General features: G+C 42.3%; 1 long non-coding RNA gene across 1 annotated transcript; it reads right to left on the bottom strand.

Moving 5' to 3' along the window:
- Window positions 1-29,814: 29,814 nt before the first annotated feature.
- Window positions 29,815-49,038, bottom strand: LOC146544385 (uncharacterized). The gene is made up of 3 exons (XR_014882797.1): window positions 48,721-49,038; window positions 31,536-31,583; window positions 29,815-29,938 (listed from the first exon to the last, which is right to left on the bottom strand). It is a non-coding gene; the product is annotated as an uncharacterized LOC146544385 (long non-coding RNA).
- Between the last annotated feature and the right edge of the window lie 18,947 nt (window positions 49,039-67,985).

The following is a 67,985-nucleotide window of genomic DNA, read 5'->3' on the forward strand; positions in this document are numbered from 1 at the left end:
TTTTGACTTGCATCTCAAAAGAGTTGTTTCCGAGTCTTCACATTGAAAGAACTTCCTTGCCCAAGCAGTGAACGATGGGAGAGTAAATTTGCCTTGCTTTCCATTCTCGTAGAAGGCTGCGTAGAAGGTTGTTTGAGCTCGATGGACTAAGTTGTGCTTCTCTAGAAAAGTCACCAGCAAGTGTCAGAGAAGAGGACCATACACAATACCCAGACAATACCCATCTTTCTTTGCTGCTTCCTCATCTCTGTGGGTAGGATGAGCCCAGCTGCTGGCCATGCTGAGCCTGTCCTGCGTCTTGGAGGGTCTCCCTATTTTCAGATTTCTAGTTTCATCATTAGTCTTCAGAGTAGCGATCTTGGCACTTGTGTGGGAACAAAGACAGGGAATAGTGAAGAGTGCTAGGAGCAAGTCTTTAAGAATAACTCAAGGAAGCACTCTAGCGTTTGGTCCACGGAAATGGAAGAAACTGATTTTGACTGACCCATGAGTACCAGTTGTTCTGCAAATTGAGAACATTAAGGCCAGTTTTTTGGAGTTCTTGTTGCTTTCCATCATTTTCTTCCAAACATCATCCAACTGCATTCTGAGAAAGCATACCCCAGAGTTGGCTTGGCATAATCAGAATGAGTTATTTCCAGAAGCTCAACATGCGCTGGGGAAATACTTTCCATTAAGAGATGCACTGAAATTGGGTGACAGACAGAGGTCTGACAGGGAGTATTCCAAACATAATGGAATTACACAGCAAAATCTTTCAGGTGAGAAAAGTTGACCGGCTTGAGAATCTGTGGACTTAGTTATTCATCGTCTACATCTTGGAGTACATGCAGAACCAGAAGAGTTTCATGAGCTCACGAGTGCCTTATCAAATCAGAGATGCTGTCACATATGGTAATTTGCAACCGTGCAGATTCAGCTGCATGCAGTGCTGTGGTGGAATCAGAAGAACTCGAGAGTAGGGAAGGGGTGCCATAGGCAGAAGGGCCCGGCTCCCTATACATATGTCTTCTGACTCTTCCTGATGTGGCTGTGGTGATAGACCACGGAGAAGGGGGAAGGGATTAATCATTGAGAAGCTGAAAATTGGTGAGGGGGAAGTAATGAAATACTATAAATGGGATGTTTTTATAGCACAGAATCTCGGAGAATGACATGAAAGGAGGATTCATTTCTGTTTATTTATCTCTTTACTGGTCTCTTATCCAGTAACAGACAGTTGTAAAGAAATGAATATAGCCCTCTGTTCCTGGTTATTAGGAATCTAAGTTTACTTTCTTGAAACATAAGTGAGATCTTTCCTAGAAAAAATGATTAAGACAGAACATTCTACTTCTTCATAATGAAAAACACTGTTTTTTTCTGAGAGAAAAGGGGATCATTAGTAGAGATTGTTAACATAGGTGGAGTTTTGTGGTGGAACTTTTCAAAACTCTAAGAAAAATAGAAGCTACATTTAAAGCAGCCTCTAGATATTAGCTATGGCCGAGAGATTATATGCTCAACTAGTCTGGCCTGGGCTACTGGATCTTGCTGTTACAGTTGCTACATTTGCTTATGCTGTTGCCTAAAACTGAAGGATCAGCTTGAACACAATAGGAATTCTTACTATTCTCAGCAATCTAGATTGCTGGTTGTGACGGACTGATTTTCCTACTCTGATTCCTTCTTTTGTTCTGTAAGAAATCTTTCGGATTCTTTCTGATTCACAACATATTGATGGGTCAATCTTTTCCTAGTACATGCAGCTCTCCAATAATTCCCTGGACTATCAAATGTCTTGAAATGCACGTTGACATTTGGCATACAGGTTGACAACAACTGCGTTAGGGATAATCCTCTGCCTGCAGAGATGGACTAATTGAAATCAAAATGATGATCTTTATGGCTTAAGCAAGACAGGGTGGAATACGTTGTTGTGCTATATTGATTCTTGCAGCCACTGACTTGAGAATCCCTTGGGTTTTGCAAGAGACTGAAAATTTGGCAGGAGGATAATCTATTGTCATGACTATGCCCACGTTTGGCCTGATGACAGACCTGAAAAATGCCATCTCACATCAATTCAGTTGAATGGATCCAAATCTGATGGCTGAGATATCTGTTGGAGTTTCCTTCTGGCAGAGGTGGCAGCTCATGGCAGCAGAAACTGGTGCACCGCAAGTGGGAAAGGGAAGGGACAGCAGTAGAGAGGAACCATGGGAGCTGTGACTTTAAGAGAATGATGTTCCTTTCTGTCTTCCTCTTTCGTTTTGCTTTGGATGAAAAATGCATAGCTCTCACGGCTGTACATTTCCCCGTTACCTGAAGGCATGCTTTTGATTTAAAAAAGAACATGTCACACAGTCCAACAACAGTGTAAGACTGATGATACGTAAGTCAAAGTTGTCTTGAACATGAGCCATCACACTGCACTGCCCCCCTTTGGGCAGGCCTAGCTTTATGTCTGTAATGAGCAGTTCCTGGAAATGGCAGTGTGTATTTGCTGTAAACATGCATTCATCAACCCGGCTGAATGGTTTTGGGTTGTTCATGATGGTAACTATTTCTGGGATAAACTGTCAGACTAGCTGGCCATAATATGGTAGCCAAAACGGTGAGGATATTTTATGAATAGCATCCAGATTAACTAAAAGATGGAAATCCTTTCTCACCAGGTTTCTGACTCCACAGGGAAAACCCTTTAGGACTTGTGTATCTGGTTCCCTAAGGTGGCAAACATTTCAGGTGAATGCCCGCTTGCTTAACACCGCACAAAGAACTAGACTATTTCCCCTAAGATCTTGTTTATTTTATTCACTCGGCCCCATGGAAACAGAGGAACTGAAAGAAAAAATTAAACTCTTCTAGCGGCCACAGCATTTAAAAGTGGGTGATCTGTCATATGGTAAGAAAAACAAACAGAGCCTATTTAGAAATACCAGTTCTCTTTGAAGTTCCACACATTTTCGACCAAAACTACTACTTTACAATGCCAAATGGGACATACTCTGCAAAAATAGGACATTTTCTCACAGATACACCCTCTCAAATAAGGCATGTGGAAATTCGAGGAGTGACAGATGTTGTGCTCTCCCGGTGAGTGTTACGGAAAGTGGGGAGTGATCTTTTCTTTCCTGGGGAGGACAGGGGAGGATAGGGGAGAGAGAGGAGGGGAAGAGAGGAGAGAGAGAGGAGAGGAGAGGGAAAAGGGGGAGAGAGGAGAGGAGAGGAGAGAGAGGAGAGGAGAGAGAGAGAGGAGAGGAGGAGAGGAGAGGAGAGAGGAGAGGGGGAGGAGAGGAGAGGAAGGGAGGAGAGGAGAGGAGAGGAGAGGAGAGCATCATGGCGTGGCGTTTTTACACAAAAATACCCCTTTTTCTCCCACAAATACCTGTTTTTACACGAAAATACCCCTTTTTCTCCCACAAATAACTGTTTTTACTCATTAATAAGGCTTTTTCTCCACAAATACCTGTTTTTAACCGAAAATACCCCTTTTTCTCCCACAAATACCTGTTTTTACACGAAAATGCCCCTTTTTCTCCCACAAATACCTGTTTTTAAACCGAAAATACCCTTTTTCTCCCACAAATACCTGTTTTTACACGAAAATACCCCTTTTTCTCCCACAAATACCTGTTTTTACACGAAAATAACCCTTTTTCTTCCAGAAATACCTGTTTTTACACGAAAATACCACTTTTTCTCCCACCAATACCTGTTTTTACACGAAAATACCCCTTTTTCTCCCACAAATACCTGTTTTTACACGAAAATACCCCTTTTTCTCCCACCAATACCTGTTTTTACACGAAAATACCCTTTTTCCCCACAAATACCTGTTTTTACACAAAATTACCCTTTTTCTTCCCACAAATACTTGTTTTTACACGAATACCCCTTTTTCACACGAATACCTGTTTTTACACGAATATACCCCTTTTTTCCACAAATACCTGTTTTTCCACGAAAATACCCCTTTTTCTCCCAAATACCTGTTTTTACACGAAATACCCCTTTTTCACCAAAAACCTGTTTTTACACCAAAATACCCTTTTTCTCCCACAAATACCTGTTTTTACACGAAAATACCCTTTTTCTCCACAAATACCTGTTTTTACACGAAAATACACCTTTTTCTCCCACAAATACCTGTTTTTACCCGAAAATACCCCTTTTTCTCCCCAAATACCTGTTTTTTCACGAAATACCCTTTTTCTCCACAAATACCTGTTTTTTCACGAAAATACCCCTTTTTCTCCCACAAATACCTGTTTTTACACGAAAATACCCCTTTTTCTCCACGAATACCTGTTTTTACACTAAAATACCCCTTTTTCTCCACAAATACCTGTTTTTACACGAAAATACCCTTTTTTCCAAAAATACCTGTTTTTACACGAAAATACCCCTTTTTCCCCACAAATACCTGTTTTTACACAAAAATACCCCTTTTTCTCCACAAATACCTGTTTTCACACGAAAATACCCTTTTTCCACAAATACCTGTTTTTACACGAAATACCCCTTTTTCTCCACAAATACCAGTTTTTACACAAAAATACCCCTTTTTCTCCACAAATACCTGTTTTTACACGAATTGTTTTTCTCCACAATAACTGTTTTTACACCAATACCGCTTTCTCCACAAATACCTGTTTTTACACAAAAAACCACTTTTTCTCCACAAATACCTGTTTTTACACGAAATACCATTTTTCTCCACAAATACCTGTTTTTACACAAAAATACCCCTTTTTCTCCCACAAATACCTGTTTTTACACGAAAATACCCCTTTTTCTCCACAAATACCTGTTTTTACACGAAAATACCCCTTTTTCTCCCACAAATACCTGTTTTTACACCAAAATACCCTTTTTTCTCACAAATACCTGTTTTTACACGAAAATACCCCTTTTTCCCCACAAATACTTGTTTTTACACGAAAATACCCCTTTTTCTCCCACAAATACATTTTTATACACAAAATACCCCTTTTTCTCCAAATACCTGTTTTTACACGAATATAGCCCTTTTTCTCCCACAAATACCTGTTTTTACACGAAAATACCCCTTTTACTCCCACAAATACTTGTTTTTAAACCCAAAATACCCCTTTTTCTCCCAACCGTTAACCTCCTTTTTTACACGAAAATACCTTTTTTTTTCACAAATACCTGTTTTTACACAAAAAAAATCCCTTTTTCTCCCACAAATACCTGTTTTTACACGAAAATACCCTTTTTCTCCCACAAATACCTGTTTTTACACGAAAATACCCCTTTTTCTCCCACAAATACCTGTTTTTACACGAAAATACCCCTTTTTCTCCCACAAATACCTGTTTTTACACGAAAATACCCTTTTTCTCCCACAAATACCTGTTTTTACACGAAAATACCCTTTTTCTCCCCAAATACCTGTTTTTACACAAATATACCCCTTTTTTTCCACAAATACCTGTTTTTACACGAAATACCCCTTTTCTCCCACAAATACCTGTTTTTACACGAAAATACCCCTTTTTCTCCAAAAATACCTGTTTTTACACGAAAATACCCCTTTTTCTCCCCAAATACCTGTTTTTACACGAAAATAACCCTTTTTCTCCACAAATACCTGTTTTTACACGAAAAATACCCCTTTTTCTCCACAAATACCTGTTTTTACACGAAAATAACCTTTTTCTCCCACAAATACCTGTTTTTACACGAAAATACCCTTTTTTCCACAAATACCTGTTTTTACACGAAAATACCCTTTTTCTCCACAAATACCTGTTTTTACACGAAATATACCCCTTTTTCTCCCACAAATACCTGTTTTAACAAAAATCGCTTTTTTCCCACAAATACCTGTTTTTACACGCAAATACCCTTTTTCTCCCACAAATACCTGTTTTTACACCAAAATACCCTTTTTCTCCACAAATACCTGTTTTTACACGAAAATACCCCTTTTTCTCCCACAAATACCTGTTTTTACACCAAAATACCCCTTTTTCTCCACAAATACCTGTTTTTACACGAAAATACCCTTTTTCTCCACAAATACCTGTTTTTACACAAAAATACCCCTTTTTCTCCCACAAATACCTGTTTTAACACGAAAATAACCCTTTTTCTCCACAAATACCTGTTTTTACACGAAAATTCCCTTTTTCTCCCACAAATACTTGTTTTTACACGAAAATACCCCTTTTTCTCACACAAATACCAGTTTTTATAACAAAATGCCCCTTTTTCTCCCATAAATACTTGTTTTTACACGATTATAGCCCTTTTTCTCCCACAAATACCTGTTTTTCAATGAAAATACGTCTTTTACTCCCACAAATACCTGTTTTTACACGAAAATACCCACAAAAATACCCCTTTTTCTCCACAAATACCTGTTTTTACACGAAAATATACCCTTTTTTCTCCACAAATACCTGTTTTTACACGAAAATACCCTTTTTCTCCCACAAATACCTGTTTTTACACGAAAATACCCCTTTTTCTCCCACAAATACCTGTTTTTACACGAAAATACCCCTTTTTCTCCACAAATACCTGTTTTTACACGAAAAATACCCCTTTTTCTCCCACAAATACCTGTTTTTACACGAAAATACCCTTTTTCTCCCACAAATACCTGTTTTTACACGAAAAATACCCCTTTTTCTCCACAAATACCTGTTTTTACACGAAAATACCCCTTTTTCTCCCACAAATACCCGTTTTTACACAAAAACCCCTTTTTCTCCACAAATACCTGTTTTTACACGAAAATACCCTTTTTCTTCTCCCACAAATACCTGTTTTTACACCAAAATACCCCTTTTTTCTCCACAAATACCTGTTTTTACACGAAATACCACTTTTTCTCCCACAAATACCTGTTTTTACACGAAAAATACCCCTTTTTCTCCCACTAATACCTGTTTTTACACGAAAATACCCTTTTTCTCCACAAATACCTGTTTTTACACGAAAAATACCCCTTTTTCTCCCACAAATACCTGTTTTTACACGAAAATACCCCTTTTTCTCCACAAATACCTGTTTTTACACGAAATTACCCCTTTTTCTCCACAAATACCTGTTTTTACACGAAAATACCCTTTTTCTCCCACAAATACCTGTTTTTACACAAAATACCCTTTTTCTCCCACAAATACCTGTTTTTACACGAAAATACCCCTTTTTCTCCCACAAATACCCGTTTTTAACCGAAAATACCCCTTTTTCTCCACAAATACCTGTTTTTACACGAAAATACCCCTTTTTCTCCACAAATACCTGTTTTTACACGAAAATACCCTTTTTCTCCCACAAATACCTGTTTTTACACGAAAATACCCCTTTTTCTCCCACAAATACCTGTTTTTACACAAAAATACCCTTTTTTCTCCCACAAATACCTGTTTTTACACCAAAAATACCCCTTTTTCTCCCAATAATACCTGTTTTTACACGAAAATACCCTTTTTCTCCCACAAATACCTGTTTTTACACGAAAATAACCTTTTTTCCACAAATACCTGTTTTTACACGAAAATACCCTTTTTCTCCCACAAATACCTGTTTTTACACGAAAATACCCCTTTTTCTCCCACAAATACCTGTTTTTAAACGAAAATACCCCTTTTTCTCCACAAATACCTGTTTTTACACAAAAATACCACTTTTTCTCCCACAAATACCTGTTTTTACACAAAAATACCCTTTTTCTCCCACAAATACTTGTTTTTACACAAAATTACCCCTTTTTCTCACACAAATACCTGTTTTTACACGAAAATACACCTTTTTCTCCCACAAATACCTGTTTTTACACGAAAATACCCCTTTTTCTCCACAAATACCTGTTTTTACACGAAAATACCCCTTTTTCTCCCACAAATACCTGTTTTTACACAAAAATACCCTTTTTTCCCACAAATACCTGTTTTTACACGAAAATAACCCCTTTTTCTCCCACAAATACCTGTTTTTACACGAAATATACCCCTTTTTCTCCCACAAATACCTGTTTTTACACGAAAATACCCTTTTTCTCCACAAATACCTGTTTTTACACGAAAATACCCTTTTTCTCCACAAATACCTGTTTTTACACGAAAATACCCTTTTTCTCCCACAAATACCTGTTTTTACACACGAAAATACCCCTTTTTCTCCCACAAATACCTGTTTTTACACGAAAATACCCCTTTTTCTCCCACAAATACCTGTTTTTACACGAAAATACCCCTTTTTCTCCCACAAATACCTGTTTTTACACGAAAATACCCCTTTTTTCTCCACAAATACCTGTTTTTACACGAAAATACCCCTTTTTCTCCCACAAATACCTGTTTTTACACGAAATATACCCCTTTTTCTCCCACAAATACCTGTTTTTACACGAAAATACCCCTTTTTTCTCCCACAAATACCTGTTTTTACACGAAAATACCCCTTTTTCTCCACAAATACCTGTTTTTATACACGAAAATACCCCTTTTTCTCCACCAAATACCTGTTTTTACACGAAAATACCCCTTTTTCTCCACAAATACCTGTTTTTACACGAAAATACCCCTTTTTCTCCACAAATACCTGTTTTTACACGAAAATATACCCCTTTTCTCTCCTTTCACAAATACCTTTTTTCACATGAAAATACCCTTTTTCTCCCACAAATACCTGTTTTTACACAAAAATACCCCTTTTTCTCACACAAATACCTGTTTTTACACGAAAATACCTCTTTTACTCCCACAAATACCTGTTTTTACACGAAAATACCCTTTTTCTCCCACAAATACCTGTTTTTACACGAAAATACCCTTTTTCTCCCACAAATACCTGTTTTTACACGAAAATAACCCCTTTTTCTCCACAAATACCTGTTTTTACACGAAAATACCCCTTTTTCTCCCACAAATACCTGTTTTTACACGAAAATACCCCTTTTTCTCCACAAATACCTGTTTTTACACGAAAATACCCTTTTTTCTCACAAATACCTGTTTTTACACGAAAATACCCCTTTTTCTCCCACAAATACCTGTTTTTACACGAAAATACCCCTTTTTCTCCACCAATACCTGTTTTTACACGAATATACCCTTTTTTCTCCACAAATACCTGTTTTTACACGAAAATACCCTTTTTCTCCACAAATACCTGTTTTTACACGAAAATACCCCTTTTTCTCCACAAATACCTGTTTTTACACAAAAATACCCCTTTTTCTCCACAAATACCTGTTTTTACACGAAAATACCCCTTTTTTCCCACAAATACCTGTTTTTACACGAAAATACCCCTTTTTCTCCACAAATACCTGTTTTTACACGAAAATACCCTTTTTCTTCCCACAAATACCTGTTTTTACACGAAAATACCCTTTTTCTCCCACAAATACCTGTTTTTACACGAAAAATACCCTTTTTCTCCCACAAATACCTGTTTTTACACGAAAATACCCCTTTTTCTCCACAAATACCTGTTTTTACACGAAAATACCCTTTTTTCTCCCACAAATACCTGTTTTTACACGAAAATACCCTTTTTCTCCACAAATACCTGTTTTTACACAAAATTACCCTTTTTCTCCCACAAATACCTGTTTTTACACGAAAATACCCTTTTTCCCACAAATACCTGTTTTTACACGAAAATACCCCTTTTTCTCCCACAAATACCTGTTTTTACACGAAAATACCCTTTTTTCCACAAATACCTGTTTTTACACGAAAATACCCTTTTTCTCCCAAAATACCTGTTTTTACACGAAAATACCCTTTTTCTCCACACAAATACCTGTTTTTACACGAAAATACCCTTTTTCTCCACAAATACCTGTTTTTACACGAAAATACCCTTTTTCTCCAACAATACCTGTTTTTACACGAAAATACCCTTTTTTCTCCCACAAATACCTGTTTTTACACAAAAATACCCTTTTTCTCCCACAAATACCTGTTTTTACACGAAAATACCCCTTTTTCTCCCACAAATACCTGTTTTTACACGAAAATACCCTTTTTCTCCACAAATACCTGTTTTTACACGAAAATACCCCTTTTTCTCCCACAAATACCTGTTTTTACACGAAAATACCCTTTTTCTCCCACAAATACCTGTTTTTACACGAAAATACCCTTTTTCTCCCACCAATACCTGTTTTTACACAAAAATACCCCTTTTTCTCCCACAAATACCTGTTTTTACACAAAAAACTACCCTTTTTCTCCCACAAATACCTGTTTTTACACGAAAATACCCCTTTTTTCTCCACAAATACCTGTTTTTACACGAAAATACCCTTTTTCTCCCACAAATACCTGTTTTTACACGAAAATACCCTTTTTCTCCCACAAATACCTGTTTTTACACGAAAATACCCTTTTTCTCCACAAATACCTGTTTTTACACGAAAATACCCTTTTTCTCCACAAATACCTGTTTTTACACGAAAAATACCCCTTTTTCTCCACAAATACCTGTTTTTAACCGAAAATACCCTTTTCAATACCTTTTTTCCGAAATACCCCTTTCCCACAAATACCTGTTTTTACACGAAAATACCCCTTTTTCTCCACAAATACCTGTTTTTACACGAAAATACCCTTTTTCTCCCACAAATACCTGTTTTTACACGAAAATACCCTTTTTCTCCCACAAATACCTGTTTTTACACGAAAATACCCTTTTTCTCCCACAAATACCTGTTTTTACACGAAATATACCCCTTTTTCTCCACAAATACCTGTTTTTACACGAAAATACCCTTTTTCTCTCCACAAATACCTGTTTTTACACGAAATGACCCCTTTTTCTCCACAAATACCTGTTTTTACACGAAAATACCCTTTTTCTCCACAAATACCTGTTTTTACACGAAAATACCCCTTTTTTCTCACACAAATACCTGTTTTTACACGAATATACCCTTTTCCTCCCAAAATACCTGTTTTTACACAAAAATACCCCTTTTTCTCACACAAATACCTGTTTTTACACGAAAATACCACTTTTTCTCCACAAATACCTGTTTTTACACGAAAATACCCCTTTTTCTCCCACAATACCTGTTTTTACACCAAAATACCCTTTTTCTCACACAAATACCTGTTTTTACACGAAAATAACCCTTTTTCTCCCACAAATACCTGTTTTTACACGAAAATACCCCTTTTTTCTCCCACAAATACCTGTTTTTACACGAAAAATACCCTTTTTCTCCCACAAATACCTGTTTTTACACAAAAATACCCCTTTTTCTCCACACAAATACCTGTTTTTACACGAAATATACCCTTTTTTCCACAAATACCTGTTTTTACACGAAAATACCCTTTTTCTCCCACAAATACCTGTTTTTACACAAAAACCCTTTTTCTCCCCAATACCTGTTTTTACACGAAAATACCCCTTTTTTCCACAAATACCTGTTTTTACACGAAAATACCCTTTTTCTCCACAAATACCTGTTTTTACACGAAATACCCCTTTTTCTCACAAATACCTGTTTACAAAAATACCCTTTTTTTCCACAAATACCTGTTTTTACACGAAAATACCCTTTTTTCCACAAATACCTGTTTTTACACGAAATACCCTTTTTCTCCACAAATACCTGTTTTTACACAAAATACCCCTTTTTCTCCACAAATACCTGTTTTTACACGAAAATACCTTTTTCCCACAAATACCTGTTTTTACACGAAAATACCCCTTTTTCTCCACAAATACCTGTTTTTACACGAAAATACCCCTTTTTCTCCCACAAATACCTGTTTTTACACAATACCCTTTTTCCACAAATACCTGTTTTTACACGAAACCCTTTTTCTCCACAAATACCTGTTTTTACACGAAAATACCCCTTTTTCTCCACAAATACCTGTTTTTACACGAAAATACCCCTTTTTCTCCACAAATACCTGTTTTTACACAAACCCTTTTTCTCCCACAAATACCTGTTACACGAATACCCCTTTTTCTCCCACAAATACCTGTTTTTACACAAAAATACCCCTTTTTCTCCTCCACAAATCTCTGTTTTACACGAAAATACCCCTTTTTCTCCCACAAATACCTGTTTTTACACGAAAATACCCTTTTTCTCCCACAAATACCTGTTTTTACACGAAAATACCCCTTTTTCTCCCACAAATACCTGTTTTTACAAAAACCCTTTTTCTCCCACAAATACCTGTTTTTACACAAAAATACCCCTTTTTCTCCAATACCTGTTTTTACACGAAAATACCCCTTTTTCTCCCACAAATACCTGTTTTTACAAATACCCCTTTTTCTCCCACAAATACCTGTTTTTACAAAAAAATACCTTTTTCCCACAAATACCTGTTTTTACACGAAAATACCTTTCTCCACAAATACCTGTTTTTACACAAAATACCCCTTTTTCTCCAATACCTGTTTTTACACGAAAATACCCCTTTTTCTCACAAATACCTGTTTTTACGAAATACCCTTTTAATACTGTTTTTACACGAAAATACCTTTTTTCCAATCTGTTTTTAAGAATATTTTCACAAATATTTTTTACACAAATATTTTTCCAAATACCTGTTTTCCAATCCTTTTTAATACTTTACAATACCTTTTCTCCCACAAATACCTGTTTTTCCAAAATACCGTTTTTTCTCCCACAAATACCTGTTTTTACACGAAAATACCCCTTTTTCTCCCACAAATACCTGTTTTTACACGAAAATATCCCTTTTTCTCCACAAATACCTGTTTTTACACGAAAATACCCCTTTTTCTCCACATATACCTGTTTTTACACGAAAATAACCCTTTTTCTCCACAAATACCTGTTTTTACACGAAAATACCCCTTTTTTCTCACAAATACCTGTTTTTACACGAAAATACCCTTTTTCTCCCAAAATACCTGTTTTTACATCAAAATACCCTTTTTTACCAACAAATACCTGTTTTTACACGAAAATACCCCTTTTTCTTCCACAAATACCTGTTTTTACACAAAAATACCCTTTTTCTCCACAAATACCTGTTTTTACACGAAAATACCCCCTTTTTTCCCAACAAATACCTGTTTTTACACGAAAATACCCTTTTTCTCCACAAATACCTGTTTTTACACGAAAAATACCCCTTTTTCTCCCACAAATACCTGTTTTTTCACGAAAATTACCCTTTTTTCCACAAATACCTGTTTTTACACGAAAATACCCCTTTTCTTCCACAAATAACTGTTTTTACACAAAATACACCCTTTTTCTCCCACAATACCTGTTTTTAACAAAAAATACCCTTTTTCTCCCACAAATACCTGTTTTTACACGAAAATACCCTTTTTCTCCCACAAATACCTGTTTTTACACGAAAATACCCTTTTTCTCCCCCAAATACCTGTTTTTACACGAAAATACCCTTTTTCTAACACAAATACCTGTTTTTACACGAAAATAACCCTTTTTCTTCCACAAATACCTGTTTTTACACGAAAATACGCCGTTTTCTCCAAGAAATACCTGTTTTTACACAAAAATACCCCTTTTTCTCACACAAATACCTGTTTTTATATGAAAATACCCCTTTTTCTCCCAGAAATACCTGTTTTTACACGAAAAAAACCCTTTTTCTACCACAAATAACTGTTTTTACTCATTAATCAGGCTTTTTCTCCAAGAAATAACTGTTTTTACACGAAAAGAAATCTTTTTGAGGGAGAAGAAATATTTTTTTAAAACACATTTATTTGTGGTAGAGAAAGGGGTATTTTCGTTTAAAATAGGTTTTTGTGGGAGAAAAAGAGGTATTTTCGTGTAAAAACAGGTATTTGTGGGAGAAAAAGGGGTATTTTTGTGTAAAAACAGGTATTTGTGGGAGAAGAAGGGGTATTTTCGTGTGAAAAACAGGTATTTCTGGGAGAAAAAAGGGGTATTTTTGTGTAAAAACAGGTATTTGTGGGAGAAAACGGCGTATTTTCGTGTAAAAACAGTATTTTATGGAAAAAAGGGGTATTTTCGTGTAAAAACAGTTATTTGTGTGAGAAAAAGGGGTATTTTCATATAAAAACAGGTATTTGTGTGAGAAAAATTGGTATTTTCGTGTAAAAAAAGCTATTTGCGAGGGAAAAGGAGTATTTTGGGTGTAAAAACAAATATTTGTGGGAGTAAAAAACGTATTTTCGTGTAAAAACAGGTATTTGTGGGAGAAAAAGGGTTATTTTCGTGTAAAAACAGGTATTTGTGGGAGAAAAAGGGTATTTTGTGTTAAAAACAGGTATTTGTGGGGAGAAAAGGGTATTTTGGTGTAAAAACAGGTATTTGTGGGAGAAAAAGGTGTATTTTTGTGTAAAAACAGGTATTTCTAGGAGAAAAAGGGGTATTTTCGTGTAAAAACAGGTATTGGTGGTAGAAAAGGGAGAATTTTCGTGTAAAAACAGGTATTTGTGTGAGAAAATGTGGTATTTTGGTGTAAAAAACAGGTATTTGGGGAGAAAAAGGTATTTTCGTGTAAAAAAAGGTATTTGTGGAAGGAAAAAGGGTATTTTGTGTAAAAACAGGTATTTGGGGGAGAAAAAGGGTTATTTTCGTGTAAAAACAGGTATTTGTGGGAGAAAAAGGGGTATTTTCGTGTAAAAACAGGTATTTGTGGTAGAAAAGGGGGTATTTTCGTGTAAAAACAGGTTTTTGTGTGACAAAATGTGGTATTTTGGTGTAAAAACAGGTATTTGTGGGAGAAAAAGGGGTATTTTTGTGTAAAAACAGGTATTTGTGGGGAAAAAGGGGTATTTTTTGTGTAAAAACAGGTATTTGTGGGAGAAAAAGGGGTATTTTTTGTTAAAAACAGGTATTTGTGGAGAAAAAGGGGTATTTTCGTGTAAAAACAGGTATTTGTGGGAGAAAAAGGGTATTTTCGTGTAAAAACGGGTATTGGTGGGAGAAAAAGGGGTATTTTAGGTTAAAAACCGCTATTTCTGGGAGAAAATTTGTTATTTTCGGTGAAAAACAGGTATTTGTGTGAGAAAAAGGCTATTTTCGTGTAAAAACAGGTATTTCGTGGAAGAAAAGGGTATTTTTCGTTAAAAACAGGTATTTGTGGGAGAAAAAGGGGTATTTTTGTGTAAAAACAGGTATTTGTGGGAGAAAAAGGGGTTTTCGTGTAAAAACAGGTATTTTGTGGAGAAAAAGGGGTATTTTTTTACGTTTCTGGAGAAAAAGGGTATTTGTGTGGATTGAGAAAAGGGGTATTTTCTGTATTAAAAAGGTATTTGTGGAGAAAAAGGGGTATTTTCGTGTAAAAACAGGTATTTGTGGAGAAAAAGGGGTATTTTGTGTAAAAACAGGTATTGGTGGGAGAAAAAGGGGTATTTTCGTGTAAAAACAGGTATTTGTGTGAGAAAAAGGGGTATTTTCGTGTAAAAACAGGTATTTGTGGGAGAAAAATGGGTATTTTTTGTAAAAACAGGTATTTCTGGGAGAAAAAGGGTATTTTCGTGTAAAAACAGGTATTGGTGGGAGAAAAAGGGGTATTTTTGTGTAAAAACAGGTATTTCTTGGAGAAAAAGGGGTATTTTGGTTAAAAACCGGTATTTGTGGGAGAAAATAGGTTATTTTGGTGTAAAAACAGGTATTTGTGTGAGAAAAAGGGGTATTTTGGTGTAAAAACCGGTATTTGTGGGAGAAAAAGGGGTATTTTTTGTTAAAAACAGGTATTTGTGGGAGAAAAAGGGGTATTTTCGTGTAAAAACAGGTATTTCTTGGAGAAAAATGGGCATTTTTATGTTAAAAACAGGTATTTGTGGGAGAAAAGGGGTATTTTGGTGTAAAAAGAGGTATTTGTGGGAGAAAAAGGGGTATTTTCGTGTAAAAACAGGTATTGGTGGGAGAAAAGGGTATTTTCGTGTAAAAACAGGTATTTGTGTGAGAAAAAGGGGTATTTTCGTGTAAAAACAGGTATTTTGTGGAGAAAAAGGGTATTTTTGTGTAAAAACAGGTATTTGTGGGAGAAAAAGGGGTTTTTTGTGTAAAAACAGGTATTTGTGGAGAAAAAGGGTATTTTCGTGTAAAAAACAGGTATTTGTGGTGAGAAAAGGGGTATTTTCGTGTAAAAACAGGTATTTGTGTGGAAAAATGGGTATTTTGTGTAAAAAACAGGTATTTGTGGAGAAAAGGGGTATTTTTGTGTAAAAACAGGTATTTGTGGGAGAAAAAGGGGTATTTTGTGTAAAAAACAGGTATTTGTGGGAGAAAAAGGGGTATTTTTTGTTAAAAACAGGTATTTGTGGGAGAAAAAGGGGTATTTTCGTGTAAAAACAGGTATTTGTGGGAGAAAAAAGGGTATTTTCGTGTAAAAACAGGTATTTGTGGGAGAAAAAGGGGTATTTTCGTGTAAAAACAGGTATTTTGGGGGAGAAAAAGGGTATTTTCGGTAAAAACAGGTATTTGGGGAAAAGGGGTATTTTCGTGTAAAAACAGGTATTTGTGTGAGAAAAAGGGGTATTTTGTGTAAAAACAGGTATTTGTTGGAGAAAAGGTTTTTTGTGTAAAAACAGGTATTTGTGGAGAAAAGGTATTTTCGTGTAAAAACAGGTATTTGTGGAGAAAAAGGGGTATTTTGTGTAAAAACAGGTATTTGTGGGAGAAAAAAGGGGTATTTTGTGTAAAAACAGGTATTTGTGGAGAAAAAGGGTATTTTCGTGTAAAAACAGGTATTTGTGGGAGAAAAAGGGGTATTTTGGTGAAAAAACAGGTATTGTGGAGAAAAAGGGTATTTTCGTGTAAAAACAGGTATTTGTGGAGAAAAAAGGGTTTTTGTGTAAAAACAGGTATTTGTGGAGAAAAAGGGTATTTTTGTGTAAAAACAGGTATTTGGGAGAAAAAGGGTATTTTCGTGTAAAAACAGGTATTTGTGGGAGAAAAAGGGTTATTTTCGTGTAAAAACAGGTATTTGTGGAGAAAAAGGGTATTTTCGTGTTAAAAAACAGGTATTTGTGGAGAAAAAGGGGTATTTCGTGTGTAAAAACAGGTATTTGTGTGAGAAAAAGGGGTATTTTCGTGTAAAAACAGGTATTTGTGGGAGAAAAAGGGGTATTTTCGTGTAAAAACAGGTATTTGTGGGAGAAAAAGGGTATTTTGTGTAAAAAACGTATTTTTGGGAGAAAAAGGGTATTTTTGTGTAAAAACAGGTATTTGTGGGAGAAAAAGGGTATTTTCGTGTAAAAAACGGTATTTGTGGAGAAAAAGGGGTATTTTGTGTAAAAACAGGTATTTGGGAGAAAAAGGGTATTTTCGTGTAAAAACAGGTATTTGTGGAGAAAAAGGGGTATTATTGTGTAAAAACAGGTATTTGTGGGAGAAAAAGGGGTATTTTCGTGTAAAAAACAGGTATTTTGGGAGAAAAAGGGGTATTTTCGTGTAAAAACAGGTATTTGTGGAGAAAAAGGGGTATTTTGTGTTAAAACAGGTATTTGTGGAGAAAAAGGGTATTTTCGTGTAAAAACAGGTATTTGTGGGAGAAAAAGGGTATTTTTGTGTAAAAACAGGTATTTGTGGAGAGAAAAAGGGTTTATTTCGTGTAAAAACAGGTATTTGTGGGAGAAAAAGGGGTATTTTCGTGTAAAAACAGGTATTTGTGGAGAAAAAGGGGTATTTTGGTTAAAAACAGGTATTTGTGGAGAAAAAAGGGTATTTTTGTGTAAAAACAGGTATTTCTGTGGAGAAAAAGGGGTATTTTTCGTGTAAAAACAGGTATTTGTGGAGAAAAAGGGTATTTTTGTTAAAAACAGGTATTTTGTGGAGAAAAAGGGGTATTTTCGTGTAAAAACAGGTATTTGTGGAGAAAAGGGTTATTTTCGTGTAAAAACAGGTATTGTTGGGAGAAAAGGGTATTTTGTGTTAAAAACAGGTATTTGTGGAGAAAAAGGGTATTTTCGTGTAAAAACAGGTATTTGTGGAGAAAAAGGGGTATTTTTGTGTAAAAACAGGTATTTGTGGGAGAAAAAGGGGTATTTTCGTGTAAAAAACAGGTATTTGTGTGAGAAAAACAGGTATTTTTGTGTAAAAACAGGTATTGGTGGGAGAAAAAGGGGTATTTTCGTGTAAAAAGAGGTATTTGTGGGAGAAAAAGGGGTATTTTCGGTGAAAAACAGGTATTTGTTGGAGAATCTCCCTGCCATTCATAGCTATCAAGCCTCAGGGCAAATCCCATAATCTTAAACAAATCTTAATCTTAAAACAAAACCCAATCTTAAACAAAGCCCAAAATATAACAGTAACATGCTGGTTTAAAAATTTCTACTTAATTCGCCCATACCCTGCCTCCCCAAGGAGACAAGGTAAAGTATGAAATTGTTAACAGTTAAGAAAACCTCACTAGCATGAATTGTGGCTCGAAATACAGGCAGAGACATAGTATTCAGAGGTAGGCGTAGTGCATTCTGCATGTAGCCAAGGCGAAGTGCAAACCGCTCCTTTCCGATGCGCGCACAGGAGCCCGCTCACTCGTCGGAGAAAAGCAGCCGGCTGAAGTGGCCCGTTCTCGGCAAGCGAGAAACACGAGACCGCTGCTGACGGCTGAAAGCGGAGTTCGGGGAGAAACGCGATTTCTCGGCCAGCTACGGCAAAGTCTCCGGAGCGGTTCAGCGCGAATGCCGCTTTCTACGCGTGAGAGCGAAGGAGTGCGATTCCGATGCCGACAAGTGCGAATTCAGCGTCCTGCACTACCTGCGAGTGGGGGGTTTTTTCTCCGCAGTCCTGAAAGGATCTATTCCCACTTTCTGAAACGCTCTCCCTGAGAGCACTACAGCTGTCGCTCCTCGAACTTGCAAATGCCTTATTAGAGAGCGTTTTCCCTTCCACTCACTTCCTGTCTGAATGCAGATGTTGAGCAGTGGAAAACCACTAGAATGAATTGTGGCTCGAAATAAAGGCTGAGACATAGTATTCAGAGGTAGGCGTAGTGCATTCTGCATGTAGCCAAGGCGAAGTGCAAACCGCTCCTTTCCGATGCGCGCACAGGAGTCCGCTCACTCGTCGGAGAAAAGCAGCCGGCTGAAGTGGCCCGTTCTCGGCAAGCGAGAAACACGAGACCGCTGCTGACGGCTGAAAGCGGAGTTCGGGGAGAAACGCGATTTCTCGGCCAGCTACGGCAAAGTCTCCGGAGCGGTTCAGCGCGAATGCCGCTTTCTACGCGTGAGAGCGAAGGAGTGCGATTCCGATGCCGACAAGTGCGAATTCAGCGTCCTGCACTACCTGCGAGTGGGGGGTTTTTTCTCCGCAGTCCTGAAAGGATCTCTCCCCACTTTCTGAAACGCTCTCCCTGAGAGCACTACAGCTGTCGCTCCTCGAACTTGCAAATGCCTTATTAGAGCTCGTTTTTCCCTTCCACTCTTTTCCTGTCTGAATGCAGATGTGTAGCAGTGGAAAACCTGACTAGAATGAATTGTGGCTCGAAATAAAGGCAGAGACATAGTATTCAGAGGTCGGCGTAGTGCATTCTGCATGTAGCCAAGGCGAAGTGCAAACCGCTCCTTTCCGATGCGCGCACAGGAGCCCGCTCACTCGTCGGAGAAAAGCAGCCGGCTGAAGTGGCCCGTTCTCGGCAAGCGAGAAACACGAGACCGCTGCTGACGGCTGAAAGCGGAGTTCGGGGAGAAACGCGATTTCTCGGCCAGCTACGGCAAAGTCTCCGGAGCGGTTCAGCGCGAATGCCGCTTTCTACGCGTGAGAGCGAAGGAGTGCGATTCCGATGCCGACAAGTGCGAATTCAGCGTCCTGCACTACCTGCGAGTGGGGGGTTTTTTCTCCGCAGTCCTGAAAGGATCTCTCCCCACTTTCTGAAACGCTCTCCCTGAGAGCACTACAGCTGTCGCTCCTCGAACTTGCAAATGCCTTATTAGAGAGTGTTTTCCCTTCCACTCTTTTCCTGTCTGAATGCAGATGTGTAGCAGTGGAAAACCTACTAGAATGAATTGTGGCTCGAAATAAAGGCAGAGACATAGTATTCAGAGGTGCGTAGTGCATTCTGCATGTAGCCAAGGCGAAGGCAAACCGCTCCTTTCCGATGCGCGCACAGGAGCCCGCTCAATCGTCGGAGAAAAGCAGCCGGCTGAAGTGGCCCGTTCTCGGCAAGCGAGAAACACGAGACCGCTGCTGACGGCTGAAAGCGGAGTTCGGGGAGAAACGCGATTTCTCGGCCAGCTACGGCAAAGTCTCCGGAGCGGTTCAGCGCGAATGCCGCTTTCTACGCGTGAGAGCGAAGGAGTGCGATTCCGATGCCGACAAGTGCGAATTCAGCGTCCTGCACTACCTGCGAGTGGGGGGTTTTTTCTCCGCAGTCCTGAAAGGATCTCTCCCCACTTTCTGAAACGCTCTCCCTGAGAGCACTACAGCTGTCGCTCCTCGAACTTGCAAATGCCTTATTAGAGAGGGTTTTCCCTTCCACTCTTTTCCTGTCTGAATGCAGATGTGTAGCAGTGGAAAACCTGACTAGAATGAATTGTGGCTCGAAATAAAGGCAGAGACCTAGTATTCAGAGGTAGGCGTAGTGCATTCTGCATGTAGCCAAGGCGAAGTGCAAACCGCTCCTTTCCGATGCGCGCACAGGAGCCCGCTCACTCGTCGGAGAAAAGCAGCCGGCTGAAGTGGCCCGTTCTCGGCAAGCGAGAAACACGAGACCGCTGCTGACGGCTGAAAGCGGAGTTCGGGGAGAAACGCGATTTCTCGGCCAGCTACGGCAAAGTCTCCGGAGCGGTTCAGCGCGAATGCCGCTTTCTACGCGTGAGAGCGAAGGAGTGCGATTCCGATGCCGACAAGTGCGAATTCAGCGTCCTGCACTACCTGCGAGTGGGGGGTTTTTCTCCGCAGTCCTGAAAGGATCTCTCCCCACTTTCTGAAACGCTCTCCCTGAGAGCACTACAGCTGTCGCTCCTCGAACTTGCAAATGCCTTATTAGAGAGGGTTTTCCCTTCCACTCTTTTCCTGTCTGAGCATTCTGCATGTAGCCAAGGCGAAGTGCAAACCGCTCCTTTCCGATGCGCGCACAGGAGCCCGCTCACTCGTCGGAGAAAAGCAGCCGGCTGAAGTGGCCCGTTCTCGGCAAGCGAGAAACACGAGACCGCTGCTGACGGCTGAAAGCGGAGTTCGGGGAGAAACGCGATTTCTCGGCCAGCTACGGCAAAGTCTCCGGAGCGGTTCAGCGCGAATGCCGCTTTCTACGCGTGAGAGCGAAGGAGTGCGATTCCGATGCCGACAAGTGCGAATTCAGCGTCCTGCACTACCTGCGAGTGGGGGTTTTTTCTCCGCAGTCCTGAAAGGATCTCTCCCCACTTTCTGAAACGCTCTCCCTGAGAGCACTACAGCTGTCGCTCCTCGAACTTGCAAATGCCTTATTAGAGAGGGTTTTCCCTTCCACTCTTTTCCTGTCTGAATGCAGATGTGTAGCAGTGGAAAACCTGACTAGAATGAATTGTGGCTCGAAATAAATGCAGAGACATAGTATTCAGAGGTCGGCGTAGTGCATTCTGCATGTAGCCAAGGCGAAGTGCAAACCGCTCCTTTCCGATGCGCGCACAGGAGCCCGCTCACTCGTCGGAGAAAAGCAGCCGGCTGAAGTGGCCCGTTCTCGGCAAGCGAGAAACACGAGACCGCTGCTGACGGCTGAAAGCGGAGTTCGGGGAGAAACGCGATTTCTCGGCCAGCTACGGCAAAGTCTCCGGAGCGGTTCAGCGCGAATGCCGCTTTCTACGCGTGAGAGCGAAGGAGTGCGATTCCGATGCCGACAAGTGCGAATTCAGCGTCCTGCACTACCTGCGAGTGGGGGGTTTTTTCTCCGCAGTCCTGAAAGGATCTCTCCCCACTTTCTGAAACGCTCTCCCTGAGAGCACTACAGCTGTCGCTCCTCGAACTTGCAAATGCCTTATTAGAGAGGGTTTTCCCTTCCACTCTTTTCCTGTCTGAATGCAGATGTGTAGCAGTGGAAAACCTGACTAGAATGAATTGTGGCTCGAAATAAAGGCAGAGACATAGTATTCAGAGGTAGGCGTAGTGCATTCTGCATGTAGCCAAGGCGAAGTGCAAACCGCTCCTTTCCGATGCGCGCACAGGAGCCCGCTCACTCGTCGGAGAAAAGCAGCCGGCTGAAGTGGCCCGTTCTCGGCAAGCGAGAAACACGAGACCGCTGCTGACGGCTGAAAGCGGAGTTCGGGGAGAAACGCGATTTCTCGGCCAGCTACGGCAAAGTCTCCGGAGCGGTTCAGCGCGAATGCCGCTTTCTACGCGTGAGAGCGAAGGAGTGCGATTCCGATGCCGACAAGTGCGAATTCAGCCTCCTGCACTACCTGCGAGTGGGGGTTTTTTCTCCGCAGTCCTGAAAGGATCTCTCCCCACTTTCTGAAACGCTCTCCCTGAGAGCACTACAGCTGTCGCTCCTCGAACTTGCAAATGCCTTATTAGAGAGGGTTTTCCCTTCCACTCTTTTCCTGTCTGAATGCAGATGTGTAGCAGTGGAAAACCTGACTAGAATGAATTGTGGCTCGAAATAAATGCAGAGACATAGTATTCAGAGGTCGGCGTAGTGCATTCTGCATGTAGCCAAGGCGAAGTGCAAACCGCTCCTTTCCGATGTGCGCACAGGAGCCCGCTCACTCGTCGGAGAAAAGCAGCCGGCTGAAGTGGCCCGTTCTCGGCAAGCGAGAAACACGAGACCGCTGCTGACGGCTGAAAGCGGAGTTCGGGGAAAAACGCGATTTCTCGGCCAGCTACGGCAAAGTCTCCGGAGCGGTTCAGCGCGAATGCCGCTTTCTACGCGTGAGAGCGAAGGAGTGCGATTCCGATGCCGACAAGTGCGAATTCAGCGTCCTGCACTACCTGCGAGTGGGGGGTTTTTTCTCCGCAGTCCTGAAAGGATCTCTCCCCACTTTCTGAAACGCTCTCCCTGAGAGCACTACGTCTGTCGCTCCTCGAACTTCAAGTGTCTTATTAGAGAGGGTTCTCCCTTCCACTCTTTTCCTCTCTGAATGCAGATGTGTAGCAGTGGAGATCCACACTAGAACGAATTGTCTCTCGAAAGAAAAGTATAGACGCATCATTCCTTCCTCCGGAAAAAAAGCCTACCAGATTGGGTGTATTGTAATAGACTGAATTTGGACGTTCTCGGCATTGGAATGGCACTACTTCGCTCTCATGCGTAGAAAGTGCCACTCGCGATGGACCGCTACTCCGATTTCTCAGTGGCTGTAATATGGGACATAGTCGCTGCGCAAGAAGTGCATTGAACTTCATTTGTACTGACCATACCTTTTCGAGTGCGATTCCCATGACCTCCACCTTACAATCACAAAAATCAAATGAATCAGAAATATCACTTTACCATCCAGAAATACCAGTCTATTTACAATGAGAAAAAGGAGTTCCCTGCAAAAGAGATGTCATTTCACATCAGAAATATCCTCTTACTCCCAAAAAAAGATATTTTCTCCAAGAAATTTTTGTTTTCTCCCAGAGAGATGAAATTATTTCATGAAAGACCAGCTTCCTGTGTAATTGCGATTGAAAAGATCGACTATTTGTGCATGATAAGCTGGAATTTCTGAAAGAAAACGCCACATAAGTGCAAAACAATTGATTTCTGTGAGAAAATGACAGATATTCAGCTATAAATTGTTTATCTGCGAGAAAATGCCCTATTTCTGGGAGCAAATGTCATCGTGCGGAGCGTCATGTAGTATATGAGGGAGGAAATGGGAGGCATTCCGAAGCAAAGGGGCATTTCTGGGAGAAAATGTCTTACTTTGAGGGGGAAAAGGTCATCTACCTGTGAGCAAGCTGGTGTTTCTGGGAGAAAATGCCCCCATTTGCGGGACAGAAATGGTATTTCTGGTTGAAAGTGCCACATATTGGTGAGGAAAGTGGTGTTTCTGAGGGAAAATGCCATCTCTTTGGGATACAAACGGTATTTCTGAAATCAAATGCCCCAAAGTCTGAGAGTAAGTATCATAATGAGGAGTGCCGTGTAGTCTATTTGGGAGGAGGTGGGAGGTATTTCTAAGAGTGGCGGTATTTCTGGGAGCAAATGTCCTATTGAGGGAAGAAAACGCCCGATGTGGAGAAGAAATCTAGTACTTCTTGCCAGAACTGTCATGCAATGTGGAGAAAATGTCCTATGGATGGGAGAAAAGTGGTATTTTGGGGAGAAATTGTCCTCTTCTTTGTTGCAAGTGTCCGATTTGGTATTGTCATGCAGTATTTTGGGAAGAAAAGGTCCAATTGTCCAAGTGAAAGGTGGTATTTCTGGGAGAAAAGGACATGTGTGTGGGGGAAAAGTGGACCATTGTGGGGAAAGAGTGTCTTGTCTTGGAGAGCACGTGTGGCATTTTTGGTGTGAGAACTGGTCCTTTGGGGAGCAAGTAGGGTGTGTATGGGAGCAAATGTCCTCTTGAGGAGTGTCAAGTAGTATTTGTGTTAGAAAATGGGAGGTATGTGCAAGAGGCCTGGTATTTCGGAGAGAAAATGTCTTTTTTGGGGGGGAAACCGTTCACGTATGTGTGAGAGAAGTGTGTTTCTTGGAGCAAATGGGCGGAAGAGATGATGTATTTGCGAGAAAGCTGGTGTTTCTGGGAGCAAATGCCATCTTGTTGGGAAAGAAAAGGTATTTGCGGGCGAATGAGTGGCCTAATTCTTAGAAAAGGGGTAAATGTGGGAGCAAATGTCATTGCTTTTTGGTGGAAGATGAGATCTTTGGGGGACTCAAGTAGTGTTGATGGATGAAAATGTCACTCGTTTGAGAGAGGAGTGGTATTTGTGGGAGCAAATGGCCTGTATTTGGGATAGAAATGGTCTCTGAGTGATCCAATGCCCTATTTGTGGGAGCAAATGTCATCGTGCGGAGTGTCATGTAGTATATGAGGGAGGAAATGGGAGGCATTCCGAAGCAAAGGGGCATTTCTGGGAGAAAATGTCTTATTTTGGGGGGGAAAAGGTCATCTACCTGTGAGCAAGCTGATGTTTCTGGGAGAAAATGCCCCCATTTGCAGGACAGAAATGGTATTTCTGGTTGAAAGTGCCACATATTGGTGAGGAAAGTGGTGTTTCTGAGGGAAAATGCCATCTCTTTGGGATACAAACGGTATTTCTGAAATCAAATACCCCAAAGTCTGAGAGTAAGTGTCATAATGAGGAGTGCCGTGTAGTCTATTTGGGAGGAACTGGGAGGTATTTCAATAGGATATGACAGTAAAGAATAGATTACTTCCAGTCTTGCAGTGTAGGCCTTCTGAGGACGTAACACGCCCCAGCCCCAACACCTACTGTTGCTCAGCTAGATTCCCCAGCAGTGTTTGACTGAAATGCGCTGCGAGTAGATGAATCAGGAAGATTAAAATGATTTTTTTCTTCCAAGAATAAGACCATATGAAAATTGCCCTCAGGAAAACGAGGAAGATTTCTTGCTGTTACTTTCCTGCGTATTACCTTCCAAAGGTGACTGACTTCAATTTTTCTGTCATTTAGGAAAGGCCTGTTGCTGTATGCTAACAGCAGCAGGAACACATAGCTTGCCTTAGTCAGACAGTCCAGCGAATGCACATCTGCAGGCAGAAATGTCTTTTACTCTGAATACTTTTGGGTTTCCATTCTAAATGTATGATGCCAATGATTCACCTCATAAAAACGTAACAGCTGTTTGTATAGGTTTTTTAAAACAGCCCCGGACATGATAGTTCAGGAAGCTAGTATGATTTGAAGAGTGCCAGAAAGCAGCAGCTACAGTCTAATGGGATTTGTGTTGGATGCAAATAACAGCCTTCTGTCCATTACTGGAGCATAACAAAACAGAAAGAGCTCTGCACTTACGCGGATACAATCAGTGCTTTCTTGATTGTAGCTCTCGGAATTTTTTCCTAGCGTTTTCTTCCAGTATCAAATGGTCTCAAAAGAGCAGGATTTTATATTGCTGAGAAGAGCAATGGATTAATCCGATGCTGAACAAATGACTTGTGCAAAACAGTTGTTCTTCTGTGTCTGTTTTGATGCCTTGTAACTCTCCAGCAGCTCCAGACAGTCTTGACGTTAGGAAAGATTGCACTTGAATCTACGTAGTGAAAAGAATCTCAGCATGGTAGATTGAGAAGTTCTTGTTATGATTAAATTGATCTTGAAGTTGAATGTGGCTGAAGTAAATGAAAAGACTTTGCTCTGGGTCTAACTGTTGAGGCCACATTCTCCTACTGTGTTGGACAAGGAATGTGTGTATATGAGTTTTTGAAAGGCCTCACAGCCTCTACTTGTAAATTATGAGCTCTTGTAGTTTTGATTTAGAGATCCTGAACAATTCAGTCATCAAGTCTTTTGGCAACTTAGTCTAATACTGAATTTTGACTTGCATCTCAAAAGAGTTGTTTCCGAGTCTTCACATTGAAAGAACTTCCTTGCCCAAGCAGTGAACGATGGGAGAGTAAATTTGCCTTGCTTTCCATTCTCGTAGAAGGCTGCGTAGAAGGTTGTTTGAGCTCGATGGACTAAGTTGTGCTTCTCTAGAAAAGTCACCAGCAAGTGTCAGAGAAGAGGACCATACACAATACCCAGACAATACCCATCTTTCTTTGCTGCTTCCTCATCTCTGTGGGTAGGATGAGCCCAGCTGCTGGCCATGCTGAGCCTGTCCTGCGTCTTGGAGGGTCTCCCTATTTTCAGATTTCTAGTTTCATCATTAGTCTTCAGAGTAGCGATCTTGGCACTTGTGTGGGAACAAAGACAGGGAATAGTGAAGAGTGCTAGGAGCAAGTCTTTAAGAATAACTCAAGGAAGCACTCTAGCGTTTGGTCCACGGAAATGGAAGAAACTGATTTTGACTGACCCATGAGTACCAGTTGTTCTGCAAATTGAGAACATTAAGGCCAGTTTTTTGGAGTTCTTGTTGCTTTCCATCATTTTCTTCCAAACATCATCCAACTGCATTCTGAGAAAGCATACCCCAGAGTTGGCTTGGCATAATCAGAATGAGTTATTTCCAGAAGCTCAACATGCGCTGGGGAAATACTTTCCATTAAGAGATGCACTGAAATTGGGTGACAGACAGAGGTCTGACAGGGAGTATTCCAAACATAATGGAATTACACAGCAAAATCTTTCAGGTGAGAAAAGTTGACCGGCTTGAGAATCTGTGGACTTAGTTATTCATCGTCTACATCTTGGAGTACATGCAGAACCAGAAGAGTTTCATGAGCTCACGAGTGCCTTATCAAATCAGAGATGCTGTCACATATGGTAATTTGCAACCGTGCAGATTCAGCTGCATGCAGTGCTGTGGTGGAATCAGAAGAACTCGAGAGTAGGGAAGGGGTGCCATAGGCAGAAGGGCCCGGCTCCCTATACATATGTCTTCTGACTCTTCCTGATGTGGCTGTGGTGATAGACCACGGAGAAGGGGGAAGGGATTAATCATTGAGAAGCTGAAAATTGGTGAGGGGGAAGTAATGAAATACTATAAATGGGATGTTTTTATAGCACAGAATCTCGGAGAATGACATGAAAGGAGGATTCATTTCTGTTTATTTATCTCTTTACTGGTCTCTTATCCAGTAACAGACAGTTGTAAAGAAATGAATATAGCCCTCTGTTCCTGGTTATTAGGAATCTAAGTTTACTTTCTTGAAACATAAGTGAGATCTTTCCTAGAAAAAATGATTAAGACAGAACATTCTACTTCTTCATAATGAAAAACACTGTTTTTTTCTGAGAGAAAAGGGGATCATTAGTAGAGATTGTTAACATAGGTGGAGTTTTGTGGTGGAACTTTTCAAAACTCTAAGAAAAATAGAAGCTACATTTAAAGCAGCCTCTAGATATTAGCTATGGCCGAGAGATTATATGCTCAACTAGTCTGGCCTGGGCTACTGGATCTTGCTGTTACAGTTGCTACATTTGCTTATGCTGTTGCCTAAAACTGAAGGATCAGCTTGAACACAATAGGAATTCTTACTATTCTCAGCAATCTAGATTGCTGGTTGTGACGGACTGATTTTCCTACTCTGATTCCTTCTTTTGTTCTGTAAGAAATCTTTCGGATTCTTTCTGATTCACAACATATTGATGGGTCAATCTTTTCCTAGTACATGCAGCTCTCCAATAATTCCCTGGACTATCAAATGTCTTGAAATGCACGTTGACATTTGGCATACAGGTTGACAACAACTGCGTTAGGGATAATCCTCTGCCTACATTTCTGGACTAATTGAAATCAAAATGATTGATCTTTATGGCTTAAGTAAGACAGGGTGGAATACGTTGTTGTGCTATATTGATTCTTGCAGCCACTGACTTGAGAATCCCTTGGGTTTTGCAAGAGACTGAAAATTTGGCAGGAGGATAATCTATTGTCATGACTATGCCCACGTTTGGCCTGATGACAGACCTGAAAAATGCCATCTCACATCAATTCAGCTGAATGGATCCAAATCTGATGGCTGAGATATCTGTTGGAGTTTCCTTCTGGCAGAGGTGGCAGCTCATGGCAGCAGAAACTGGTGCACCGCAAGTGGGAAAGGGAAGGGACAGCAGTAGAGAGGAACCATGGGAGCTGTGACTTTAAGAGAATGATGTTCCTTTCTGTCTTCCTCTTTCGTTTTGCTTTGGATGAAAAATGCATAGCTCTCACGGCTGTACATTTCCCCGTTACCTGAAGGCATGCTTTTGATTTAAAAAAGAACATGTCACACAGTCCAACAACAGTGTAAGACTGATGATACGTAAGTCAAAGTTGTCTTGAACATGAGCCATCACACTGCACTGCCCCCCTTTGGGCAGGCCTAGCTTTATGTCTGTAATGAGCAGTTCCTGGAAATGGCAGTGTGTATTTGCTGTAAACATGCATTCATCAACCCGGCTGAATGGTTTTGGGTTGTTCATGATGGTAACTATTTCTGGGATAAACTGTCAGACTAGCTGGCCATAATATGGTAGCCAAAACGGTGAGGATATTTTATGAATAGCATCCAGATTAACTAAAAGATGGAAATCCTTTCTCACCAGGTTTCTGACTCCACAGGGAAAACCCTTTAGGACTTGTGTATCTGGTTCCCTAAGGTGGCAAACATTTCAGGTGAATGCCCGCTTGCTTAACACCGCACAAAGAACTAGACTATTTCCCCTAAGATCTTGTTTATTTTATTCACTCGGCCCCATGGAAACAGAGGAACTGAAAGAAAAAATTAAACTCTTCTAGCGGCCACAGCATTTAAAAGTGGGTGATCTGTCATATGGTAAGAAAAACAAACAGAGCCTATTTAGAAATACCAGTTCTCTTTGAAGTTCCACACATTTTCGACCAAAACTACTACTTTACAATGCCAAATGGGACATACTCTGCAAAAATAGGACATTTTCTCACAGATACACCCTCTCAAATAAGGCATGTGGAAATTCGAGGAGTGACAGATGTTGTGCTCTCCCGGTGAGTGTTACGGAAAGTGGGGAGTGATCTTTTCTTTCCTGGGGAGGACAGGGGAGGATAGGGGAAGAGAGGAGAGGAGAGGAGAGGAGAGGAGAGGAGAGGAGAGGAGAGGAGAGGAGAGGAGAGGAGAGGAGAGGAGAGGAGAGGAGAGGAGAGGAGAGGAGAGGAGAGGAGAGAGGAGAGGAGAGGAGAGGAGAGGAGAGGAGAGCGTCGTGGCGTGGCGTGGCGTGGCGTGGCGTGGCGTGGCGTGGCGAGGCGGTCCTTCCAAGGTTCAGGAAGATCCACTTCATCAGAGACATCGCCTGGTTCAACCACTTACATTACCTGGTTCAGCCTCTTACCCAGCGTTCCTAAGAAGGTGGTGGAAAAGGCCACCTTTATCCCAGATAAGGAAGGTGAGACAAAGGCCTCTCTGTGCAGAATGAATGACTTTATTCATGCCTCTACAGAAGGACTTTGTTCCAGGATGGCACAGGCACTGGTCTTTGCCACATGCCTCTCTGTTCCTCTGTTCCAAGTAGGGATCAGCTGTCCTGTTTGAAGACAAGTATGAACTTAGGCCATTTTTAGATCATAATCTCAGAATTACAGAATCACAGAATAGTCATGTTTGAGGCCTCTGGAGGTCATCTGTTCCAACATCACTCCTCTAGCAAAAACACCTTGTCACAACTCATTGGATAAGGGTGATTGAGGTTTTGAAATTCTCTCAGGCTAAACTAAAGTGAAATGTTGAGTCATTTTCCAAGGCTATCAGCACCACTGCAGGCATGTTCTGCAGTGGAGCTGGGAATTGCCATTCAAGAGGCTGTTCCAAAAACCATGGAGAAGACTGGCTGAGGAATGAGCTACCCTGAGATCACCTGGTCCACTAGTAGCAAACAGTCCTCACAAGAGCAGGTTACACAGAGGCGGCTGGCCAGGAGTCTTCCCATTTACACAAGCAGCCCCTAGGAAGTGCAAGGGACAAGGAATGTGGCAACCTGGACAGGCAAACAGAGTGGAGTGGCAGTGAGGGCATGGTGTGGCAGATTGCGTGGCAGTTCACGCAGGTAGGACAGAAAGGGAGGGTGAAATCCAAAATGCTTTCTTCTTATCTGGGAACAGCAAGGTGCAGTGCTCTATTGAAACATATCTGATGGCCACCTTCTGCAACAATCAGGCTGAGACAGAATCCAAGAGAGAGGGGCTTCCAACTTTCCAGGCTGATGTATGCACCTAAATGAACGAGGACTGACAGGTCTGCTCAAAACTTCAGCTGTGGAGAACTCCAGAATCTAGAAGCCCCTCGAGGGCCTGAGGGAAGAGGGTGTGCAAGGTGCCCAGGTGAATAAACTTTCTGAGCAGGTGAGCAGGCTGCAATCAGAAAGAAAGATTGATGCTTGGTATCATGCAGCCCAACACAGGCAGCCCAACAACCATGTCTTCTGTACTTGCAAGGGTAAGAAACTAAGCAAGCTTCCAACTCTGAGGAGATAGACCACAAAATCATGCAGGATGAGGGAGACTGGAGCAGAAGGAGTCTTCCCCTTGTTCCTCAAGTCCTCCTAGCCAACAAATACAAAGCTCTGGGTAAGGAAAGTGAACAGAGCATGGATAATATTTCAAAACCAGAAAGGGACAACCAAGTTAGGATGCTCCAAGTAAGGATTCGAGTAATAGAATTACAGAATAATAGAATCATTTCACTTAGATGGGATGCTTAAAGGTCATCTAGCCCAATTCTGCTGCAATTAATAGGAACACCTACAGCTAAATCAAGTTGTTCAGAGAACGCAGAACTCAAGGTTCAGCCTGGCCTTGAGTGTCTCCAAGGACGGGACTTTCATGACCTCTCTGAGCAACTTGTTTCAGTGCCTCATTACCCTTATTGTAAAGCACTTTTTGTTTGTATCTGATCTAAATCTCCCCTTTTTTAGTTTGAAATCATTTCCCCAAGCCCTATCATAACAGACCCTGCTAAATAATGTTGCCTTCTTTCTTATAGTCCCCCTTAATATACTGAAAGGCCACTACCTGGAAATGCTGTTTTGTGGGAAATTCTTTTATTGGAAAATTTTTGAAAGGCAAAGGTAATGTGGGATTTAAACAAAATGAAAACTTTATTTGAAGCTGTGAAATATAAATTACCTAAATGTTCTCCTTCTTCTTTCTGCTCCCTGCCTTTTTCTCTTTGTCCTTAGGAAGACTGAAAAGAAACAACAGTAGCTGTTAGAGTGGAATTAAACTAACAGTAATGTAAAATCATTTACTTTCTTTAACTGTGCTGCAGTTGTAAGAGTGAACTCGGATTTATCAATATATTATCCCTTTCAGGCCCAAAACTCATTATAAACTTCCTATCAGCAACAATGGAAGAGTAAGATGACTCTGGCCCTCATTCTGCTTTAGAGATATGGTAGACATAGCAGTCTGTACTTGTCTGCAACAAACACACGAGATCATATTCAAGATATTTCTGTGTTGTTTCGGCTCAGGCATTGATGACGCACCGAGAGGAGTTTCTCTAAAGTTCTGCAAGGGCAAGGAAAAGCAAGCATGAATGTGATAATAGGACAGAGATGAAACAAGCCCATTGCTGGCTTCGAACACATCTGTTTCTGTATAAAAATAAGGCCATTCCCTTGTAACTTGAATGTGCAGGAAGTTTGGTTTTAAAAGTAGAAGGCAGATGCTCTCCTTAATTCGGAACACTGGTCTGTGTCAGACACCTTGTCTACAGTGATAGTTCTTCAGCGTTCTAGATGTCTGTGACATTCTGAAAGCATTGTCTTCTAAGGAATATGATCAAAAGTCCATAAAATCCAAACAAGGGATTCACTGGACAAGATTCTAAGAGCAGGAAACTGGAAAAATGAAAGCACATTTAAAAAAGAAACCTACTGTAAAAGTTGCTGAGGTATAACAGCAAAATGTTATGCGTTGATTCTGGCATGAATTACTTAGAGAAGGCTGGAAAACCTTCACAGTGCCTTTTTTTATTTGACTCACATGCCTTTCTATATTTGGCTCAGCCATTAGAGAAGATTGAACATCCCTGAGATTGTCTGTGTTTTCCTGGTGCTGAAGTGTCCAAATTTTGGAAATGTGCAAAATCAGCCTCAATATGCAATGGCTAAGAGAGAGAGGACCTGTTAGAGCTTCTGAACAGCTTTAGAACCTGTAGCTTTTCACTGTATAAAAATTACACACTGAAAGTTCAAAGAAAACTGCGCATTTAGTCCCTGCCTCCCAGTGCAGTTTCTGATGGCATGCCAAATACTGTGGCTTCCCCGCAAACCATGGAGCTTACAAAGAGCATTTCCCCAACTCCATTTGAGCTGCAAAATGCTTTGTACAACTTAGAAAAAAATACAATGGCACTTGTACGATCACATAAATAAATAGCATTTGCATACCATTATTTTCTCTTTCTTTTTTTTTTTTTTTTTTTTTTTTTTTTCTTTTCCCAGAAGTAACTTCAGGGACTTTGCCCTGAGAACTTGTCAAATGTGTTACTATATATTACATTCTTCTCTGGAAAATCTGGAGGACAGGGAGAAAGTTTGATCATACTGCATTCAAGAAGAGATTTCTCTTTAGCTTTGTGGGGCCAGGATTCCATCTTCTGTAAAGGTCCAGCACTTAATTCCAAATGTCCACAACCTGGACACTGTTCCCACAAGGAACAGTTTCATCTACAGAAGTACCATCAGTACACTTTCTGTTTTCTGAGGTAACTTAAAGCAATTGAAGCAATTCAAGATGGGATAGGCATTACAAGTTAAAAGCTACAGCAACTTGATTCAATTCAACTGAAAAAAAGTGTCAAACATTCTCATCTGACTTGGAATTACTAGAAAAGTGCAATTTCTTATTACACTGGAACAACCTCATTACTATTTCATGGGCTAGCTGGCACAGTGCAAAAGTAGATAAACATAGAAAAATCAATCTGACCACTTCTCAAAATCTTATACTGCCAAGCATTTGTGAAATTAAATAATATTAAGAGTGGGAAAACCTCAAAAGTCTCTGACCCTTATTTCCAAGATCTAAGATCTTGCTCGGTTTGTTTTCATAGTGAGAAATTTGAAACTTCTACAAGATGGCTTGAAAAATGTATTTTTTTAATATATACTGTTTTCCTCTTACTATGTAGGAGAGAGAAAAACCTGTTCTCTCCAAAGCAAAGATCAGAATAATAAAACACCTCTTAGTAACCATGGGAAATTGTGAACCAAAATTCTACTTTACTTAATTAGTAATAGCTGTAATATTGAAGGATAGAACATGCATTTCTACCATTAGTCATGCCCTTAGTTCTAGGATGGAGTGCATTCTTGCCAATGCATTTATGTAAAGCTTAGATTGATTTCCCTGGATTCACCTAAACTGTTGCATTCTACTTGTCTTTGTATTTTTATGTTTTGTCTTCTTCTCCAGCTGTTTTGGAGTGAAAAAATAAATATTCCTGCATAAAAATCAAATCTTTCACAGCTTACGCTTAAATTTGGTTCTGATTAAACAAAACCATTGAGACCAAGAGGAAGTTAGAGCATCAGCAACTGGCTCTATGCCCCAGATCTCACTCAGTTTGGCACATGTTTCTTATGTTGTAGGACTCTCCTGAAAAAGACTCTTTTTGGTGTAAAGTGTTTCCCATCAAATTGTTATCATATTGTGTTATCATATAATAATTAATTGTTATAATTGTGATCATATGGTCAGGTACTGCCTATAACCTCAGCTGTTCTACTCAGGAATACTTCGTAGATTACAATAATGAGTAAATTGAGCCCTATGCAAGAACAGCAGTGCACATAGTTTGATTGTTTCAATCTGTATGTGCTTTGGGTACGAATGAGCCTCCAATAACATAGGACAGGCATGTGACACAGGTACTGTTTCATGTTGTTCCAGTACCATACAATATGTCATCTCAATAATGTCACATGCAGTGATCCATGCACACAACATATTTTAAATACAGGCTGGAGGCATGAGGCTAGAGTGTCCTCTCATAGTGACTCTACAGTAGCATTGTTTCACAGAATCACAGAATTGTAGGGGTTGGAAGGGACCTCTAGAGATCATCGAGACCAACCCCCAGGCCAAAACAGGTTCCCTACACCAGGTCACACAGGTAGGCGTCCAGGCGAGACTTGAATATCTCCAGAGAAGGAGACTCCACAACCTCCCTGGGCAGCCTGTTCCAGTGCTCCGTCACCCTCACCGTCAAGAAGTTCTTACGCACATTCGTGCGAAACTTCCTATGCTGCAGCTGATGTCCGTTTCCCCTTGTCCTGTCTCCACGTACCACTGAAAAGAGACTGGCCTCTTCTTAATGCACCCCAGAATGCCATTGGCCTTTTTGGCCATGAGGGCACACTGCTGGCTCATGGCCAACCTGTCGTCCACCAGGACGCCCAGGTCCCTCTCTGCAGAGCTCCTCTCCAGCAGCTCATCCCCCAGCCTGTATTGGTGCATGCAATTATTCCTCCCTAGGTGTAAGACCCTACACTTGCTTTTGTTGAACCTCATCCGGCTTCTTACTGCCCAGCTCTCCAGCCTGTCCAGGTCTCGCTGAATGGCAGCACAGCCTTCAGGCGTGTCAGCCAATCCTCCCAACTTCGTATCATCAGCAAACTTGCTGAGGGTGGCCACTATCCCCTCATCAAGGTCATTGATGAAGATGTTGAACAAGACCGGACCCAGTCAGCCAGTTCTCAACCCACCTCACTGTCCACTCGTCTATCCCACACTTTCTCAGCTTTGTTATAAGGATGTCGTGGGAGACAGTATCAAATGCCTTTCTAAAATCAAGGTAGATTACATCTACCGTCTTCCCCCATCCACCCAGCATGTGACAGCATCATAGAAGGCCACCAAGTTGGTCGAGCACGACCTCCCCTTGGTGAACCCATGCTGACTACTCTTGATAACCTCCTTTTCTCACAGTTGTCTGGAGATGGTATCCTGCACAAGCTGTTCCATCACCTTTGCAGGGACAGAGGTGAGGCTGACAGGCCTATAATTACCCGGGTCTTCCTTCTTGCCCTTTTTGAAGACCGGAGTGACGTTGGCTATCCTCCAGTCTTCAGGGACCTCCCCTGTTATCCAAGACCTCTCAAAAATGATGGAGAGCGGTTCGGCAATGACCTCCGCCAGCTCCCTCAGCACACGTGGATGCACCCCATCAGGTCCCATGGACTTGTGGACTTTAGTACTGCCTAGGCGCTCACGCCCGTCCCCTTTCCTGACTAAAGGGAAGTCTCCCATTCCCCAGACCCTCTCACTAACCTCCAGGGTGTGGGATTCCAGCGGGAGAGCCTTTTCACTGAAGACAGAAGTAAAGAAGGCATTCAGTATCTCTGCCTTCTCAGCATCCCCCGTTATCAGAACCCCCCCCTCCCCCACTTAGTAAGGGGCCCACATTCTCTCTAGTTTTCCTTTTGCTGTTAACATACTTGAAGAAGCCTTTTTTATTATCCTTTATCACTTTAGCTAGATTCAATTCCAGACGGGCTTTAGCCTTCCTTGTTGCATCCCTGCAGGCCCTGACTACATTCCTATATTCTTCCCAAGTGGTCAGACCCTTTTTCCACATTTCATGGACCTTCTTCTTTCCTTTGAGCTTGCGCATGAGCTCCTTGCTCATCCACACAGGTCTCCTGCCACCTTTTCCCGATTTCTTGCTCACAGGGACGCACCGATCCCGAGCTTGGAAGAAGAGCTGTTGAAATGCTGACCAGCTCTCAGAGGCCCCCTTACCTTCTAACACCCAAGCCCACGGGATAGCTCCAAGTAGGTCCCGGAAGAGATCGAAGTTGGCTCTCCTGAAGTCCAGGGTAGCAATCCTACTTATAGCTTTGCTTCTTCCACTCAGGATCTTGAACTCCACCATCTCATGATCACTACAACCCAAGCTGCCCCCAACCTTTACTTTCTTAACAAGTCCATCCTTGTTGGTGAGAATAAGGTCCAGTAACACCCCTCCCCACATTGGTTCCTTCACCACTTGTTTCAGAAAGCTGTCTTCAACACACTGCAAGAACCGTCTGGACCGTGCATGCCTGGCCATGTTGGTCGTCCAGCAAATATCTGGATAATTGAAGTCCCCCATAAGCACCAGTGCCTGGGAATGTGACGCTACATCCAGTTGCTTACGGAAGGCCTCATCAACCTCCTCATCCTGATCAGGGGGCCTGTAGTACACGCCCACAACAGTGTCACCCTTACCAGCCTGCCCCTTGATTCTCACCCATAAGCTCTCCACTGCTACATCACTCTCCCCCAAGTGAAGTTCAATACATTCTAGCTGCTCTCTCACATGAAGAGCAACTCCACCACCCCGCCTAGCCAGCCGATCTTTCTTAAAAAGCACACAGCCATCCATGACAACATTCCAGTCATGTGAGCTGTCCCACCATGTCTCTGTGATCGCAATGAGATCATGGCCTCGCGACCGCACGCAGAACTCCAGCTCTTCCTGTTTATTCCCCATGCTACACGCATTAGTATATAGGCACTTAAGAGAAGCAGCATCCCCCCACCCCTCTCCAAGCCTTTGAACTCCACTGTCTCCACCCATCAAGTTCTGTTTGGAGCCTCGAACTGCCCCCTCAGTCCCAGCAGTCCTCATTTTGTCCCCTTCCCCCTTCATACCTAGTTTAAACCTGTCAATAAGTCCTGCCAGTTCCTCGGCTAGAACCCTGGGGAAAGTCCCCATGGAGACAGGCTGCATCCATCTGCAGCCATCATGCCAGGTGCCGAGTAAATTGCCCCATGATCAAAAAAACCAAAACTCCTGCGTTTGCACCAACTCCTAAGCCATTTGTTCAAGAGATGGGTTTTTAGGCTCATCCCAGTATCGTTTCCTGCCACTGAAGGTACAGATGTAATGACCACCTGCACACCTGTTCCTTCAACTACCCGTTTCATTGTTGTTATTGCAAATCCACATCAATTGACATCAGCACTAATGAGACTGGAAGATATTTGCCAGATGAGTATGGACCTATTTTTCCCGGGTGCACACCAGGCAGACAGATTTTTTCTCAAGCCTCATAAAATCTTTCCTACCCACAGCAGCGCCTACTGGCCATGGCAATCCTTGCCTTCCCCTTTGACTTTCAGGAAAAGGCTAACTATGATTTAATATGTGAAATGGGAGTAACAAGAATTCTGTCTGTCAAGCTGGATGGCAAATAACATTACAGTCTTCTTGAATGCGTTTAACAGAAGAGAGTAGAGGCCTTCATTTTAATTTCTCCCCAACTAAACCCAGAGTATGGATGAACACAGTTAAAGAATTAAATCATGATTTTGGCTCCATTTGATGCGGTGAGAATATTAAGGTGCCCTGTAGGTCATCTGAAAGTTATATAATCTGGAAGTGGCACATTTTTATGTGCAAAAATCTCAGGAAGACACGTTTCTGTAAGAAAAAGGCTCACTGTCTCTGTCCACTGCTCTGTTAATCTTGACTCCTTCCTGATATCCAAATAACACGGTAAATCTCCTGCAGAATAAAGCTGATCTATAAAAATTAGAATTAGGCTGACCTGGAAATATTTTAGTTTTTACAAGTTGCGTTGTCAGAACAGGACAGGAATAATTAGGCTAAAGGGCAAGAAGGATGGGAAACCATGACATAGAGATCACAACAATAAATAATCTCTGTCACAAAAACAGTCTCATGGAGGGAGGTTGATCCTGATGTGGGAATCAAATGTTTTTTCTGCATTAGAATAAGTTAAATAGTTAGCAATATACTTGTATAGCTAGCAACAGTTTATATCTAGTCTGCAGGAATATGTCTGTGATATTTTGTCATACGCAGTGCAAAAATATCTTGCAGGAGATTGATTAAATCAGAGAACAAGTCATGACATGCCCAAGAAAGTGTCTGAAGAGACATCGGGAAGGCCTGGCATCCCCCCTCCCTCAGTGCTCTTTGTTTAACAAAGGAAGCATCCTCTGGACAGAATGGAAGAAGCCTTGGAGAGAATCACCATATCAACATGATAAGGAAAGTACTGAGACATCTTGGAAACAGCAGGATAGCGACTGACTGGCACAAGATAGCACACGAATCAACAAGTGTCAGAATGTAATGAACAAATGTGAATCTTTGGTAAGATTGTGAATCTGGAGTACCTAGCCAATGGGAAAACAAAAGAGGGAGTGGGCATGGAGGAGACGAGGTACAAAAGCTGCATTATTGTGTCCATAGGTGTGCTCCTGCTTGCAGGATGCCCGCCATTGCAATCATGAATAAAATCTGCTTTTATCAGAGATACTGTGACAAAATTATTTGGACATTTCCAACACTGAGCAGGAGAAAGAAATCGGTCTGGGAGGACCCTGAATGTGCATGAGCTCTCTTCTTCTTGTGACCTCCTGAGCAGCTTGCTGGGAAGCCTCTTGCTCCTTCTCTCCCAGACTGTTCCTGACTCAGGGTCAAGCAGATCCTTGCTACACTCAGCAAAGGAAACAGCATGGCATGGCAAACAACATCCAGCTGCTTGCAGATTTCCAAAACTCCTGCCAGCACCTCTGCACCCCTCAGGGATAATTATGCCCCACATGTAGCACAGGCTGTCAAGTCACTGGTTTTACTGCCTCTTCTTTTCTTTGTCCCCAGTGTGACACTGGCTAAGGGGCAAGTGGTGCTACAGGTGTAGCTACTTCAGATGTCTCTGCTGAATGCCCCCAAGTACTACTGGTAACATCAGGCTTGAAAAGGAAGAGTAGGGCAAACTTTTAACCCTCAAGGTCTGCATCTATGCCGTGTGAGTACTGAAGAGAGACTTTACCTGAAAAAAACTTAGAAAAAATTGGTCAAAAGCCTTAGCTGTCTCATGACTTCGACCTTTGGGCATATGGGGGGTATGCAAAGGTATGTACTGCATACCAATCTCCGGAATGAACAGGAAAAAAAAAGGAATTATTTGACCATAATCTGGGAGTGTTTTCAGGAAGGAAATTTTCTGGATATGTCATTCTTCATCACTTTCTATTGACTTAAAATTGAACCATCACTGTAAAAAAAAGAGTGAATAAGTGCTAGATGAGTATCATTGCCAGTTGTGGTAAATTTTGCTACTGCTTTGGAAATGGATTATGCTGAAAAAAAACAATGCCAGTATTCTTCTTACTGATGAGCACAGTTAAGCGTGATTGTCCTGAAGTGGTGGGTACCTACAGTAGTGTTGGAAATATCCAAATAATTTATCAGGACAGTATCTCTGATAAAGCAGGTTTTATTAGCAAATGCAACAGCGGGGGTCCCGCAAGCAGAAGCACACGCAGAAAACAGTGTTATGTCTTTTATGACCTATTATTTGATGTTTATCTCTTTCTCTCCTGGTTCCTCATTGGCTGAGAATTTCAGACTCACAATCTTCCCAATGATCAACTAAACATACGGATAATGGATAAACATAGATTTTTGCTAGCTAAGCATATATCACTAATTATTTAGCTTCCAACACTTGCTCACTCAATACTCGGTCGTTGTTTGTGGATATCTGCTCGTCCTTGCATAGAGACAAGCTTGGAAGGAGGATAGAAAGGAGTATCTTGATGCCTGCCTGTTGCATCCCAACCTACCCACGGAGCGAGGCAACCCAGCCTTGTGTAGAGGCCCTGGCTTCTTTGATGTTTGTTAAGTCTGCTTTTCTTTTGCTGAGGATCTCTTATCCAAATAGAATAGCCTTACAGTATGCTTTCTAGTCCATAATACTATACCCATACTATGTGGAACATTTAAAAACTATTGCAGTTTGAAAGCAAGAATTAATCACATAATTCAGCAATTATATTTCTAAAATATGCTACTAACATATATGGTATTTCTACTTTTTCACATCGGCTATTTCTAAGGACAAGTTACAAAATACAAATACATTGTGCTCTACTTCATCAGATCGATTCCCCCTTTTCAATATCTAATGCAGAAACAACGTTCTATTCCTATAGTAGAGGTGAGACAACTCTCTGGGCAGCAAACTGCAGCTCCTTCTGGAGAAACTTGTGAAGAAGAGCCAGACCCAGGGGGTTAGGATGAAAGACTGAAGTGGACATTTAGTATAAGTGTCTATGTGTGAGCTCATAGTCTTGTGAAAATGCTCTGTGTAAGGTATGTGATCAAGTAACTTTCTTCCAGAGCCAATTGGCAAACACCTACTGATTCAAATTGTTTGGTCAAATTAATTTAAATTAAGATTTTGTCTGTGGAAGTTTATTTCTCTAAGAAATGGATCAAGTTACTATCACTTGCCTTCAGATAGAGACAAAATGGAATAGTGGAGGAAAAACTGTGGATGAAAAGGGAAGAATACAGAAACTTTAACTGGACACAAATTTTGCTGAGCAAAATAATCTCAATCTTTTTGGGAAAAAGCACATTCATTGTGAATTGTGAAAATTATTGCTGTTTGTTTTAGAGACTTAAGGTTAGTATGTATAGACATGTTTAATGTTCTTCAGAGATAAGTCTTTTGACTCAGTGAACAATTTGTCTGTAAGGTCAGACATCTACATAACTGTTGCAGTATCATGTGAAGGAAGTTATGGTTCTTCTTTGGAAGATCAGTAATTCTAGGCTCTCTCAGAAAGACTGCATATGGCCCTGTAAGTATGCACTATTGCTGTAAGTATCTAATGAAAGACACGGAATGTTTGCAATCAAATTGTATTTTTAAGATTTTTTTTTCCACTGATGATTTTCAGTGCTTGACATCTTTTTGTTTAGGCAAATACAAACCTCATGTGCCGCTTTACTTCCATCGTGACTCGTTTTCCAGGATGTAAGAGGGCTCCCTCAGATGTTGGTGGGGAACCTAACTACACAGAAATGTGGTTTGTTTTCTTTGGTGGAGTGACTCTTATTACAGAAAACTGCAATAAAAACATATGAGGTCTGGCATTTTGCATTTTTAGATTTTGGCAGCTGTAAGAGATGATTATTTTTGTACCTTTGTCTCAAAGCATGCTGAGGAACACAGATGGACAAGAACTAGCAAGTTCTGGTCAAAGCTGGCAATATTTCATTTGGCTGCGAGGCAGTATTTTGTGTGGGCTTATGTGCAGGGAGATAGCCATCTCGGAGGTGCTGCACATCACTCTTACCTAGGTGCCCAGGAATGCCACACTGGCAGAAGAAGGTTAAAAAAGGGATCTACAACCAAGAGCGTTGTGTCTGACATCAGATGCCTCATGACGTGATGCCTGCCTGCTGATGGATTCTCCTGGGCCTGCTCTGTCTGTATCTGCTTGCTGCCTAATGCCACTGCAGCACTCCCCCCTGAACTTTTGCCTCAGACCATTGGAACGGCATGCATCAGGACACTTCTGGATCTTGATGGTGACTATGCCTTGCTTCTTTCCTATCTTTCCTATCACCTGCTTTTGGAGGCCCCATCATCCTAATTTGTAATAGTTGCTGGCCTTCCCTTCCCCATCTCCCTGATTGATTAGGATTTGTAATAAACTGGTCAGACCAACATTTGAACCGTTATTTCTTAATCACACGTTGGGCATACATATGTCAAAGAACCTCCTCTTCCTCCGTAAATTGGAGCGAGACAACAGCAAATGTCATTCTAATATTCTAACCCTTTACCAAGCTACAGCCTTCCACAACTTCCTCATATTTACTGACAGTTTTTTAATAAGTATCTTCTGCTATGATTTTCAGGGGGATGGTCTTAGTGATGACAGTTTATTTCTAAGATGAGAGTGTAAACGCTGTTTTCCATCTGGTCCTCTAAAGTCACTTGTCAGGGAATTGCCACTGCACAGTGTTCTGCTTCCAGCTCATCTTGCTGGCAATGACTGCGGCAATGACTGCAGCAGGATTACTCCTCACCTGTTGACTTGTACCAGGCCAGCTTACTTCAAGATGTATTTTCAGCTCTTTTTCCTTCTCCTCTCCTCTGCTGAAGGACACATGCTAAAAGAAGGTGGGGATGAAGTATGGGTTGACTTTGACCATGTATGGCTGAGGAATAGTTCAAATAGGTAAATTTCCTTAGTGTCTGTCCTGCAAAAGCAGTTCTTACTCAAGGTCAGTGGCTTGGCCCTACTATCCTTGGCCAGCCAGGAGGGATTGCATTTCCCCCTGAGAAAAGCAGGCCCTTGAGCTTTGGTCTAGACCTCAGAGAGAGTTCCCAGGCTAAAATATAAGTATGATCGCACTGACATACCTCTATTTTTGTTTTGTTAAGCATATTCTGCTTAGAGAGATGAAATTTAGAAGATGCTTTCTTAAATCATTTATTTCTGTATTCTGCTCAGAGATGTGCAGACTTAAGAGCAGGCACTGGAAACTGCCGGGCCCAAAGAATGTTTGTGCACAAAATTCAGTTGCTCAGCCTAAAGTCAGCACTTCTTTTGGGGGATGTGAGGGATAAGAGGAAAGCCAGCTTTAAAAGTGTCCCAGGAAGGCAAGCATTACTGTGTGAAGTACCAAAGAAGGAGCTGGGATTGTAAAGCCCCTTCTTCAAGTGGTGCAAGATTCCTGGGGCTGGCATTATTGCTCCTTGTCATGGCTTTGTAATTTTGCTATTGGTAATCTACATCATAACATCATGTGGAACACAGGTAAGAAGAAGAACTACATGGCGCAGAGGACCTCACTGTCAGAGAGGAAGATATGTCACGGAAGTCACAAGATCTCATTCTCAGACGGGAGCTTCCATCGCTCTCTCACTCTCTGCCTGGCAGAGGGTGTGGATGTACTCCCAAGCCATGTGCCTTCAGTTCAAAGTAGGTTTTCTTGGTTTCAGAAAACTCTCTTTCTCTCTTATTTTTTTTTTTATTTGATTTATTAGCCTCAATTTCAATTAGATTGTATTATATTGTATTATCTTATATTTCGATATCATAGTTAGTAAAACAAGTCTTCCTCCTTAAATCATTGTCGCTGGTTTTTTGTTGTTGTTTATTTTGAGCCCAGTCCCCACCTCCCTACCCTTCCCCTTTTCCCTTTCCATTTTTGGGGCCAGGGGACGCACAGGCCTACTGCCCCCCTGTCACAGGCATAGATTGATCTAGATAACACCGTGACAGTTTTTGGTGGTGAATGTGGGCAAACTGAAGCTTTTAACATTAGCAGGACAAGAAAGGGATTTTTTTTAAGCCAGAGACTGCAAAAGTATTGCTACTTTGACCTTCATAGATTAGATTGTAGTCTGTCAAACTCTGGACATTGTACCAAGTGGGTTTTTTTTTTGTTTTGCTTTTTTGGGTTTTTTCCTTTTTTAGCAGCTACTAGCTATGAATCCACTCTTTATTTTAGGAGCACTGTATAAGAAATTAAAAACTATTATGTTCTTGAGAACATGGAAACAAGTGTCCTCACGTCTAGAATGGAAAAAAAAGAAGCAGAGGAGAAGGTAGAAGAAGATCCAGGCGAGGGACCCTCCTCAGAACCATAAGCATCAAGAAAGGCAACAGGAAAAACTAAGAGACATGGAAAGGAGAGTGATGAAGAGGGAGTTTCTATTATCACTGCTCGTCAACCTCTGAAGTTGACAGCATTCCAAGGCTCAAGAAAGGAGTCTACATGACACCTGAACAAAAGTCTGATTTTCTGCTTACTTCACTGTTGGGACAGTGAGGTCAACAGCTTGTCTCTAAATGGTAACGAAGCTTGCCATCTAGGAGGCATTGCTGAAGACTCATCTATTGACAGAGGGATAAGTAGATGTTTGGATGCAGCTGCCTCCCTCTGGGAACAAGTGTTAGTTAGAGCATGAAGGAAAGATATCCCTTCAAAGACAATCTGAAGCCTGTGAAAAAGTGGGATACAACTGAAAAAGGTATCCATTAATTGAGGGAAATAGCCATGGTGGAAATGTTGTATGACCCTAATTTTGTTCCTAATGATCCATGCCAAAACTACGATTCTGAGAGAGTGAGGACAGCGCCTGATATATGCCAGAGACTTGCAACAGCACCAGAAAGGTATGCCAGTACACTAGCACAATGTTTCAAAGGTACAAGGACCAACAGAGAAGACCCCTAGTTTTTGAATTGATTCTTACACTTCAAAACTATGAACAGCTACCCTCAGCTCACATTTCCATTTTAGCCATTTAACAAGTATCAGACTGAATGAAGAGCAAGAGCAAGATTAATATTGATTAATCGTGACGAAGCCATAGTAGTATCAGAAACACTTGATGAAGATTGAGATGATCAAAGAAGTCTAATGAAGGAGCTGATCAAACTTCATGAAAATCCAACTAATTAAAGGTGACGAACCCTCCTCCTCACCTGTATCATGACAAAATCTCAACTATTAAATGCAAATGCTTTTCTGCTAAAACAAGGAACAATAGTAAGACTGTATTGCATATTGCCTTGTGACGTTACCTACATGACCATGGAGAAGACATGAAGTGGCATGACAAACTACTCCTGTTCTACGCACGGGTGAGAAAATTACAAAACCGTGACACTGCTGAAATGTGCTGTTAGTGCAAGATATGAGAGGACCCAGTGGCTGTGACAGTTGACCCTGAGAAAGTAGGCTTGAAGAGAGTAAACATACTGAAAACAGTCTAATGAAGATATGTTAAAGCCAGCTTATCTAATCATGTTTTAAACCTGTTGTGTCCAACTCAGGGGCTGCACGTGGCCTGGCACAGCCCATCCTGTGGCCACTCCCTGCCCTGCGCTGTCATGGCAACAACGCTTTCTCACCAGCTCAGCTCTAGGTGTGTACCCATCATTCAGCAACAATCAAACATCAGCCTAAGTCAGTTCCTCTTCACTCAACACAGCCCAAGCAAGTCAAAAAGTCAGTAAGCCACATAAACAGTTGTTTCCACTCTTCACTATCTCATGTTTGTACAACTCCTTCTCTGAGGAATCCTGGAGCAAGGGTAAGGCCTCCAGATGTTACTGCAATGTGTTGGGTGACATGTAAGCCCACAACATCAGCAAAAGTTCTAGATGGTGCTGTGGGGCATCCAAATCTGTGGTGCATGTAGTCAAACGGTATTTGAGGCCAGTGTACATAAAGATATATGCTTTGGGGCTTAAAGTGTGCATAAGATTATTTTTCTTTATAAGCCTGATCGTTTGATGTTGTTTTATTTATGAAGCAAGAATTTATCTTTCAAAACTCACTGTATAATTTGAAAATATCTGTGTGACTCTAGATGTCTGTTAAACGTATTAATGCCTTATCTGTCCTAAGTTCAGGGAAGCTCTTTATTGTCATTGCCTCTGCCAATGTTAATTGTTGATTCACTGAAAAAAAATTTTGCTAATTTTAAATTTGCCATTTTTCAGGTAATGGCTTCTGTAAATGTTACAGCAGAAAATTTGTGTGAGTTATCTAGATTTTAATCCATTTTTTAACAATTACATACAAGTGACTTGTAAAATTCTGTATTAGAATACACTTATGCTTCTAATTACTTGTTCGTTATTGGTAAAATTTAGAGAATATGCAGCAGGAGAAAACTTCTAATTTATGTCCATATAATTCATACTAAAGGGACTAATTATAGGTAGATTCTAAAATTCTACTTTTAAAAATAAATAAATAAGTCTAGCTGGCTTTGTTTTACAGACAGGAGGCAATATACTTTGGTGTAAATACTAATATCATACATCCATTAGTTCCTTCCTTGTTTTCTGGAATAGGACTTTGATAGTATTGAGCAGCTGACCATATGTTAATATGCTGTGGAATCCCAATACTCCAATGTTTCATACAGCCTTTCAGCTGAAGAATGATTCTCTGTGGGGGAACGTGCGCATTTGATAAGCTTTTAAAATAAAACATACGGTTTGCATTTACATCTACTAAAAGGCTGTTATTCTATTAGTCTCTTAAGCTTGTGTAATGAAATTATGTTCTCTAGTATATGCTTTAGCAGGTTTCAGCCTAGTCTTTGGGCATGGGTGGAAATAATTGTCATTACCTGGGCAGGAATTCCCAAACTGCGTCACTATGTTAGAGCCAGGAGAGGGCACCAAACAACAGCGACAGCAACTGCTCTCAGCATTGCAATTCTTTGTCATTGCAGACAGTTACCCTTTCCATCACAGATAAACAAAAACATGCCTATTACAGCAACTTTTTGTAGATGTTGACTGTGCATGTAATCATGAAAAATCCTATGCATTACGTTAAAGTTTACAGTCCCTAGAGACTGAATATCCTGATTTATGTAGATTTAGGGATCAGGTATTCTTTGATGTGATAATACAAGTGCAAGAGAACTTAAGTTCTGAGACTTTGAAAGAAGTCTAGTGAAATGAATTGGGCTGTGCAGACACAGTGGCTGTGTCACACAAGCCTCTTGGAGTATCTCAGGCTGAAACACATTTTGTGAAACTGTTTCAGTGATTTTACACTTGTGAATTCTCTATCCACGTAGAAAGACAACACAAGGACTGAAAGTGAGAAAATCTCCAGGTGACAGTTAAAGGGCCGCAGGATTCATCCCTGAGGGCCCAGCCTGGGAAGCCATTCCTGACAGAAGCGTCTCCCACCTCTCCTTCTCTCCTCTGTTCTGAGCCTACTCTTCACATCTCTTACTTCGGCTTATAAAGATGTATGTGAGTTTGGTGGACTATTCCTCTAACCCAGACAATGATTTTTTGGATGAAATAGAGTACATCCTTAGGCTTTTCTGGGTAATTAAATCATAATTCAGAGTAATGCTTTATTAAAGGAAAATAAATACCTACAGAGGAATGTTACAAGAGACATGATATAGAGAATATTTTTTAAAACCGTGTGATACTTTTTCTGCCCACCTATTTAGAAATGTACTATCACCACTTAGGCTGAAATAAAGAATTTGAGTGCAAGTAGTCTCCCCTTTAATCCTTTGGAATGAAATATTAATTCATAAGAATTAATTTGTATTTGCTGCCCTTTCACTCCTTGGTATTAATCAGATGAACATATCAAGATTTTGTAACATAGCAATCATCCATTTTCTAATATTCTCTGATCCTGTGCCTTTATGGATGTTTTGAATCTTCTTGACTTCACTGGAAACTGAGGATAGCGAGCTCTTGAAACAGTTGTCCCCACAGTTGATTTGCATACTGAAATTGCATTTATATTAAGTTCCAAAGAAAGCAATCTCCATGAGATCTGTAAAAGTTTCTCTACCAAGTGAAGAGCTCCGAATCAGTTGCAAGACTGAGGTAAAAAGATATAAAAATGTATTCACATAGAGCCTATTATTCAGAGAAAAGAAATCCTAAAACCGATTGCCAGCTCACAAGCTGCCATCCTACTACATTTTTCTGCTTCTGAATATTTTGTTTAAATTCTTATATACGATGTAGCCTTTAGTATCTTTTATAATATAGAGTCAGTCATTCTCATGATCTCAGGAGCAACCTACTTCAGCTGCTCATCAGCTTCCCTGGGTATCACTGTCCAGCCTAACTGTCCCTAACTCATTTGAATACTTAAACTTCCAGAAACTGGAAGGGGTGGACAAAGCCAAAGACCCCCTGAACATAGTGAAGATTTTCCCAGACTAGATTTTTGCAACTGCAGAGCTTTCCTTCTCTGTGCTCAGAGTAAAGCTTCCTTTTCTGATGTTTTTGTCCACTTAAGGTAGTGGCAGGGCTTCTGCTTATTCATTTATCTAATGTTAAGTATACCAACTAGAATGGGTGCCTTTGCTTTCCCTTATTTCAAACAAATTTTAAATTAGGTGAGGGAGTTTCTTGCTGCTGAGTAATCATTCCACATACTAGAATATCAGACTTCTATCTTATTCTTGAAGCACTGAGTCAGTGAAAGAAATTCCACCCCACAAACACTGCTCTTCCTATCTTAGAAGTCAAAAGCACTGGCAACATTTCTCCAATCTTTGCCTTGAGCATTTTTCTCAAAATATAAAAGAAGAGGACTGTGCACTTGTCAGTCATCCTGATATACCAGAACTCACTCCACTCTGTCCTTAAAATGGGAGAAACCGTTCTGCAAGCCTCCCTCTCACTTTGTCCTCTCTCCAACCTCGTCTCTGTGATCTGGAATTTGAGCAGGAACTTCAGCTGAAGTTGGGCAGTAGCACTAGTCATGAGTCCCTCTGTGTAGAACTAATAAAATATTCCTGGTGACAGGTAGCATAAAATACTATAGAGCACCTGTGGAAAGAAATGAAAGTAACCCCTTCTGATTTGTCATTCTTCTATTCATCTTTACACTGTGTGCATACATTCATAGCACATAGTTCATACATAGTGATAGAAATTATAAGAAATGTGAAGAAAGTTAGAACTAGAGTTGGAGACTGAATTTTTATAAAAAAGAATAAAGCTAGACATGAATATTTACCTACTGCTTCTGTATCCTGCTGGGCCAAAACCTTGACTGGCTCTATGAGAACAGTACTGTGTGCTCCCCTCTGCTCCCAACCTCCTCCTTCAGCCTGGTTGTTATGCTCAAGGCCTTGTTTAGGACCGATAACACAGTATTGCTAAATACTTTGACTATGAGCTAATCATCTTAGCCCACAAATAGTGAGCAGCCCAAGAACCCCTTTAGCTTTAATCCTCATAACAAGACTGCATGTGACCTCCTCAATTACTTCTAAACATTGTTAAGCTTGAATGAATATGATTTCAGCGTGGATTATACTGAATAATAATTAGAGGTGACTTATCGAGGTATTCACCTTTTAAGAGTAAACACTGAGAAACAGCATTGGGGAAACATCCAGGGTGAAATGTGATGAATTTGCAAGGAGTCTGTTCTAGGCAACACAATCTGCATCCTTCGATTGTCAGTAACACCAGGGAAGCTTGGTATTCTGACTCTGTGAGATACAGCATGGAGAGTGAATTGGAGTGTAAGCACTGCAGTCAGGCTCTGTGATAATACCACAGGGATGTGAACTTGATGGTGCTGTGGAACTGATAAACGTGTAGTTGTCACCCTGAGTCAGCATCTTTTCATTTTTCTGTCGAACTAGGCACAACAGAGATGTGTATGACTACAGCTACTCTAGCTCCGCCTGAAATAAAACTGTATAAAAATGGCTTAAGAGAGAAGGAATTTGGGAAAAATACAGAATCACATGATGATAGGGGTGGGAAGGAACCTCCAGATCTCCCCCCATCCAACCCCTGTGCTAAACCACATTGCCTAGGGCAGGCTGCACAGGAAAGCACCCAAGAATTGAATTTGAATATCTCCAGAGAAGGAGACTCCACCACCTCTTTGGGCAGCTTGTTCCAGGGCTCTGTCACTTTCAAAGTAAAGAAGTTTTTTCTCACGTTCAGATGGAACTTCCACTTTGTGCCTGCTATTTCTGGTTCTGTCACTGGGCACTACTGAAAAGTGCCTGGCCCCATCCACTCTTCAGATATGTATAAGCATTGATAAGATCCTGTCTCAGTCTCCTCTTCTCCAAATTGAACAGACCCAGGTATCTCAGCCTTTCCTCATGTGGGAGATGCTCCAAACCCCAGTCATCTTTGTGGCCCTCCTCTGGACTGTCTCCAGCAGTTCACAGAACCACAGAATCACAGAATCACAGAATTGTAGGGGTTGGAAGGGACCTCTAGAGATCATCGAGACCAACCCCCCCTGCCAAAGCAGGTTCCCTACACCAGGTCGCACAGGTAGGCGTCCAGGCGAGACTTGAATATCTCCAGAGAAGGAGACTCCACAACCTCCCTGGGCAGCCTGTTCCAGTGCTCCGTCACCCTCACCGTCAAGAAGTTCTTACGCACATTTGTGCGAAACTTCCTATGCTGCAGCTGATGTCCGTTTCCCCTCGTCCTGTCTCCACGTACCACTGAAAAGAGACTGGCCTCACCGCTATGTCTGCCACACCTCAGATATTTATAAACCCGGATCAGGTCCCCTCTCAGTCGTCTTTTCTCAAGGCTAAACAGACCCAGTTCACTCAGCCTTTTCTTCATAGTGGAGATGCTCCAGGCCCTTCACCATCTTTGTGGCCCTCCGCTGGACTCTTTCCAAGAGATCCCTGTCTTTTTTGTACTGGGGAGCCCAGAACTGGACACAGTACTCCAGATGAGGCCTTACCAGGGCAGAGTAGAGGGGGACGATCACCTCCCTCAACCTGCTGGACACGCTCTTAAGAAGAGCGTGTCTTTCTTGAACCAAGGAGCCCAGAATTGGAAATAGTACTCCAGACGCAGCCTCATCAGGCAGAGTAGAGGGTGAGGATATCCTCCCTGAAAGGTACTGGCCACGCTCTTTTTCATGCACCCCAGGATACCATTGGCCTCCTTGGCCAGCACAGTGCTGGCTCATGGCCGACCTGTTGTCTACCAGGACACTCAGGTTCTTCTCTGCAGAGCTCCTTTCCAGCAGGTCAGCTGATGTGTGTGGTTTTTCATCCCCAGCTGTAGCACTCTACACTTGCCTTTTTTTAATCTCACAAGGTTCGTTTTCACCTAACTCTCCAGTCTGTCCAGGCCTAGTTGAACAGTAGCACAGCATTCCACTGTGTCAGTTACTCCTCCCATCTTTCTATCATCATGAAACTTGGTGAAAATGTATTCTATCTCATCATTAAACAAGACCAGACCCAGTACCAACTCCTGGGCAAATTCAGTAGTCGTACCCACAAACATCATATCAAAAAAGATGCAATCTGAACAGTGAAGCCTGAGGGCCTAGTCCTAAAGCAGCTAACTGCAGCATTAGTATGAACTATTCTGCCTTCAGCATGTTAGTTTTTTGAAGAACATACATGAATTATTGGCATTTCGTTATTCCTGTAAACAACTTTTGTCCTGTCAGGCTTATGGCAGATTTCATTCCTCACTGACCTCATGAAAACTTCACTCTCAAACTAGTCATATGTTGTATGTTTATCCCAACTATCTTTGTATTCTACCATGTACCTACCCAATATGGTTGCTTATATTCACTCTTCTAGGCTAATGAAGCCATTCTTAATGCTCCTATTCATCTTTTCCATCCACAAATATCACTGTTTCTATCCTTACACTTTTTCACATGAGATACTCTTTTAAGTCATTCCCTTGCCGTCAAAAACCTGATTGATTCAAAAGCAGACTCTATGTCTGATGCAGGGAAGACTGATATGCAAGTCTGTTCAGTCAGCAGTTCTGTAGTATACATGCAAGCACAATGTAAGAGTATGTTAAGTATGTTGCCCTTCGTTTTAGTTTCATGGATAATTTTAGAAAGCGTATGTGTCTGGGTGTCTAATTTCCACATTGCTACTGTTGTTCCATATGTCATATGGTGTCGTCTCTTTCCTAACAAAACTTTCTCATCATCACCACTGACATCTGAGACTTTTGCTCCAATGTTGCTGCTTTTACTTCATAGGACAGTCACAGAGCTTTCAATTCTGATCCTTTACACATGAGAAGGGATGTGGCAGTTGAAGCATTCGAGTATGCTTCTTACTTTTTTGCCTATACTGGTCACAGGGAAGCCACATCCACACTTCGGAACAGGATAGCAGACAACTGTGGACACGTGGAAAGCTTTGAATCCAAAAGTAAGTTTGCAAACACAGTTTTAGTCTCATAATATACAGAAGCAATCCATGAGATAACAATGAACTTGAATGTAGTTGCTCACAATCCATTTGCTGATATTAATTTGAGCTTATATCTCTCTCCAGGAATCACGAATCAAGCAGGCTACTTAAGCTGGTGGCTTCTCCCTTTCAGCAACTATTTCACTGTAGTGAAATAGCCCGTTTCATTACCATTGTTACCATAACAGTGAGGGAAGGCCTGCATGCCCAGAGCCCAAAAGGCAGACAGAACAGAGCTCCAGCAATGCCAGCTGGAGCTTTCCCCAGACTACAGCAAGTCTGTTCCGGAAGCACCCATTTTCACTCTTTATCATAATTCAGTGATTTAAAGAAGTTTCTCAAAACCAATCATCTGAATGGAAGTTCTATCCTGTTTTAAGAAGCTGGAAATTCTACTATTTATCATTGGTTCCCTGACAAGAGTATGATGCTGAAAGAAGGCCCAACTTTCTAATGTTGTGTGAAGTCAAGGGAATAATTTTTATACTAATTACAGAGAATTCAGAGAATAAATGAAGTATTTGTTTTACTATAAGTAATTGTAAGAGAGAAAGAGAATGCACGTAAATACATCATTCCAAATTTTGCAGGAAAGTGTCTTTGAGTGATTGTCCATCTGTACCTTCTTACTATAGGCAGGCTTACATCCAAACATTTTGAGTCTGGGAACTTTTAAAACTAGCATCAGTGGCAGAGATTTTTTCTTTTTTTTTCCCCACTTCTCTCACTTTTTCACACCACAGGTGAAGCGTGTCACGGGTGAAAAGCCCACATGCACACACATATTGCTGCTTTAAGTTCTGGGAAAAGCAAGGGAAAGTTAGAGGTTGTTTCTTGTGAGTGTCTTTGTGTTTGTGTCTTAGTATACATTTCAGATTTTATCACTGTTTTTCATTCCCTTTTGTGGTATTTTTATACTTTGCTTTGCCTCCTTTGGTCTAATGTCAGTTGGGAGTGTTGATCTGCCAGAGGGGAGAAGGGCACTGCAGAGGGACCTGGATAGACTGGATCGATGGGCCAAGGTTAACGGCATGAGTTTTAATAGGGCCAAGTGTCAGGTCCTGCTTTTTGGTCACAACAACCCCAGGCAACCCTACAGGCTTGGGGGTGAGTGGCTGGAAGGCTGCCTAATGGAAAGGGACCTTGGTGTGCTGATGGATAGTCAGCTGAATGTGAGCCAGCAGTGTGCCCGGGTGGGCAAGAAGGCCGATGGCATCCTGGCTTGGATCAGGAACGGAGTGCTGAGCAGGACCAGGGAAGTCATCCTGCCCTGTACTCGGCACTGGTGAGGCCTCACCTCAAATGCTGGGTTCAGTTGTGGGCACCTCAGTACAGAAAGGACGTGGAGGTACTGGAGCAGGTCCAGAGAAGGGCAAAGAGACTGTCAAGGGCTTGGAAAATCAGCCCTATGAGGAGAGACTGAGGGAGCTGGAGCTGTGTAGTCTGGGGAAGAGGCGGCTCAGAGGAGACCTTATTGCTCTCTTTCAGTACCTGAAAGGTGCTTACAGTGAGAGCAGGGTAGGTCTCTTCTCACTGGTGACAGGTGACAAGACGAGGGGAAATGGCCAAGGTAAGTTGAGGTTGGACGTTAGGAAACACTTCTTTACAGAAAGGGTAGTTAAACACTGGAATAGGCTCCCCAGGGAGGTGGTTGAGTCACCGTCCCTGGATGAGTTTAAGAGCCATTTGGATGTGGTGCTCGGAGATCTGATTCAGCAGAGGGCTGCTGGAGTTAGGGTACTGCGGTTAGGCTGCGGTTGGACTTGATGATCCTTGAGGTCCCTTCCAACCTGGGTAATTCTGTGAATAGTTACAGGCAAAGCTGAAACAACAGTCAAAGTAGTCTGTTGCACCTTTCTTCCAAAATTTCAGACCTCAAGTACTATGGACTAATGCTTTCCACACTGGATATCTGTATCAGACTGAACTTCTTGGGAAACTTCAGTTAGAGTGACTCATCTGGCTAAATGTTCCAATATAGAGTGTCTTCCTTTAATGGAAAAACCAGCTGACAGAAGGATTTGGATTATTTTCTTCCCTTTCTCAAAAAATTCCTCTGCTGTGTTGCCCCACACAGTAATGTCATTGATGTATTGCAGGTGTTCAGGAGCTTCCCCCCTATTCCAGTGCAGTCTGGATCAGCCCATGACAAATGGTACGGCTGTGTTTCCACCCCTGGAGCAGTCAATTCCAGATGTGCTAGATGCTCCTTTAAGTAAAAGCAAACTGTGGCCTGCACTCTGCTATCAGAGGGATGGAGAAAAATGCATTGGCTATGTCAGCTGTGGCATACCACCTGTCTGTTCAGTGGTTGTGTGACTTCATTCAAGGCCACAGTAGTCCACTGTTAACCTTCCGTCTCCACTGGACTTTTGCACTGGCCGTATGGAGCTATTGAAGGGTGATCAGTACTTGCTGATTACTCCTTGGTTCTCCAGTTGGAGAACAAGATGATGAATGGGAATTAATGAGTCTTGGTTGGTGCAATATTGCCACTGATCAGCCGTTATAGTAATGATCATCACCTGTTTTTCTACTCTTAGCAGCCCCACGACAGAAGGGTCCCTGTGGGAACATAAGAAAAAAACTGTTCAGAGCAGCGGCTGTGGAGCAGGGGAAGCTGCTTGGAGCAGCAGCTGCGGAGCAAGATAAGCAGTATCAAGGACACCTTTTGAAGAAAAAAGAACATCTCATGGCTCTGATTGGATAAGTTTCTGTGTGAACAATTGAAGAGTGTTTTTTCAGAATGCTCTGCTAACATGTATAAATAGAGTAGTGCTTAACAATAAAGTAAACTAATAGCCTTTAACCACATTGGTGTGCTGTTATGTCTCTAGTGCGGCCTGAGAGTCCAGAGACTTCCCCACAGGTCCCCTGAGAAACCAGACAAGGTAGACAGCTGCTTAATGTTCTCTATCTCCAAGACAGCTATACTGAAAGCCCACCACTACATTTCTGGGTTCTTGAAGTACCCTGTCCTGAGGTAAACTGTACTAAGGATGCATGGAGCCTCTGTGCCAGTAGTAAAGGGATGTTTTTGCCCCTCATTTCTGGTTAGGCTTACTTCGGCCTACAATACTGTTAACTCTTGGGATCCCCCTGTCACTCCAGAAATACAGATGGGTTCTACCCCTTGATGGCCTTGAGACATAGTATTCAGAGGTAGGCGTAATGCATTCTGCATGTAGCCAAGGCGAAGGGCAAACTGCTCCTTTCCGATGTGCGCTCAGGAGCCCGCTCACTCGTCGGAGAAAAGCAGCCGGCTGAAGTGGCCCGTTCTCGGCAAGCGAGAAACACGAGACCGCTGCTGACGGCTGAAAGCGGAGTTCGGGGAGAAACGCGATTTCTCGGCCAGCTACGGCAAAGTCTCCGGAGCGGATCAGCGCGAATGCCGCTTTCTACGCGTGAGAGCGAAGGAGTGCGATTCCGATGCCGACAAGTGCGAATTCAGCCTCCTGCACTACCTGCGAGTGGGGGTTTTTTCTCCGCAGTCCTGAAAGCATCTCTCCCCACTTTCTGAAACGCTCTCCCTGAGAGCACTACAGCTGTCGCTCCTCGAACTTGCAAATGCCTTATTAGAGAGGGTTTTCCCTTCCACTCTTTTCCTGTCTGAATGCAGATGTGTAGCAGTGGAAAACCTGACTAGAATGAATTGTGGCTCGAAATAAAGGCAGAGACATAGTATTCAGAGGTAGGCGTAGTGCATTCTGCATGTAGCCAAGGCGAAGTGCAAACCGCTCCTTTCCGATGCGCGCACAGGAGCCCGCTCATCCGTCGTAGAAAAGCAGCCGGCTGAAGTGGCCCGTTCTCGGCAAGCGAGAAACACGAGACGGCTGCTGACGGCTGAAAGCGGAGTTCGGGGAGAAACGCGATTTCTCGGCCAGCTACGGCAAAGTCTCCGGAGCGGTTCAGCGCGAATGCCGCTTTCTACGCGTGAGAGCGAAGGAGTGCGATTCCGATGCTGACAAGTGCGAATTCAGCCTCCTGCACTACCTGCGAGTGGGGTTTTTTTTTCCGCAGTCCTGAAAGGATCTCTCCCCACTTTCTGAAACGCTCTCCCTGAGAGCACTACAGCTGTCGCTCCTCGAACTTGCAAATGCCTTATTAGAGAGGGTTTTCCCTTCCACTCTTTTCCTGTCTGAATGCAGATGTGTAGCAGTGGAAAACCTGACTAGAATGAATTGTGGATCGAAAGTAAGGCAGAGACAAAGTATTCAGAGGTAGGCGTAGTGCATTCTGCATGTAGGCAAGGCGAAGGGCAAACCGCTCCTTTCCGATGCGCGCACAGGAGCCCGCTCACTCGTCGGAGAAAAGCAGCCGGCTGAAGTGGCCCGTTCTCGGCAAGCGAGAAACACGAGACCGCTGCTGACGGCTGAAAGCGGCGTTCGGGGAGAAACGCGATTTCTCGGCCTACTACGGCAAAATCTCCGGAGCGTTTCAGCGCGAATGCCGCTTTCTACGCGAGAGAGCGAAGGAGTGCGATTCCGATGCGACAAGTGCGAATTCAGCCTCTTGCACTACCTGCGAGTGGGGGGTTTTTCTCCGCAGTCCTGAAAGCATCTCTCCCCACTTTCTGAAACGCTCTCCCTGAGAGCACTACAGCTGTCGCTCCTCGAACTTGCAAATGCCTTATTAGAGAGGGTTTTCCCTTCCACTCTTTTCCTGTCTGAATGCAGATGTGTAGCAGTGGAAAACCTCACTAGAATGAATTGTCTCTCGAAAGAAAAGTATAGACGCATCATTCCTTCATCCGGAAAAAAAGCCTACCAGATTGGGTGTATTGTAATAGACTGAATTTGGACGTTCTCGGCATTGGATTGGCACTACTTCGCTCTCATGCGTAGAAAGTGCCACTCGCGTTGGACCGCTACTCCGATTTCTCAGTGGCTGGAATATGGGACATAGTCGCTGCGCAAGAAGTGCATTGAACTTCATTTGTACTGACCATACCTTTTCGAGTGCGATTCCCATGACCTCCACCTTACAATCACAAAAATCATATGAATCAGAAATATCACTTTACCATCCAGAAATACCAGTCTATTTACAACGAGAAAAAGGAGTTCCCTGCAAAAGAGATGTCATTTCACATCAGAAATATCCTCCTTCTCCCAAAAAAAGACATTTTCTCCAAGAAATTTTTGTTTTCTCCCAGAGAGATGAAATTATTTATGAAAGACCAGCTTTCTGTGTAATTGTGATGGAAAAGACCGACTATTTGTGCATGACAAGCTGGAATTTCTGAAAGAAAACGCCACGTAAGTGCAAAACTCTGTGAGAAAATGACAGATATTCAGCTATAAATTGTTTATCTGCGAGAAAATGCCCTATTTCTGGGAGCAAATGTCATCGTGCGGAGCGTCATGTAGTATATGAGGGAGGAAATGGGAGGCATTCCGAAGCAAAGGGGCATTTCTGGGAGAAAATGTCTTACTTTGAGGGGGAAAAGGTCATCTACCTGTGAGCAAGCTGATGTTTCTGGGAGAAAATGCCCCCATTTGCGGGACAGAAATGGTACTTCTGGTTGAAAGTGCCACATATTGGTGAGGAAAGTGGTGTTTCTGAGGGAAAATGCCATCTCTTTGGGATACAAACGGTATTTCTGAAATCAAATGCCCCAAAGTCTGAGAGTATCATAGTATGAAAGTATCGTAATGCGGAGTGTCGTGTAGTCTATTTGGGAGGAAGTGGGAGGTATTTCTAAGAGTGGCGGTATTTCTGGGAGCAAATGTCCTATTGAGGGAAGAAAACGCCCGATGTGGAGAAGAAATCTAGTACTTCTTGCCAGAACTGTCATGCAATGTGGAGAAAATATCCTATGGATGGGAGAAAAGTGGTATTTTGGGGAGAAATTGTCCTCTTCTTTGTTGCAAGTGTCCGATTTGGTATTGTCATGTAGTATTTTGGGAAGAAAAGGTCCAATTGTCCAAGTGAAAGGTGGTATTTCTGGGAGAAAAGGACATGTGTGTGGGGGAAAAGTGGGCCATTGTGGGGAAAGAGTGTCTTGTCTTGGAGAGCACGTTGGCATTGTTGATGTGAGAACTGGTCCTTTGGGGAGCAAGTAGGGTGTGTGTGGGAGCAAATGTCCTCTTGAGGAGTGTCAAGTAGTATTTTGGAGAGCAAGTGGGAGGTACTTGCCAGAAACGTGCTCTTTCTGGGAGCTAGTAGCACCCTTGGTTGGAAAATGACATCTGTTGGTGAGAAAGCTGGTCTTTTGGGACAAAAAATGCCATCTTTTGAAAAATCAGCTGGTATTTCCGGGGGTCTATGGCACATCTTTGGAGAAACCTGGTCTATGTGGGAGCAAAGGCGGTCTATTTGGGAGCCAACTGGTCTATGTGGGAGAAGATGCCATCTTCACTGGAGCAAGTGTGACAGTGGGGAGCGTCAAGTAGTCTGATTGGGATGAAATGTGAGGTATATGTAAGAGTGCTGGTATTTCTTGGAGCAAATGTCTTGTTTTGAAGGGAAAAGGTCCTGTTGTGGGGGCAGAAGCTGGTATTTTGGGGAGAAAATGCCCTGTTGCTGGGAGTAAGTGTGGTATTGAGGAGTGTCAAGTAGTATTTGTGTTAGAAAATAGGAGGTACGTGTAAGAGTGCTGGTATTTCGGAGAGCAAATGTCTTGTTCTGGGGGGGAAGCGTTCACATATGTGTGAGAGAAGTGTGTGTCTTGGAGCAAATGGTCGAAACAGATCATGTATTCGCGAGACTGCTGGTGTTTCTGGGAGTTAGGGTTAGGCTTAGGGTTAGGGTTAGGGATAGGTTAGGGTAAGGTTTTTTTTTTTTTTAATCAGAAAGTACCCCTTTTTCTCCCACAAATACCTGTATTACACGAAAATACCCCTTATTCTCCCACAAATACCTCTTTTTTCACAAAAATACCCCTTTTTCTCCCACATACATCTGGTTTTCCACGAAAATACCCTTTTTCTTCCACAAATCTCTTTCTACATGAAAATACCCCTTTTTCTCACACAAATACTTTAACACGAAAATACCCCTTTTCCTCCCAGAAATCCCTGTTTTTCCATGAAAATAATTCTTTTTCTCCCAGAAATCCCTGTTTTTACACGAAAATACCCCTTTTCTCCCACAAATAGTTGTTTTTACAAAAAATACTCCCTTTTCTCCCAGAAATACTTGTTTTTACACAAAAATACCCCTTTTTCTCCCTGAAATAACGTGTACACGAAAATACCTCTTTTTCTCCTAAAAATACCTTGTTTTAGCCGAAAATACCCCTTTTTCTCCCAGAAATACCTGTTTCTACAAGAAAATATCCCTTTTTCTTCCAGAAATACCTGTTTTTACTCGAAAATACCCCTTTTTCTCTCACCAATACCTATTTTTACACAAAAACTTTGCTCTGGGGTGGACCAAGGATTTTCAAGGTATTGAAAATTGAGTATTATCGCCCTGTACCAGCAAAAAACCACCTGGGGAAATGGAGCCTGTAAATCATTCTCCCTGTTGTTTCCCCTGATATCGGAGATGGATTCCAAAATCCCCCCTGCATTCTGTATGGCCATAGGTAACCATACAGCTTGTCTCTCAAGACAGAATGTGAGGGCTACCAGGCCTATAGGGAATTTCTCACTATGCAGTGAAACCTTGGATGTTATGAAAGATTTAGAAGGGGACTATTCAAGGCTGGCAATCCACAGAGCGGATCTCTGATGGTATTGCGGTGGGAAGATCTTATGTCCATTCTCCCATCTAATTGGGAGGTACCTGTGCTGGCTCTACTGTTCACTCTGGCATTCGAGAAGGATCTGTCACACATTTGCAAAAGGAACAGAAGGAGCCTAGGAACCCCATTTGGTGATGATACAATATATATTGACTCAATTGGGATGCCCAGAGGTGTCCCTGATGAGTTTAAGGCTAGAAATCAAATTGCTGCAGGATTTGAATCTCTATTCTGGTGGGTGACAATTAACAAAAATGTAGGTTGGATAAACTACATCTATTATAATGAGCAGCGATTTATAAACTATACAAAGGAGGCAATAAAGGGATTTGCAGAGCAATTGGATGCTACAAGCAGGATGGCCTGGGAGAACAGGATTGCCCTAGACACAATAGTAGCTGAAAAAGGGGGTATGTGCATAATGTTGGGCACTCATTGTTGTACTTTTATCCCAAATAACACAGCCCCGGATGACACAACAACTAGAGCATTACAGGGGCTTACTATTCTTGCCAGTGAATTAGCCGAAAACTCAGGAATAGAGGATAGGGAATATCTGCTTATGCTGCTATGGGGATCCCACATACTATAAAAACAGATAATGGACCTGCATATACTTCTAAGGCCACTAGAACTTTTCTCTAAGAATGGGAGGCTAGATATATTACAGGCATTCCTCATTCTCCCACTGGACAAGCTATCATTGAGCATACTCATCAAATATTGAAATCCATTCTTAATGAACAAAAAAGGGGGAATATGGGAGACACACCACAAGAAAGATTACGTAGGGCTTTGCTTGTGCTGAATTTTTTGAATCACGATCATACAGATACAACTCGTGTGGATCGTCATTTTGGGGCCTCCCCAGTGCTCAAGGAATGGCCAATGGTCAATGTTTGGAATAAGGCCACAGGGCATTGGAAAGGTCCTTACCACTGAAAACTTGGGGTCGTGGATATGCTTGTGTTTCCACAGGGACTGGCCCTAAGTGGGTTCCAGCACGACACGTTTGGCCTCATCTCAAGGCAGAAAATAGCATCCAGCCCTTATAATGACTGGGATTGTGTGCTCCTTACTTATTGGTATTGCTTTGTTACTTGTTGTATTGCAAATAGCAACGTTAGTAATGGTATGATATAGTGGGTGACTTTCCTGTGTTATCAATGCAGTCTCAAGAATTAGAATTATTAGGCATTATCTGGGTTCTTGTGTGCTTCTCCTATTTTCGTAGTAAATCAAATGTGAATTTGATCGTGCTCGATCAACCTGGTGGCCTTCTATGATGTTGTCACATGCTGGGTGGATGGGGGAAGAGCGGTAGATGTAGTCTACCTTGATTTTAGAAAGGCATTTGATACTGTCTCCCACGACATCCTTATAACAAAGCTGAGGAAGTGTGGGATAGACGAGTGGACAGTGAGGTGGGTTGAGAACTGGCTGACTGGCAGAGCGCAGAGGGTCGTCGTTGGTGGTGCAGAATCTGGCTGGAGACCTGTAACCAGTGGTGTCCCCCAGGGGTCTGTGCTGGGTCCGGTCTTGTTCAGCATCTTCATCAATGACCTTGATGAGCGGATAGTGGCCACCCTCAGCAAGTTTGCTGATGATACGAAGTTGGGAGGATTGACTGACACGCCTGAAGGCTGTGCTGCCATTCAGCGAGACCTGGACAAGCTGGAGAGCTGGGCAGTAAGAAACCGGATGAGGTTCAACAAAAGCAAGTGTAGGGTCTTACACCTAGGGAGGAATAATTGCATGCACCAATACAGGCTGGGGGATGAGCTGCTGGAGAGGAGCTCTGCAGAGAGGGACCTGGGCGTCCTGGTGGACGACAGGTTGGCCATGAGCCAGCAGTGTGCCCTCGTGGCCAAAAAGGCCAATGGCATTCAGGGGTGCATTAAGAAGAGCGTGTCCAGCAGGTCAAGGGAGGTGATCCTCCCCCTCTATCTGCCCTGGTAAGGCCTCATCTGGAGTACTGTGTCCAGTTCTGGGCTCCCCAGTACAAAAAAGACAGGGATCTCTTGGAAAGAGTCCAGCGGAGGGCCACAAAGATGGTGAAGGGCCTGGAGCATCTCCCCTATGAAGAAAGGCTGAGTGAACTGGGTCTGTTTAGCCTTGAGAAAAGAAGACTGAGAGGGGACCTGATCCAGGTTTATAAATATCTGAGGTGTGGCGGCCATAGTGGTGAGGCCAGTCTCTTTTCAGTGGTACGTGGAGACAGGACGAGGGGAAACGGACATCAGCTGCAGCATAGGAAGTTTTGCAGGAATGTGCATAAGAACTTCTTCACGGTGAGGTGACGGAGCACTGGAACAGGCTGCCCAGGGGGGTTGTGGAGTCTCCTTCTCTGGAGATATTCAAGTCTCGCCTGGACGCCTACCTGTGCGACCTGGTGTAGGGAACCTGCTTTGGCAGGGGGGTTGGTCTCGATGATCTCTAGAGGTCCCTTCCAACCCCTACAATTCTGTGATACTGTGATTTTCTGAATTAAACAGCATTTGATGTTATTATTGTGGGATCAATGGGAATAGCTCTTTTAATGTCTTAGTAATGCTTGGTTATGATGCTATCAGCCTATCAATTAGCCTTTTCCTGATTTGCCAAGACAAGACCTGGAAAGGAATCCCAGGCAAAGGGATGACCCTGTATTATAGAACGATTAACTCTCTTTCGTCCCACCAATCAGGCTTTTTAAAATATGATCATGCATCACTTGAGACAAAGGCACACGCTAAGAGAGCTAATCTTGATAATTTATTCTGTTTTGCAAGCAGCTGTTCCACTTGGGCTCTGTATCACACACTGGCCATGCGGATGTGGTGTGCAAATGGAAAATACCCTTTGGACCCCGAGAAGAACAAAAGCAGGAGAGAATTTGTGATGGGTGAGAGAGGAAAGGTGCACTTTGAAGCAGGGGACGCTCTGCTGGCACTGCCTATCACATCCACTGCCAATATGTTCTTTCTCTCTCCTTTTCTGCAGTTTGTTGTTTCTCAAGGGTCGAGTAATAATGCCCCTAGCAGTGCTCTAGCGTTTTTACCCACTAATACTGATTCTATCTGACATGCAACTTCATAAAGTTGTACGGCCATTAATTTTCTATTAGCCCAAAGGCATGGTTGTGAGCACTCTAAAAGCATTTGTTGTACAAATCTTAGTGATGATTCAAAATCAATATATCAGACTATACGAAAGTTCAGGACTTTTTCCTAACTAGTTACAGATTAGCATAGAACAGGACCCTCAAGGATTTATTTCCAGGTTGCAGAAGCATGTGTTTGTTCTTTTTAGTAGGCTAACAGTATTTCTTGTCATTATGCTATGTTTGCCTTGTCTCCTTTCTCACGTTTAGAATACTGTCAATCAAGGCCTTGATTGAGTTATAATGAGTATTTAACTAATATGATTAGTGTTATTATTTTATAGTATAGGAGTAGTTTGCAAAGAAACACAAAAGGGGAAATTGTGGGAATACAAGAAGAACTGTTCAGAGCAGCAGCTGTGGAGCAAGATAAACAGCATGAGAACCAAGGACACCTCTAGAAGAGGAAAGAACGTCTCATAGCTCTGATTGGATAAGCATCTGCATGAACGGTTGAAGAGTGTTTTGTAGAATGCTCTATTGGCATGTTGAAAGGTGGATGGGAAAGTTGTAGGGGTGGAAGGGAAAGGTAGAAAAAGAAAACTTGTGAAGGTATGTAAGTGATGTGAGAACTTGTAATAAACAATTATGATCATTCACACCTGAGTCCGTGCATCAGACACTGCACGTTCCTTCTGGCTTTAGGCTTAGAATGCCCTCTTCCATCTCGGTTTATGCCCACCAAGCCCTCCACCTTCTGGGTTTTGGTCCAGCAAGTCCCCTTCCTTCTGGGTTTTCTGGCCAGCAAGACCCCTTGTGTTTTGCTTTTCTTCCCATCAAGCCTCCTTCCTTCTGGTTTGTGGCCCAGCACTGCCCTCTTCCTTCCGGATTTTGACACAGCAAGCCCTACTCATAGATTTGCACACAGCCAAGACTCTTCCTTCTGCATTTTGACAAAGCAAGCACCCTTCCTTCTGCACTGCATTTCAACGGAGAAGGCCCCTACTGTTGTGGGTTTCAAACCTGCAAGCCTCCTTCCTTCTGGTTTTTGGCACAGGAAGAACTCTCCCTTATGGGTTTTGGGCCTGCAAGCCCACTTCCTTCCCTGTTTTGGGCCAGGATGCCCCCTTCCTTCTGCATTTTGGCCCAGCTTGCCCCATTCCTTCTAGGTTTCAGTCCACCAATCTCCATTCCTCCTGAGTTTCAAATCTGCAAGCCTCCTTCCTTCTGCATTTTGGACCAGGAGTAACTCTCCTTTATGTCCTTCTGGCCAGCAAGCCACCTTTCTTCTGCATTTCAGACTGGCAAGACCCCTTCCTTTGGGATTTCTGCACAGAAAGGCCCGTTCTTTCTGAGTTTCAGCCCAACAAGACCCCTTCATTTTGGTTTGTGATCCAGAAAGTCCCCTTCCTTCTGGGTGAGGGACCAGCAAGCCCCCTTCCATTTGGGTATGGGGACAGCAAGCCCCCTTCCTTCTGCATATCGGACCAGCAAGACCATTACCTTCTGTGTCTTTGTCCAGCAAGCTCCCTGCCTTCTGCATTTTGCACCAGCTAGCCCACTTCCATCTCGCATAGGGCTCAGCAAGCCTGCATCTGTCTGTATTTCAGCATATCAAGCCCCATTCCTTCTGGCTTTGCACTTAGAAAGGCCCCTTCCTTCTGGATTTAAGCCCAGCAAAGATCCTTCCTTCTCAATTTCAGGACAGCAAGACACCTTTCATTTTGCATCTGTGCCCAGCAAGCCTCCCTCCTTCTGGTTTTTGGCCCAGTCTTGCCCTCTTTCTTCTGGATTTTGACCAGAAAGCCCTACTCCTGGATTTATGCACAGCCAGCCCCCTTTCTTCTGCATTTCACTCCCATCAAGCAGCATTCCTTCTTGATTTTGGCACAGCAAGCACCCTTCCTCCTACAATTCAACACAGAAGGCCTCCATCCTTGTGGGTTTCAAACTTGCAAGCCTCCTTTCTTCTAGGTTTCAGCACAGGAAGAATTCTCCCTTATAGCTATCTGGCCAGCACGGCCCCTTCCTTCAGCGTTTTGGACCAGAAAGACCCATTCCTTCATATTTTCAACACATAAAGCACCTTTCCTTCTGGATTACGGCCCAGCAAGCACCCTTCTTTCTGCGTTCCGCACCAGCTTGCCCACTTCCATCTGGCATGGGGCCCAGCAAGTTCCCATTCGTTTGGGTTTCTGCATATCAAACCCTGTTCCTTCTGGCTTTGAGATAAGAATGGGGCTTATGCCCAGCAAGACCTCCTCCTCCTGGTTTTTGGTCCAGCAAGTCCTCCTCCTCCTAGGTTTTTGTCCAGCAAAGCCTCTTCCTTCTGAGCTAGGGCCAGCAAGAACACTTCCTTCTGGGTTTTCTGGCCAGCAAGACCCCTTGCATTTTGTGTTTGCGCCCAGCAAACCTCCTTCCTTTTGGTTTGTGGCCCAGCACTGCCCTCTTCCTTCCGGATTTGGTCACTTTTAGTGGATGTTATAAATTACTTTATTTTTGTTTATAAGAGATGATCTATAGTAGTTGTAGTTTGTCAGCATTTTCCATTACAAGCTTCTAGTTTTGAGTACCATGTAGAGAGTCTCAGCAGGCCCTTAGAAAATCCACTTAGAGGTAAAAGTTATTATTCAGTGAGTGTTTGCTTCTTCTCCCTTGTTGGAATTTGCGACAGTTTTAAACATAAAAATGTGTTCGTGGTCTGAATGTTTTAAGAGACAGAGCCCTTTCACACAAGGGCTGAGCCTGGTCTTATTTTCTTTCCTATATTCCAGTGTACTTCAGAAATAATTCTACTGAAGTAAAAAAGAGTGGTGGTGAGAGAGGAGACTGACTTAGGGTATGTATTGTATATTGCAGACTGTAAGAGATTTGCTTTATTTAGATGAGCAAGGGAAGGGGCTGGGAAGACCACCCACATTACCTAATCCTTGTTGCTGCAGGTCACCATAATTGTGAAATGAGAGCTTACACTGAAATGGGGGCTTGGAGAACACCTGCTGTACACCACAGCCCACACCCCCAGGACATCACCTGCCTGCCTGCCTGTAACAAGTGTAAAAGCAGTAAGACTAAGATGGAAAGTTGCAGTAATCTATGGATGTGGCAGGAGAGTACACGGGCTGACCAGGTTTTGCAGAAAGTTTGCTAGGCAACAGTTTACCAGAAAACCATGTTTTATACAACATAAGGAAAAGGAAAATTTCTGCTGCCTCTTGTCCCACCAAAACAACTCCAACAGGAACAGAACAGACATCCAGCAATTTGATATAAGGGAAAAATCATCTGTGCCTCCTAGCCTGGAGGCAAACTGGCTTAGGCATTATCAGAGGACACGGCAGCTAGTAGATGAGCACTGCTGTGTCCTGCTTTTCTCACATGAGGGTCAGTTCTGACACCGCATATCTGTGAAAGGCTGTGGGGATTAAGAGGCTGTTGCTTGCTCCTGAAGATAGTCAGCAGAAGCCTTGTATTGCATTACACACGATATTTGTTGCACCATAGTTACTTTGGAAGCAGAGAGGAAAAAAGGAGGGGGTCGATGGCTCATCAAAAGTGCTTTTGCTACCCTGGGATATGAATACATGACTCTCATTCATGCAAGTACAAGTTTTGTAAGTACATTTGCAGGTGAAATTAGGCCTGATATTCTTCTTACAACACTGAGCAATTGTGTATCTCCAGTTAGGAGTTCTTTTGCCAGGTAGAGGTATGCAGCATGGGTGGCTTCTGGGGAAGCAAACAGTTATGCCTAAGTGCTGGTTCTTGGAAGTAAATTGTGGTCCAAACACTGCTTTCCTTCCTTAAGCAAAGATGCTCCTTATTCAGTGTCTCAGTCTTTACACTTCAGCAGGGTTCTCACCGGAATGGTACTCAAAAATCATCAAAATCATCAGAATTTAGTTCTGTGATAGAAGTTTCAGGTCTTTTTGCTGCACTTGTTGAGATGTTGTGTGGCTTCCAGCTGCCACTGTGATCTTCCCAGCTGAAGTATTTGAATAAGCGTGTATAGCCATTTCAGCACAAAATCTGCTCTGTAATTTGCTATTGCAGCCCTCCTTGCTTGTGCCTGGCAGCAGACAGCTGGACTCAGAGGAGCTGCCTGGTATCTTAAAACCATGGCTACAGAAAGCACGTGGTAACATCAGGGTTGGTCCAGGTGGGGTACCCCTGTCCTCCCATAGCCCTTCCTTCTTTCTGCAGCTCTCACAGTGGCAGAAATAAATCTAATCCATCTGAAGTGTGCTGGTTGCCTCAGGAGGGTTGGTTTCCAGCCTGAGTAGTTTACCACCCAGTTTTATGAGCACTGGTCCCAGTATTAGGGATTAGCAGTGCAAGGGGTGGGGAGCAGGAACAAGTCAATCACGGCTTGTGTCAGCTGAAACCTGGCTAAAGCTTGGCCTAGCAATGCAGACATATCCTGATTTAAACTGGACTTGGGGGGGTAGCAGACCTGCTAGTCTACACTTACTGCACACAACACCTCCAGAAGATATGTCATAACTACCCTGTTGTATTTTTTTGAGAGTTTAAATTGATTTCAGGGGTAGTAGGCAGGAACTAAGATTCTTCAGTGTGAAAACTATATTTTTCAAAGGCTACCTAAATGAGCTGAGTTCTCACTGAATTTTTTGTTAATCAACTCCATGCATCATTCTTGAAGACTGCCACTGGCAGTGGCATGCTGAAAGAGACTCAGCACAAGCCTTGTAAGATTTGCCTTTCCTTCCTCCTCCTTTTTATTAGTTATGAGCTATTTTGTTCAACTTTACAGTTACGAATGCCCGTAATTGCTGAAGTCAATGTGAAAACATGGTGTCACCATCTAAGATTCATATTTGTTCAGCAGGCTCCTTTCCTGCTCCATTCTGGCCTAGCTAGCCCTATTCCTTCTGGCTGCCACCTTCCTTCTGCCCTGTCTGCCCAGCCTGCCACCTTCCTTCTTGATTTCTGTCCAGCAAGTCCCCTTTTTTTCCAGTTTCTGGCCCAGGGTATGGATCAGCAAGCCCCCCTTCTTCTGTATTTGGGCACAGGAAGGCCCATTCCTTCTGCTTTGGGCCCAGCAAGCCTTCTTCCTTCTTGGGTTCAGCCCACCAACAGCCCCCTCTATTTGCATTTCCGACAGCAATCACCTTCCTTCTGATTTTCTGTCCTCAAGCCCCCTTCCTTCTGTGTTTTTTGCCCAGAAATCCCTCTTTCTTCTGCATTTCAGTCCAGCAAGATCCCTTCGTTTTGATTGGTGGTCCAGCACGCCCACTGGATTTGAACCAGCGAGCCCC

The sequence above is a fragment of the Meleagris gallopavo genome, chromosome 4 (assembly GCF_905368555.1).
Source record: "Meleagris gallopavo chromosome 4, MGAL_WU_HG_1.1, whole genome shotgun sequence".
Taxonomy (NCBI): Eukaryota; Metazoa; Chordata; class Aves; order Galliformes; family Phasianidae; genus Meleagris; species Meleagris gallopavo.